The sequence below is a fragment of the Triticum urartu genome, chromosome 6 (genome assembly GCF_003073215.2).
Source record: "Triticum urartu cultivar G1812 chromosome 6, Tu2.1, whole genome shotgun sequence".
Taxonomy (NCBI): Eukaryota; Viridiplantae; Streptophyta; class Magnoliopsida; order Poales; family Poaceae; genus Triticum; species Triticum urartu.
Window position 1 is genome coordinate 159,452,880 of NC_053027.1, and position 72,089 is coordinate 159,524,968.

A 72,089-nucleotide genomic window follows, 5' to 3' on the forward strand; every position below is an offset into this window, starting at 1 on the left:
CGACGAGGACGCCCGCCAACAGGGGCCGTCTGGGCGACGCGGGAAGCGAGCGCGGCCCGGCGCTCAGCGCGGGCCCGACGAACGTCAGACATGGTCGTGATGGTCGGAGGAGAACGGGGTGGTGGGAGACGAATCCCGGTGCACCCCTACCTGGCGCGCCAAATGTCGGATTTCGGGTTCCGGCAGACCCTTGAGGTTCGAACACTGGGGTGCGCGCGGAGATTTCGCCTCCTGCCTACCTGCACTCCTCTGCCTTACTAGGATCTAAACTAAGGAAAGAACAACACAAGAGACACAGGGTTTATACTGGTTCGGGCCACCGTTGTGGTGTAATACCCTACTCCAGTGTGTGGGGTGGTGGATTACCTCTTGGGCTGATGATGATGAACAATACAAGGAGGAACAGCCTCGCGAGGGTCTGCTCTTGGCTGGGGCGATGAACTGCTTGGAGGAGCTCAGTCACCCCTCTCTCTCTCTACCTGATCTTCTCTCCCTTTCCAACTCTCTGGCCAGCTCTTTCTTCCCAGCCGCCCTTTGCTCTGTGGGTGGCTGGTCCTATTTATAGAGGCCCTAGTCCTCTTCCCAAATATCGAGCGGGAAGGGAGCCAACAATGGCGGGCTAATTTGAAGGGGGACAGCTAGTATCAACTATCCTGACAAAAGCAGTCTTCGCCTGCGCAAAGTTCTGGTGATGATGCCGTCTTGGGCTCCACGGTGACCTCCGTCTCGTAGTCCTCCTGGTCTTGGTCTCATTGCACCGAAATGGCAACCTATGCCTAATGCCTCAGTACTTTGCGGCTGCGCTTGCCCCCTTTGCACCAAAGAGGAAGGGAGGACGCTGCGCGGGCTGGCACCCGCCTGGCGCCCCCGGTCGTCATGGCTTGCGTCACGGGCACCTAGTGAGATACCCCACCTTGATCTCTCCGCCTCCTCGTGAGCCAGCCTGACGAGGCCGCGCCTGAGGGAGCCCCAGGGCCTGAGGCTGGCGCTCCTGAGACTCCGGGGGGTGTACAGCCCCAACTCATTATTACGTGAGAGTGTCACGGGCGGCGAGCTTCACAGGCGTTGGCCTTCTTCACAGGCTCCGGGCCTTTTCCAAAACGCGATAGCTTCACAGGCATTCGCCTTCTTCACAGGCTCTAGGCCTTTTCCAAAACGCGATAGCTTCACAGGCATTCGCCTTCTTCACAGGCTCCGGGCCTTTTCCAAAACGCGATAGCTTCACAGGCATTCGCCTTCTTCACAGGCTCCCTGGGCCTTTTTTAGGGGTTAGAACCCTCCGGAGGTGCTGGATGTTCCATGCATTCTGGACTGGCAGCCCCTCCTGAGTCTCAAGCGCGCGGAGCCGGGCCTGGAAACATGAACAACTTTGAACAGGCCTCCCACATGGGAGAGAGCTTGTGCCAGCCCCTCCCTGGAGGAGAAACCCGCCTGAGCACGAGGTCTCCTACCTCGAGGTTCTGGGGGATGTTGCGGCAGTGATTATCGCCCGCAGTGCTTGTTGGTACCTCACTGCTCGTAGTGTGGCTTCTTCGGCGACGTTCTCCCCCAAGCACGAGGTCCCATCCCCCGCATGGCGGTCCTGCTGCGCCTCGTCAACGCCAAGACCCGCACGGGCGACGTCTGACCTCGTGAGGGGGACCATCGGGTCCTAGACCAGGAAGACGGGTCTCTTCAGTCGGGCTTGGTCGCGGTTGTGCGGATGGACACAACCACGGACTGAAGCTCGTCGTACAACCTCTGCCGGCAGGCCTCCAGCTTCTTCTTGACGTTCCTGGTCTGAGGCCCCTCAGGACCTTCCGCGTTGGCTCGCTCGGCCTGGCCGTTGCTTCAGGGGTGCGGCCACCGAGCGTAGCATATCTGCGTTCCAAGGTTAGCAAGTATGTTTTTGAAAGAGGTTACTGGTAAACTGCGAACGTTGTCCCGTGATTGATGCGATTCGGCACCCCGGAACCGGCTCATTGATGCCCTTGATGAACTTGACCGCGGGAACCCGCCGGGAAATGGTGCGGACAGCCTCTTACTTCATCCCACTTGTGAACTTGTCCACGGCGACGTAGAGGTAGCGGTAGCCCCCAGGCGCCCGAGGAAACGGGCCCAAGATATCCAGCCCCCAGACTGCGAATGGCCACGAAAGGGGTATAGTCTGCAAGCCTCCTGCTGGCTGATGGATCTGCTTGGCGTGGAACTGACAGGCCTCACAAGCTTTCACTAGTTCGACGGCGTCATTGAGCGCGGTGGGCCAATAAAACCCACTGCGGAACGCCTTGCCGACGAGGGTCCGTGATGATGAATGATGTCCACATCTCCGCCGTGTTATATCTTCCAGCAGTTCCTTCCCTTGCTCCCTGGAGGATGCAGCGCAAGGATACATCGTTTGGCCGCCTCCGGTGGAGCTCTCCATCCTTGATGCAGTATGCCGTGGCCTGCGTGCCACTCGCTCTGCTTCTCCTCCTTCTCCGGCAGGGTCCCTTGCGTTAGGTAACTCCGGAGCTCCGCGACCCAACATCCTCCTGAGGTTCCATCGTCAGGAAGCAGACGTGCTTCCTGGGGCCGGGCCACAGGCCGGAGCCCCTGAGGCAGGTGGCTGGGGGAGCTCCTCTCGGGGCTGAGCCATGTTCGATAACGACGGCAGGGCTGATGGCTTGAAGAGTCGCTCCTCGAGAACACCAGGCTCCTGAGGTAACCGCCTGGACGCCCGTTTGGCGATGTCGTCGGCCTCCTAATTGGTGCCACGGGGCACATGCTGCAACTCCAACCCCCAGAACCGCTTCTCCATCTTGCGGACCTCTGCTCGGTAGGCTTCCATGTGCTCATCCTTCGGCTCGTACACCTTGTTGGAGAAATTGACAAGGAGCTGCGAATCGCCCTTGATGGTGAGGCGTTTCACCCCCAGGGCAGCCGCGGCCTTCAAGCCCTCTATTAAACCTTCATACTCTGCTATGTTGTTGGAGACCTTTTCACCTTGCTGGAAACAGAGCTGCACGGCGTAATAGAGCTTGTCCTGAGCGGGCGATATAAGCACTGCCCCAGCCCCAGCGCCATGCCTGGAGAACGCCCCATCGAAATACATGACCCAGCCTTCTGGCACCTCGCTTCCCGGGGACAGGGACCGATCCTCGTCGGCCTTGAGGCCTGGCGCCTCCGTCCATTCTGCCACAAAATCCGCCAACGCTGCTCCCTTGATGACTCTGGTCGTGCTGAATTCGAGCTGAAACGCTTGCAGTTCTATGTTCCACTCAGCTACCCTTCCAGCTGAATTAGGGCTCCTGAGTACTCTCTCCAGGGGGTATGACGAGACGACCTTGATGGGGTGACCCTGAAAATAGTGCCGCAGCTTGCGCGAGGCCATCAGTAGCGCGAGGAGGAGTTTCTGAGGCATGGGGTATCGTGCCCTTGCATCCCGCAGCACCGTGCTGATGAAGTACACTGGGTGCTCAACGAGGTGAAGTACACTGGGAGACCCTTGAGGTTCGAACAGTGGGGTGCGCGCAGAGATTTCGCCTCCTGCCTACCTACACTCCTCCGCCTTACTAGGATCTAAACTAAGGAAAGAACAACACAAGAGACACAGGGTTTATACTGGTTCGGGCCACCGTTGTGGTGTAATACCCTACTCCAGTGTGTGGGGTGGTGGATTGCCTCTTGGGCTGATGATGATGAACAATACAAGGAGGAACAGCCTCGCGAGGGTCTGCTCTTGGCTGGGGCGATGAACTGCTAGGAGGAGCTCAGTCACCCCCCCTCTCTCTCTCTACCTGATCTTCTCTCCCTTTCCAACTCTCTGGCCAGCTCTTTCTTCCCAGCCGCCCTTTGCTCTGCGGGTGGCTGGTCCTATTTATAGAGGCCCTGGTCCTCTTCCCAAAGATCGAGCGGGAAGGGAGCCAACAATGGCGGGCTAATTTGAAGGGGGACAGCTAGTATCAACTATCCTGACAAAAGCAGTCTTTGCCTGCGCAAAGTTCTGGTGATGACGCCGTCTTGGGCTCCATGGTGACCTCCGTCTCGTAGCCCTCCTGGTCTTGGTCTCGTTGCACCGAAATGGCAACCTTTGCCTGATGCCTCGGTACTCCGCGGCTGCGCTTGCCCCCTTTGCACCAAAGAGGAAGGGAGGACGCTGCGCGGGCTGGCACCCGCCTGGCGCCCCCGGTCGTCATGGCTTGCGTCACGGGCACCTCATGAGATACCCCGCCTTGATCTCTCCGCCTCCTCGTGAGCCAGCCTGACGAGGCCGCGCCTGAGGAAGCTCCGCGTCGTCTGCCCCACGAGGCTTGGCCCCTCGCGAGGGTCTTGGGTTTGTGTTGGTGAAGATGGGCCGCGCTGGGCCCCCCTTTGAGCCACGCCGCAGGCCGCAGGCAGGCAAGTCTGGGGACCCCCGTTCCCAGAACGCCGACATACTGGTCGATGTAGAGGCGTGCACGTGTCGTAGTAGAGGCGCGCACGTAGCATGTACATGTACGTACAACGGCCAGGGTGCAAGAAAGAAAATACGGCCACGTATGTGTACATACGGGCGGGGTCTCGAACGCCTACGCGCGCATACGTACGGCCAGGGCTCGTGTACATGGCTGGGTCAGAACGGAGAAACAACGTCGTCATCGTGTTCATGGGGAGGCAACGGAATGCGTCGTGTTCATGGCGAGGCAACGGAATGCGTCGTGTTCATGGGGAGGCAACGGAACGCGTGGGAGCCAACAGGCTGGGTCGAAACGGAATGCATGGTCGTGTTCATCGGGAGGGCTTGGACGGAATAGGCGATGGAAACGAGGCCTGGCGTACCCCAGAACGGAGGAAACGGCCTTGTGTTCGACCGGCCACGTTCGAAACGGGATCCTGTTGATCGGGAGGGGTCTGGCGTACCGCAAAACGGAGGAAACGGACCTCCTACGGTCGAAACAGGGGTCCTGTTGATCGGGAGGGGTGTGGCGTACCGTAGAACGAATGAAACGGACTTGTGTTGGAGCGCTACGGTCGAAACGGGGGTCCTGTTCATCGGGAGAGGTGTGGCGTACCGCAAAACGGGACTCCATGGGATACTGTTCATCTCCACCGTCGACCCCCTCCAGCCTCCACGAGCTACTGTTCATCCACCGTCGACCTCCTCCAGCCTCCACCTGCGACTGTTCATCCATGGGCTCCTGTTCATCCAGCCTCCACCGTGCGCTACTCCACCGGCTACTATTCAACCAGCCCTCTCCACGGGCTCCTGATCAACCACCCCTCCACGGGCTACTGTTCATCCTGCCCTCCACGGGGTGGTCCTGTTCATCCAGCCCTCCACGGGGTCCTGTTCATCCAGCCCCAACCGGCTCGATCGATCGGGGTCCTGTTCATCCAGAGGCAACACCACGATGTCCTGTTCATCCACCCCCACCGGGAACTGTTCATCCAACCCCCCCCCACCGCCAACGCTCACTGTTCATCCAGAGGCAGCATCGATTGGCTTCAGTTAGCAGCAGTAGCGAAGGAATCGCTCGATCGGGTTCAGTTAACAGCCATTGATTGATCGCGCGGGTTCAGTAACGTGTAGCCTGCAGTGCAATCACTCGGGTTCAGTTAGAGCCCAACGCCTCGCTCGGGTTCAGTTAGAGCCAACGCCTCGCACACACGCGCGTACGTGTACGAGAGAAGCGCGCATCGCTCAGCCCCCGACCTCCCACCGTAACCGGGAACTCCCCGAAATTTTCCTCGCCCTCGCTTCTACCACGATTTTTTCCGTCATGGACGGCCCAAAGAATGTCATGCAGCTGCGTCTCCGGCCCGCCTAGGACGAAAAGCCCATTTTCTGTCATGGTTTTTTGTCATGGAAGTAGGAGCCCACCACATCTATGATGATACCGGGTTTTGTCACAATTATCGTCATAGAAGTGTCATATGTATGGCAGAATTTTTTTTCGTTCGGCCCAAAATGTCACGGATGTGTCTTTTTTTGTAGTGATTTGAGGTGTTGCACGACAGAGTTGTATCAGGAGTGGTGAAGGAGGAATTGCCCTCGATGGCCATGACCGAATAGCTACACTACAGAGTTATCATCAGGAGTTTGTTACGAGGTATCACCCTCGGCACTCGATAGTAGCTCTGTAGAGTCGAGCAAGGAGGGTGTGATGTGATGTGTCGGGTTCTGGACATCGATCACATTGATTGAGTCATTGGTAATCAAGTCGGGGCAACTGGGACAAGGTGAGGGGTCACTCGTGGATCACAAACCAGCCTATACTAAGCAGTTTAGGATAAGCATTTAAGGTACAATAGCGGGTTACAAAAGCAGGCTTTGCATTGGAAAAGGAGCAATCAATAACAGTAGTAAAATCTAATGCAAGCATGAGAGAGAATGGAATGGGTGATATTGGAATGATCAAGGGGGGTTTGCTTGCCTGGAAGCTCTATTGAAAGGGGATAAGGGTCGTTAGTGACATCGTCGATTACAGTGGCATCAACAGCGGTCTCGGGGTCTGATGTCTACTATGCAACTTTATTCTTGTAGACTCGTGTTGGGCCTCCAAGTGCAGAGTTTTGTAGGACAGTAGCAATTTCCCTCAAGTGGATGACCTAAGGTTTATCAATCTGTGGGAGGTGTAGGTTGAAGATGGTCTCTCTCAAACAACCCTGCAACCAAATAATGAAAAGTCTCTTGTGTCCCCAACACACCAAATACAATGGTAATTTGTATAGGTGCACAAGTGTAGTAATGATAGTAGATATTGGTTTTTGTGATAGTGACAATAAAAAACAACAAGGTAGCATGTAACAAAAGTGAGCACAAGCGGTATTGCAATGCTTGAAAACAAGGCCTAGGGTCTGTACTTTCGCTAGTGCAATATATCAACAATGCTAATCTAATTGGATCATATAACCATCCCTCAAAGTGCGATGAAAATCACTAAGTTCTTATCTAGCGGAGAACATAAGAAGAAATTGTTTGTAGCTATTATTTCCGATCGATCTATCGAAGAGTTCATACTAAAATAACACCAAGTTATTCTTTTCGGTCGATCTATCAAGAGTTCGTACCAAGATAACACTAATTAAGTTATTCTTTCCGATCGATCTATCAATAGTTCATACTAAAATAACACCAAATCAAATTCAGATTTATAATACTCAATCCAACACAAAGAATCTCAAAGAGTACCCCAAGATTTCTATCGGAGAAACAAAAGACGAGAACGTGCATCAACCCCTATGCATAGATTACCCCAATGTCACCTCGAGAATCTGCGAGTTGAGTGCCAAAACATATCTCAAGTAAATCAATACAATACCCCATTGTCACCTTGGGTATTCATATGCAAGGAATATATCAAGTGCTCTCAAATCCATAGAAGTATTTAATCCGATAAAACAAAATCTCAAAGGGAAAACTCAATTCATCACAACAAGATGGAGAGGGAGAAAGACCATATGATCCAACTATATAAACAAAGCCCGCAATACATCAAGATCATGCCATCTCAAGAACGTAAGAGAGAGATATTAAACGCATAGCTACTGGTACAAACCCTCAGCCTCGAGGGTGGACTACTCCCTCCTCATCATGATGGACGCCGGGATGATGAAGATGGCCATCGGTGATGACTTCCCCCTCTGGCAGGGTGCCGAAACGGGGTCTAGATTGGTTTTTCGTTGCTATAGAGGCTTGCGGCGGCAGAACTTCTCATCTAGGGTTATTTTTTATGGTTTCTCTATTTATAGGATTTTTTGGCATATGTTTCACGTGAAGATGGGCCTCGGGGTGAGCACAACCCACCGAGGCAAGTCGGGCCCCTCACGCGCGCCCTGGTGGGTTGTGCCCTCCTCGTGGCTCTTCTGGCCCTCCCATGAAGCTTCGGGGGTCTCTTTTGTTCCAAAAAAATGTCAAAAAGTTTCAGCTTGTTCGTAGAACTTTCATTTCTGCACAAAAAACAACACCACGGTAGTTCTGCTGAAAACACCGTCAGTCCGGGTTAGTTCCATGGAAATCATACCAAAACCATACAAAATTGTTGTAAACATGGCATGAATACTTCATAAATTATAGATACGTTGGAGACGTATCAGGGTCTACCGGAGAGAAGAGGGGGAAGAAACAGTAAATATAAAGCACACAGATGCAACACAGATGCATGATATGACATTAAGCGATGCTAGGTGTGCCCTAACACGGTACTAGGCGATACTGGCGAAGGGGGGAAACATCCGGGAAAGTATCCCCGGTGTTCGGCATTTTCGGACAGACGAACCGGAGGGGGAAGGTTGCATGTTCGCTCTGCTAGGGATGTGTGGTAGACAAACGGACTACGTATTCGGAATCGTCTCATCTTTCTGAGCAACTTTCATGTACAAAGTATTTTCATCCAAGTTACGGATACTTTATATTAATTTTCTAAGTTTTAAACATTTTCAGAATTTAACATATTAATATAATTAGGAAAACAATTATTGCGTCATGATGACATCAGCATGACATGAGCGATCAACTCTGACCGTTGACTAGTCAACTTACGTGTGGGGCCGTTCTGTCATAGAGTGATAACTAATTAACAGTTTAATTAGTTAAATAGTTAATTAAGCAAAGTTATTTAAGTTAATTAATCATATTACCAATTAATTAATTATTTCCATTGGATTTTTTATATCTTTTTAAAAAACTTTTTGGGGGTGGGCCCATTGTCAGTGGCGCAGGAGGGCATAGCGGGCGCGGGCGACGGGCACCGGTGGCACTTTGGGAATCCAAAAGAGGTTGGTTCCAACATGACAATTACTCAGTGATTATTTGCAACATTATGAACATATTAGTTTTCATGTTTGAGAAATTTGAATCTTGGACTTTAATTTGAATTTAAATTTTGAATGGTGATTTGGATCAAGTGAGGATTAGCAAGAGTAAGGTGATGACATGGCACCATTAACATGGGTTTACTGTAGCTTAATTATCCGGGTGTCACATTTCCTTCCTGAGCAGGTACTACAAAACCATTTGGCTGATCCATATAAATTTCTTCGTTCAGCTCTCCATTGAGGAAAGCTGTCTTAACATCCATTTGATGAACGAGAAGACCGTGTGAGGCAGCCAGTGATAGTAGCACCAGAGTAGTGGTCAGTCTAGCCATAGGTGAGTAAGTATCAAAGAAGTCTTCACCTTCTTTCTGGGTATAACCCTTAGGCACAAGCCGTGCCTTGTACTTTTCAATCGTACCATCAGGTCTAAACTTCTTCTTGAACACCCACTTACATCCTACAGGTTTGCACCCATAAGGACGGTTAGTGATCTCCTAGGTTCCATTAGCTAAGATGGAATCCATCTCGCTACGAACAGCTTCCTTCCAGTAATCAGCATAGATGCATAGGCTTCTGAAATAGTCCTGGGTGTGCCATCCACGAGGTACACAATGAAATCATCACCAAAGGACTTTGCAGTCCTCTGTCTCTTACTCCTTATAGGAGTTTCATTGTCACCCCCCACAGGATTCTCAATGTGTTCCCACGCAATGGTGGGTTCAAGAATTACAGCTAATTCATGACTAGATGGAGTAGGTATCTCCTGATTTGATGAACTCGACATATCCTTGGTAGGAAATATGTCCTCAAAGAAAGTTGCATAATTTGACCCCATAATTGTACCAACATGCATGTCGGATACCTCAGATTTTATTATCAAAAATCTTTAGCTAATGCTATGAAAATCATAGCCCAGAAGAACACAATCCATGGTTTTTGGTCCAAGCTTGCACTTCTTGGGAATTGGTATATTGACTTTTTCCAAACAACCCCAAGTACGTAAGTAAGAGAGCTCCTCCTCAAATGGAGTCATGGTCTTATGATTTGTGGGAACTCGGTTTAGGACATCACACGCGGTAATTAGCGCCTCCCCCACCATTCCTTAGAGAAACCCGATGTGTCTAACATGGCGTTAACCAAATCAGTTAGAGTTCGGTTCTTTCTTTCGGCCACCCCATTTGACTAAGGTGAGTAGGGAGGCGTCCTCTCATGGATTATATACCATGTTCCGCACAAAACAAATCAGTTTCATTAGAAGAATACTCTCCACCATGATCAGACCTTAGCCGTTTAATTTTTCGATCAAGTTGGTTCTCTACTTCGGCTTTATAGGTTTTGAAGAAAGTTAAAGCCTCATCTTTTGATTTTAGAAGATACACATAACAATATCTAGTGGAGTCATCAATCAACATTATGAAGTATCTCTTTCCACCTTTTGTCAACACGCCATTCATCTCACAAAGATCAGAATGTATAAGCACTAGTGGCGCCAAGTTTCTTGCCTCTGCAGTCTTATGGGACTTGCGAGGTTGCTTAGCTTGCACACATACTTGGCACTTGGAGCCTTTGAAAATAGTGAATTTCGGATTTAAACTCATATTGGCTAGCCACATCATGCAACCAAAGTTAATATGACGAAGTCATGAATGCCAAATATTAGACTCATTATCGTGGCAAACATTATCAATAAATTTAGTGCAAATATCCGACAAAGATAGGGAACATGCCTCCGCACTCATAGCCTTTTCCAACAAATTGTCCATACTTAGAAATTACAACTTTATTGGACTCGAAAACCAACTTAAAACCATCTTGACATAAACGGGAACCGCTGACAAGATTTTTATTGATGGTGGGCACATGATGAATGTTGTTTAGGCGCACGATCTTCCCCGAAGTAAACTTCAGACCGACCGTACCAACACCTCGAACAATGGCATGTGACCTGTTCCCCATCAGCATGGGAGAAGTCCGTGTGACCCGATAAGAAGAAAACACGAAGGCATTAGCACAAACATGTACATTGGCATCGGTGTCAATCAACCAATAAGGAGAATGAAATACTGAAAGAATGGTAGGAAAAATACCATACCTAGATTCCTTCATATCGGTATCACCGATGACAACATTAGCGATCTTGCTGCTCTTCTCAAGTTCGCGCTCCTCAAAGTGATTTGGACATCTCGGAGCCCAGCGATTAGGATCACCGTAGACATGGCATAGTCCCTTCCCCTTCTTATGAGAATTCCTCTTGAAGTTAATAGAATGTGACAGCTTGTTCTTTGCATCAAACTTGCCTTTGCCCTGAGATTTGTTCTTGTTGTTTTTGAACTTGTTGGGCTGGAAGTTCTTCTTCTGTGCCACGTGGGCACTAGAAGCTCCCTCAGCAACTTGAGCACGTGTGTATTTTGCTCTCGCCTTCTCTTCAACATCTAGAGTACCAATGAGATCCGAAAAGGAAAACTCCTATCTCTTGTGTTTCAGAGAAGTAGAAAAATTGTTCCACGAAGGTGGAAGCTTGGAAATGATGCCTGTGGCAACAAATTTGTCCAACAACACACACTTGAAATGCTCAAGTTCTTTTGCGAGTGATTGTATCTCATGAACCTGTTGTACAACAGAGCGCTCATCAGTCATCATGTAGACATAGAATTGCTCCATGACGTACAACTCGCTGCCAGTGTCCGAGGCCCCAAACTTGGCCTCGAGCGCAGCCCACATGTCTTTGATGTTGTCAAAATACATATACAAATCCATGATGGAATCATCAAGAGCGCTCAGAAGGGCGCCCTTAAAGAGGGTATCGATCTTCTCAAAAGCTTTCTGTTGTGCAGGATTAAGATCGTCCTTAGGCTTGCCCTTGGTGGCATCATAGCACTACATGGTCTGGAACCAGTAAACTACTCTCATGTGCCACCTCTTATATTGCACCCCCTTAAAGGTAGGCGGCTTCAGATGTGCAACAAAACCACTCAGAGTAAATTGCCTATAATCAGGTTTTTTGGATTGTTGAATATATGAGAAAATTACTACGAGATTTAATCCGAATAAACACAAAATAAATCATGACGGCAATAACAGATATTAAACTAATCATGTGAACTAGCATAGTAGATGAACAGATCGAATCAAGGGCACAGACTAGAAAACATGAATTCTACCATGATCTCGAACAGGAAGGACAGAATCACATATGGTGCAACGGGAGCAACACCGTTCGTGTTGAGGTTGTTGTTGGGGAACGTAGTAATTTCAAAATTTTCCTATGCACATGCAAGATCATGGTGATGCATAGCAACGATAGGGGAGAGTGTTGTCCACATACCCTCGTAGACCGAAAGCGGAAGCGTTAGCACAACGCGGTTGATGTAGTCGAACGTCTCCACGATCCAACCGATCCAAGTACCGAACGCACGGCACCTCCGAGTTCAGCACACATTCAGCTCGATGACGTCCCGTAAACTCCGATCCAGCAGAGCTTCACGGGAGAGTTCTGTCAGCACGACAGCGTGGTGACGGTGATGATGTTGCTACCGACGCAGGGCTTCGCCTAAGCACCGCTACAATATGACCGAGGTGGAATATGGTGGAGGGGGGCACCGCACACGGCTAGGAGAGATAAACTGATCAACTTGTGTCTATGGGGTGCCCCCTGCCCCTGTATATAAAGGAGCAAGGGGGGAGGCGGCCGGCCTAGGAGGAGGGCGCGCCAAGGGGGGAGTCCTACTCCCACCGGGAGTAGGACTCCTCCTTCCCTTGTTGGAGTAGGAGAGAAGGAAAGAGGGGGAGAGGAACAAGGAAAATGGGGCTGCACCCCTTGTCCAATTCGGACCAGAGGGGGGCGTGCGCCTCCTTCCTTTTGGCCTCTCTCCTCTATTCCCGTATGGCCCAATAAGGCCCATATACTCCCTGGCGAATTCCCGTAACTCTCCGGTACTCTGAAAAATACCCGAATCACTCGGAACCTTTCCGATGTCCGAATATAGTCATCCAATATATCGATCATTATGTCTCGACCATTTCGAGACTCCTCGTCATGTCCCTGATCTCATCCGGGACTCCGAACTCCTTCGGTACATCAAAACTCATAAACTCATAATATAACTGTCATCGAAACCTTAACCGTGCGGACCCTACGGGTTCGAGAACAATGTAGAAATGACCGAGACACATCTCCGGTCAATAACCAATAGGGGAACCTGGATGCTCATATTGGCTCCCACATATTCTACGAAGATCTTTATCGGTCAAACCGCATAACAACATACGTTGTTCCCTTTGTCATCAGTATGTTACTTGCCCGAGATTCGATCGTCGGTATCTCAATACCTAGTTCAATCTCGTTACCGGCAAGTCTCTTTACTCGTTCCGTAATACATCATCTCGCAACTAACTCATTAGTTGCAATGCTTGCAAGGCTTTAGGTGATGTGCATTACCGAGAGGGCCCAGAGATACCTCTCCGACAATCGGAGTGACAAATCCTAATCTCGAAATACGCCAACCCAACAAGTACCTTCGGAGACACCTGTAGAGCACCTTTATAATCACCCAGTTACGTTGTGATGTTTGGTAGCACACAAAGTGTTCCTCCGGTAAATGGGAGTTGCATAATCTCATAGTCATAGGAACATGTATAAGTCATGAAGAAAGTAGTAGCAACAAACTAAACGATCAAGTGCTATGCTAACGGAATGGGTCAAGTCAATCACATCATTCTCCTAATGATGTGATCCCGTTAATCAAATGACAACTCATGTCTATGGTTAGGAAACATAACCATCTTTGATCAACGAGCTAGTCAAGTAGAGGCATACTAGTGACACTCTGTTTGTCTATGTATTCACACATGTATTATGTTTCCAGTTAATACAATTCTGGCATGAATAATAAACATTTATCATGATATAAGGAAATAAATAATAACTTTATTATTGCCTCTAGGGCACATTTCCTTCAGTCTCCCACTTGCACTAGAGTCAATAATCTAGTTCACATCGCCATGTGATTTAATACCAATAGTTCACATCACCATGTGATTAACACCCATAGTTCACATCGACATGTGACCAACACCCAAAGGGTTTACTAGAGTCAATAATCTAGTTCACATCGCTATGTGATTAACACCCAAAGAGTACTGAGGTGTGATCATGTTTTGCTTGTGAGTGAAGTTTAGTCAACGGGTCTGCTACATTCAGATCCATAAGTATTTTGCAAATTTCTATGTCAACAATGCTCTACACAGAGCTACTCTAGCTAATTGCTCCCACTTTCAATATGTATCCAGATTGAGATTTAGAGTCATCTGGATCAGTGTCAAAATTTGCATCAACGTAACCCTTTACGACGAACCTTTTGTCACTTCCATAATTGAGAAACATATCCTTATTCCACTAAGGATAATTTTGACCAATGTCCAGTGATCTACTCCTAGATCACTATTGTACTCCTTTGCCAAACTCAGGGCAGGGTATACAATAGGTCTGGTACACAGCATGGCATACTTTATAGAACCTATGGCTGAGGCATAGGGAATGACTTTCATTCTCTCTCTATCTTCTGCCGTGGTCGGGTTTTGAGTCTTACTCAACTTCACACCTTGTAACACAGGCAAGAACTCCTTCTTTGACTGTTCCATTTTGAACTACTTCAAAATCTTGTCAAGGTATGTACTCATTGAAAAACATATCAAGCGTCTTGATCTATCTCTATAGATCTTGATGCTCAATATGTAAGCAGCTTCACCGAGGTCTTTCTTTGAAAAACTCCTTTCAAACATTCCTTTATGCTTTGCAGAATAATTCTACATTATCTCCGATCAACAATATGTCATTCACATATACTTATCAGAAATGATGTAGTGCTCCCACTCACTTTCTTGTAAGCTTCACCACAAGTCTGTATAAAACTATATGCTTTGATCAACTTATCAAAGCGTATATTCCAACTCCGAGATGCTTGCACCAGTCCATAGATGGATCGTTGGAGCTTGCATATTTTGTTAGTACCTTTAGGATTGACAAAACCTTTTGGTTGCATCATATACAACTCCTCTTTAATAAATCCATTAAGGAATGCAGTTTTGTTTATCCATTTGCCAGATTTCATAAAATGCGGCAATTGCTAACATGATTCGGACAGACTTAAGCATAGATACGAGTGAGAAACTCTCATCGTAGTCAACACCTTGAACTTGTCGAAAACCTTTTTGCGACAATTCTAGCTTTGTAGATAGTAACACGACTATCAGCGTCCGTCTTCCTCTTGAAGATCCATTTAATCTCAATGGCTGGCCAATCATTGGGCAAGTCAATCAAAATCCATACTTTGTTCTCATACATGGATCTCATCTCAGATTTCATGGCCTCAAGCCATTTTGCGGAATCTGGGCTCATCATCGCTTCCTCATAGTTCATAGGCTCATCATGGTCAAGTAACATGACCTCCAGAATAGGATTACCGTACCACTCTGGTGCGGATCTCACTCTGGTTTACCTACGAGGTTCGGTAGTAACTTGATCTGAAGTTACATGATCATCATCATTAGCTTCCTCACTAATCGGTGTAGTAGTCACAGGAACAGATTTCTGTGATGAACTACTTTCCAATAAGGGAGCAGGTACAGTTACCTCATCAAGTTCTACTTTTCTCCCACTCACTTATTTTGAGAGAAACTCCTTCTCTAGAAAGGATCCATTCTCAGCAATGAATATCTTGCCTTCGGATCTGTGATAGAAGGTGTACCCAACATTTTCTTTTGGGTATCCTATGAAGACGCACTTCTCCGATTTGGGTTTGAGCTTATCAGGTTGAAACTTTTTCACATAAGCATTGCAACCTCAAACTTTAAGAAACGACAGCTTAGGTTTCTTGCCAAACCATAGTTCATACGGTATCGTCTCAACGGATTTAGATGGTGCCCTATTTAACGTGAATGTAGCTGTCTCTAATGCATAACCTCAAAACTATAGTGGTTAATCGGTAGGAAACATCATAGATTGCACTATATCCAATAATAGTATGGTTATGATGTTCGGACACACCATTATGTTGTGGTGTTCCAGGTGGCACGATTTTGTGAAACTATTCCACATTGTTTTAATTGAAGACCAAACTCGTAACTCAAATGTTTGTCTCTGCGATCAGATCGTAGAAACTTTATTTTCTTGTCATGATGATTTTCCACTTTACTCTGAAGTTTTTGAACTTTTCAAATGTTTCAGACTTATGTTTCATCAAGTAGATATACCCATATCTGCTCAAATCATCTGTGAAGGTCAGAAAATAATGATACCCGCCGCGAGCCTCAACATTCATCGGACTGCATACATCAGTATGTATTATTTCCAATAAGTCAGTTGCTTGCTCCATTGTTCCGGAGAACGGAGTCTTAGTCATCTTGCCCATGAGGCACGGTTCGCAAGCATCAATTGATTCATAATCAAGTGATTCCAAAAGCCCATCAGCATGGATTTTCTTCATGTGCTTTACACCAATATGACCTAAACGGCACTGCCACAAATAAGTTGCACTATCATTATTAAATTTGCATCTTTTGGCTTCAATATTATGAGAATGTGTATCACCACAATCGAGATCCAACAAACCATTTTCATTGGGTGTATGACCATAGAAGATTTTATTCATGTAAACAGAACAACAATTTATTCTCTTACTTAAATGAATAACCGTATTGCAATAAACATGATCAAATCATATTCATGATCAACGCAAACACCAAATAACACTTATTTGGGTTCAACACTAATCCCGAAAGTGTAGGGAGTGTGCGATGATGATCATATCAATCTTGGAACCACTTCCAACACACATCGTCACTTCACCCTTAACTAGTCTCTGTTCATTCTGCAACTCCCGTTTCGAGTTACTACTCTTAGCAACTGAACCAGTATCAAATACCGAGGGGTTGCTACGAACACTAGTAAAATACACATCAATAATCTATATATCAAATATACCTTTGTTCACTTTGCCATCCTTCTTATCCGCCAAATACTTGGGGTAGTTCCGCTTCCAGTGACCAGTCCCTTTGCAGTAGAAGCACTTAATCTTAGGCTTAGGACCAGACTTGGGCTTCTTCACTTGAGCAACAACTTGCTTGCCGTTCTTCTTGAAGTTCCCTTTCTTTCCCATTGCCCTTTTCTTGAAACTAGTGGTTTTGTTAATCATCAACACTTGATGCTCTTTCTTGATTTCTACCTTCATCGATTTCATCATCATGAAAAACTCGGGAATCGTTTTCATCATCCCTTGCATACTATAGTTCATCACGAAGTTCTACTAACTTGGTGATGGTGACTAGAGAATCTGTCAATCACTATTTTATCTGGAAGATTAACTCCCACTTGATTCAAGCGATTGTAGTACCCACAAATCTGAACACATGCTCACTGCTTGAGCTATTCTCCTCCATGTTTTAGCTATAGAACTTGTTGGAGACTTCATATCTCTCAACTCGGGTATTTGCTTGAAATATTAACTTCAACTTCTGGAACAACCATATGATCCATGACGTTCAAAACGTCTTTGAAGTCCCGATTCTAAGCTGTTAAGCATGGTGCACTAAACTATCAAGTAGTCATCATATTGAGCTAGCCAAACATTCATGACGTCTGCATCTGCTCCTGCAATAGGTCTGTCACCTAGCGGTGCATTAAGGACATAATTCTTCTGTGCAGCAATGAGGATAAACCTCAGATCACGGATCCAATCCGCATCATTGCTACTAACATCTTTCAACTTAGTTTTCTCTAGGAACATATGAAAAATAAAACAGGGGAGCTAAACGCGAGCTATTGATCTACAACATAGATATGCTAATACTACCAGGACTAAGTTCATGATAAATTTAAGTTCAATTAATCATATTAATTAAGAACTCCCACTTAGAAAGACATCCCTCTAATCTTCTAAGTGATCACGTGATCCAAATCAACTAAACCATAACCGATCATCACGTGAAATGGAGTAGTTTTCAATGGTGAACATCACTATGTTGATCGTATCTACTATATGATTCACGCTCGACCTTTCAGTCTCAGTGTTCCGAGGCCATATCTGCATATGCTAGGCTCGTCAAGTTTAACCTGAGTATTCTGCGTGTGCAAAACTGGCTTGCACCCGTTGTAGATGGACGTAGAGCTTATCACACCCGATCATCACGTGGTGTCTGGGCACACGAACTTTGGCAACGGTGCATACTCAGGAGAACACTTTTATCTTGAAATTTAGTGAGAGATCATCTTATAATGCTACTGTCAATCAAAGCAAGATAAGATGTACAAAAGATAAACATCACATGCAATCAATATAAGTGATATGATATGGCCATCATCATCTTGTGCTTGTGATCTCCATCTCCGAAGCACCGTCATGATCACCATCGTCACCGGCGCGACACCTTGATCACCATCGTAGCATCGTTGTCGTCTCGCCAATCTTATTCTTCCACGACTATCACTACCGTTTAGTGATAAAGTAAAGCATTACAGCGCAATTGCATTGCATACAATAAAGCGACAACCATATGGCTCCTGCCAGTTGCCGATAACTCGGTTACAAAACATGATCATCTCATACAATAAAATTTAGCATCATGTCTTGACCATATCACATCACAACATGCCCTGCAAAAACAAGTTAGACGTCCTCTACTTTGTTGTTGCAAGTTTTATGTGGCTGCTACAGGCTTAGCAAGAACCGTTATTACCTACGCATCAAAACCACAATGATAGTTTGTCAAGTTGGTGTTGTTTTAACCTTCGCAAGGACCGGGCGTAGCCACACTTGGTTCAACTAAAGTTGGAGAAACTGACACCCGCCAGCCACCTGTGTGCAAAGCACGTCGGTAGAACCAGTCTCGCGTAAGCGTACACGTAATGTCGGTACGGGCCGCTTCATCCAACAATACCATCGAACCAAAGTATGACATGCTGGTAAGCAGTATGACTTATATCACCCACAACTCACTTGTGTTCTACTCGTGCACAACATCAACGCATAAAACCTAGGCTCTGATACCACTGTTGGGGAACGTAGTAATTTCAAAATTTTCCTACGCACACGCAAGATCATGGTGATGCATAGCAACGAGAGGGGAGAGTGTTGTCCATGTACCCTCGTAGGCCAAAAGCGGAAGCGTTAGCACAACGCGGTTGATGTTGTCGAACGTCTCCATGATCCGACCGATCCAAGTACCGGACGCACGGTACCTCCGAGTTCAGCACACATTCAGCTCAATGACGTCCCGCGAACTTCGATCCAGCAGAGCTTCACGGGAGAGTTCCGTCAGCACGATGGCGTGGTGACGGTGATGATGTTGCAACCGACGCAGGGCTTCGCCTAAGCACCGCTACGATATGACCCGAGGTGGAATATGGTGGAGGGGGGCACCGCACACGGCTGGGAGAGATCAACTGATCAACTTGTGTCTATGGGGTGCTCCCTGCCCCCGTATATAAAGGAGCAAGGGGGGAGGCGGCCGGCCTAGGAGGAGGGCGCACCAAGGGGGGAGTCCTACTCCCACCGGGAGTAGGACTCCTCCTTCCCTTGTTGGAGTAGGAGAGAAGGAAAGAGGGGGGGAGGAACAAGGAAAAGGGGGCTGCACCCCTTGTACAATTCGGACCAGAGGGGGGCGCGCGCCTCCTTCCTTTTGGCATCTCTCCTCTATTCCCGTATGGCCCAATAAGGCCCATATACTCCCCGGCGAATTCCCGTAACTCTCCGGTACTCCGAAAAATACCCGAATCACTCGGAACCTTTCCGATGTCCGAATATAGTCGTCCAATATATCGATTTTTATGTCTCGACCATTTTGACACTCCTCGTCATGTCCCCGATCTCATCCGGGACTCCGAACTCCTTCAGTACATCAAAACTCATAAACTCATAATATAATTGTCATCGAAACCTTAAGCATGCGGACCCTACGGGTTCGAGAACAATGTAGACATGACCGAGACACGTCTCCGGTCAATAACCAATAGCGGAACCTGGATGCTCATATTGGCTCCCACATATTCTAGGAAGATCTTTATCGGTCAAACCGCATAACAACATACGTTGTTCCCTTTGTCATCGGTATGTTACTTGCCCGAGATTCGATCATCGGTATCTCAATACCTAGTTCAATCTCGTTACCGGCAAGTCTCTTTACTCGTTCCGTAATACATCATCTCGCAACTAACTCATTAGTTGCAATGCTTGCAAGGCTTTAGGTGATGTGCATTATCGAGAGGGCCCAGAGATACCTCTCCGACAATCGGAGTGACAAATCCTAATCTCGAAATACGCCAACCCAACAAGTACCTTCAGAGAGACCTGTAGAGAACCTTTATAATCACCCAGTTACGTTGTGACGTTTGGTAGCACACAAAGTGTTCCTCCGGTAAACGGGAGTTGCATAATCTCATAGTCATAGGAACATGTATAAGTCATGAAGAAAGCAATAGCAACAAACTAAACGATCAAGTGCTATGCTAACGGAATGGGTCAAGTCAGTCACATCATTCTCCTAATGATGTGATCCCGTTAATCAAATGACAACTCATGTCTATGGTTAGGAAACATAACCATCTTTGATCAACGAGCTAGTTAAGTAGAGGCATACTAGTGACACTCTGTTTGTCTATGTATTCACACATGTATTAGTTTTCCGGTTAATACAATTCTAGCATGAATAATAAACATTTATCATGATATAAGGAAATAAATAATAACTTTATTATTGCCTCTAGGGCATATTTCCTTCAGTTGTCACCCATGTCGTTGAGGAAGAGGTTGCTGAGGTCAAGGAAGAAGTCGTTGTCGGCGAAGCAGTCGTCACTGCCAAGGGTCGCACGAGTGCGCTCCCCAAAACCCGATCGCCCCTCTCCTGTACAGGATCACAAGAGGCGGGGTTCTGGAGGCCTGCTGTCCCTTCTCGTGGTGCACGCCAAAAGGAGGGATGGACAAGACCTGCGTGGCAGCATAATGATCTGGAACGGTGGTGCGAAACCATACGATTTGGCAGCGGCTAAGGTAGACGTCTGCCTGATTATATAATGTGGTAATTAACACATCTTTTAATTATTAATTAATGACTCATTAATTTTTCCCGAGCAGCAAAAATATAGACAACATGCATAGCTCTGTCCTCGGCTTGGCTCATTCCCGCAAACCGCGTCGTGACGAAGTGAGGCGTGGCATGGCGAGGCGAGCGAGGAGGAGGAGCGCGCGTGTAGGTCTCCTCTTCTCATGCTCATGCAAGTGGTAGAAGAGCTCACTAAAGAGGTGCAGGTCTCACTCAACTTCCAGGATGAGACTAAAATTTAGTCCCACTTGCACCACTCACAAGCTATGCATGAATAGGCCAAGAGAATTTCAGAATTTTAGTTGGGCTTTGGGCCAAAGGCCTACTAACAAATTCCAACATCCAGTATGTGACTCTAAGCATCTTTAGCAGAACCGTTAAAACGCAGACCTGTAAATTGAGTTGACAGTTCACAGAATGCCTCGCATATGGAACGAAAGCAGCGGTGACAGAACAGAAACATAAAATGAACCTATACATTTTCATACATAGCATATTTGTACAGAGTAGATCGGAAGAGCGGCGGCCACCATAAACCCTACTGCCTAAATTTGGCTCACCGGAGCCATCCGGGTGTGGCGGCGATGATGCAGCGGCGGAGGAGTTCAACCGTCGTCGTCGGAGAAGGAGACAAAGTCGACATAGATGCCACCCCGCGCCTTAGCTTCACGGTGTCATGCCTCAAGGTTGGTGTCGAAGTCATGCGCCTTGGCGAGCTCCTGCTCGAGGAGGACGTCATCGAGCTCGATTAGAGATCTACGATGCTACTCCGCCTCCTCCTCCTACCATGCAATGCGCGTAATGATGGCCCGCTCGAAGATGCCTGCCTTCGGCGAGAGAGGAAATCCTCCGGCCCGATGACCGGGTCTGCCTCAAACTCCCTCTTCACCGCGCGGAGCGGTAGAAGCTCATTCGGCTCCCTTTTCACCGGTATGAGGAGCGGCGTACGGCAGCTCGAATCCCCGGCGGAGTTGCCTGCGCCGGTGGACAGACATACCTGCCTGCGGTCGTACCCCTCCTACCCCTCCATCTCGCGGCGAAAGAGCGACGACTAAGGGAGTCCTGGATTAGGGGGTCTCCGGACAGCCGGACTATATCCTTTGGCCGGATTGTTGGACTATTAAGATACAAGATTGAAGACTTCGTCCCGTGTCTGGATGGGACTCTACTTGGCGTGGAAGGCAAGCTAGGCAATACGGATATGTATATCTCCTCCTTTGTAACCGACATTGTGTAACCCTAGCCCCCTCTGGTGTCTATATAAACCGGAGGGTTTTAGTCCGTAGGACAACATACAATCATACCATAGGCTAGCTTCTAGAGTTTAGCCTCTCTGATCTCGTGGTAGAACAACTCTTGTAATATTCATATCATCGAGAATAATCAAGCAGGACGTAGGGTTTTACCTCCATCAAGAGGGCCCGAACCTGGGTAAACATCGTGTCCCCTGCCTCCTGTTACCATCCGCCTTAGACGCACAGTTCGGGACCCCCTACCTGAGATCCGCCGGTTTAGACACCGACATTGGTGCTTTCATTGAGAGTTCCACTGTGTCGTCACCATAAGGCTTGATGGCTCCTTCGATCATCGCTAGCGATGCGGTCCTGGGTGAGGCTTTCCTCCCCAGACAGATCTTCATATTTGGCGGCTTTGCACTGCGGGCCAATTCGCTTCGCCATCTGGAGCAGATTGAGAGCTACGCCCCTGGCCAGCAGGTCAGATTTGGAAACTTGAACTACACGGCCGACATCCGCGGAGACTTGATCTTCGACGGATTCGGGCCCATGTCGGACGCGCCGTATAGTCTTGACGAGGATGACATAACTCTATCGTTGGACAGTGTTCGGGAGATCACATCCGCAGCTACTCCGTCCATCAATCTAGAGCAAGTCGCGCCATCCAAGAGCGGAGGGATGGACCTCGCCATGGAGGCCGCACTCTCAGTGGCGATAGAGCCGGATACTGACTTCACCCCTTACGAGAGCCGTGTCGCCAAACCACTGGATTCATCTCCGGCCTCGGACTCTGAGCCGCTCATATCCGTGCCCGTCGAGTCCGACTAGGCGCCGATCATGGAGTTCACGTCCGCGGACATCTTTCAGCACTCACCCTTCGGGGATGTGCTAAATTCATTAAGGTCTCTCTCCCTGTCAGGAGAACCTTGGCCGAACTATGTCCGGCTAGAATGGGATGCAGACGACGAAGAAATTCACTGCCCACCCACCACCCACTTGGTAGCCACTGTCAACGACTTAACCGACATGCTCGAGTTCGGCTCCGAAGACTTCGACGGTATGGACGATGAGGCCGGAGACGATCAGGATCCACCGCCCTCGGGGCACTGGACCGCCACCTCATCATATGATATATACATGGTGGACACCCCCAAAGAAGCCAATGGCGATGAGAAAGCAGAGGATGACCCCTCCAAGAAGCAACCCAAAGCGCTGACGTCAGCGGCGCCGCTCTAAGTCCCGCCACAGCAAGAGCAGTGATACCAGCACATGAGATAATAACACTCCGGATAGCACCGAAGACAACAACAATCCCCTCCAGCAAGGTGCAGAGCTAGAGGACGAACAAGCTAGCCCCCCAGAGCAGACAGCAGATGGAGAACCGGAGGAGGACAATTACATGCCTCTCTCCGAAGACGAGGCGAGCCTCGGCGACGATGAGTTTACCGTGCCTGAGGACCCCGTAGAGCAAGAGCGCTTCAAACGCTGGCTTATGGCCATGGCAAGTAGCCTAAAGAAGAAACAGAAACAGCTTCAAGCTGATCAAGACTTGCTAGCAGACAGATGGACCGGAGTCCTTGCGGCCAAGGAGCATGAACTCGAGCGTCCGTCCAAGAGTTACCCAAAATGCAGGTTGCTACCTCACCTCGAGGAGGAAGCATTGAAACCTCATTCACCGGTGTACGATGCGGCTGACCGGCCACTACGCGGCCGAGCCAGAGAGGCGTTTCAGCCTGAAGTTCAGACCGCACCCCGTCGTCACTCAGTCAAAAATACTAAGGCCTGGGGCAACACAGAGGACCTGCAAGACATCTTGGACAGTAAGGCAAAAATGGCAAGGTCAATATACGGGACACGAGCACATGCGCCCACACGGGACGATGATCGTCGCGTCGGATACACCAAGAGTAAATCCGGCCGGGCCGAATACAGCAGACAAGACTCATACGAACTACGTCGGGATATAGCCCGGCACAGAGGTGCCGCACACCCACTATGATTCACTGATGAAGTTATGAATCATGAATTCCCGGAGGGTTTCAAACCCGTAAATATCGAATCATACGACAGCACAACATATCCCACTGTATGGATTGAGGATTTCCTCCATCACATCCACATGGCTTGCGGTGACGATCTACATGCCATCAAGTACCTCCTACTAAAACTCAAAGGACCAGCTCGACATTGGCTGAATAGCTTGCCAGCAGATTCCGTTGTCAGTTGGGAGGATTTGGAAGATGCATTTCTTGACAACTTCCAGGGCACTTATGTGCGGCCACCGGATGCTGATGACTTGAGCCACATAACCCAGCAGCCAGGGGAATCAGCCAGACAATTCTGGACACGGTTCCTGACTAAGAAAAATCAAATTGTAGATTGTCCGGATGCAGAAGCCCTAGCCGCATTCAAGCATAACATCCGCGATGAGTGGCTCGCCCGCCACCTCGGCCAGGAGAAGCCGAAATCTATGGCAACCCTCACAACACTCATGACCCGCTTTTGCGTGGGCCAGGACAACTGGCTGGCTTGCAGCAACAACACATCAAGGAATCCGGATACCTCAGATACCAAAGACGTTAACGGTAGGCAGCGTCGTAATAGACCAAAGCGCCGCAATAATGGACATAGCACAGAAGATACGGTAGTCAATGCCGGATTTAGAGGCTCTAAATCCGGTCAGCGGAAAAAGCCATTTAAAAGAAATACTCCGGCTCCGTCCAGTCTGGATCGCATACTGGACCGCTCGTGTCAAATCCATGGCACCCTTGACAAGCCAGCCAATCACACCAACAGAGAATGTTGGGTGCTCAAGCAGGCCAGTAAGTTAAATGCCGAAAACAAGGACAAGGGGCTGCATAGAGATGATGAGGAGGAGCCCCGGCCGCCGAACCCAGGAGGACAGAAGGGGTTTCCCCCACAAGTGAAGACAGTGAACATTATATACGCAACCCACATTTCCAAGAGGGAGCGGAAGCGTGCACTAACGGACGTCTATGCGATGGAGCCCGTCGCCCCGAAGTTCAACCCATGGTCTGCTTGTTCGATCACCTTCGATCGCAGGGACCACCCCACTAGCATCCGTCATGCCGGATCCGCCGCACTGGTCCTAGACTCCATCATTGTCGGTTTTCACCTCACTCGAGTCCTTATGGACGGCGGCAGCAGCCTGAACCTGCTCTATCAGGATATAGTGCGAAAAATGGGTATCGATCCCTCAACGATCAAACCCAGCAAAACCACCTTTAAAGGCGTCATCCCAGGTGTAGAGGCTCATTGCACAGGCTCAATCACACTAGAAGTGGTCTTCGGATCACGGATAACTTCCGAAGCGAAGAGTTAATCTTTGACATTGTCCTGTTTCGCAGTGGCTATCGTGCACTGCTCGGACGGACAACATTTGCAAAATTCAACGCAGTGCCGCATTATGCATACCTCAAGCTCAAGATGCTAGGACCCCGCAGGGTCATAACAGTAAATGGAAACACAGAACTCTCGCTCCATACAGAAGAGCACACTGCGGCCCTTGCAACAGAGGCACAAAGCAGCCTATTCAGGCAGACCACTCATTCGGTGTTACAGCCCCCGGACACCTTCAAGCGAGTCCGGAACAATCTGCAACAGGATCGCCTGGCGTGATCAACGCTCGCCTAGCAATCCGGCCCCCATCCCAGTCCCAGTGCAGCCACGAAATTTGTGTCGCGCGTACATAACTACGCATTGAAAATACCATGGACATAGGCGGGGGCACAATCAGGACACGCCCCGCATTGTGGCTTAACCACACCAGGGGTTGTATACCTTTCACATTCTTTTCTCTTTCAAGGCCTAACTCTCCGGAAGCCCTTTCCGACAGTCCGATTGCTGGACACATCCCGGAAGCAACAACCAAGGCGGCAAGAAGCTAGGATGAACACAAGAACCGCCAGGTGGTCTCTAGTAATACTTGATACACTCGCTTTTCACTATTTATGCGTAGCTTGCCTTGGGATAGGACATTTCGAATTTTCCTACTTTATGCTTATTGCACTACTTGTACCAGTACGCTTCGATGTATTATTCAAATAACAATGCATATTATTAATCTGTCATTGCATTATTTAAGTTTTTCTCTTTCTCTTATATGTCCATTTACGACATTCCGCACCTGCACGCTCGGGTGCGGTCAGTACGCCAGGGACTCTCGTTTACCCCGTAATACGGCGCAAGAAGTCCGAACACTTTCGACAGTGCAGCACCCCGAACTTATAGCACTATATGCATCAGCTCTGAATCATGTCTTGGGTCAAATGTTGGGTTGCCCAGCTCCCATGCTTTGGTACCTTACGTTCCGCTATATCGGCTAAGGTAGCAGTGGGAGAACTACTGTGATTGTGTCCCGGTTCTTCCGGACGAGCACCTCAGTAGAGAAAGCCAAAAACTGATTGTCATGATAAGGCGAGAGACTGGTCGCTGTTCGAGAGGTCTCAAGTCCTTGAAGACTTTTTCCGCTTTGGGCGAGGAGTCGGCCTTGTCCGGCTTAGGCGTGTATAGCGCCCCAAATTGGGCCCTCTAAATACCAGGGGCTTCGCCAAAAATTTAAAATCATAGACTTCTATGGCTAAGTGAGAGTGATAAAGCATTATAGTCCGATTGCCTGGTTCGTTGCGCTGAGCACCTTCCTTGAAGGATCCAAACTTTGGGGTAAAGAGTGTTCAGATTTACCCCGAACACCCCAGTACTAGTTACATGGGGGCAAAAGCCGACGACTGGCCAACTCTCAGATTTTATAAACGGCCGCACAGAAGGTAATATTTTAATTTAAGAAAGCGTCGCATGGCGCAAAAGAACTCTTTTCATATTACAGGATCACATGGGCATGTTCATTCAATGATTACACCCTTGGCACACTCATCTGCCACTAAGTGGGAACCCTTCAGGACGCTCTCATAGTAATTCTCGGGGCAGCAATGCTCCTTGCCCTCCGGTGGCCCCTCCTTCACAAGCTTCATGGCGTCCAGCTTCGCCCAGTGCACCTTCGCCCGGGCAAAAGCCCTGCGTGCACCTTCGATGCAGACGGACCGCTTGATGACCTCAAGTCGTGGGCAGGCTTCCACCAGCCGCCTCACCAGACCGAAGTAGCTGCCGGACAGGGGCTCGCCAGGCCACATCCGGACTATAAGGCCCCTCATGGCCTGTTTGGCCGCCTTGTGAAGTTCGACCAACTGCTTCAGCTGGTCGCTCAAGGACATGGGGTGTTCGGTCCCAGTATACTGAGACTAGAACAACTTCTCCGTTGAGCTCACCTCCTCAGCCCGGTAAAACTCCGCGGCATCCAGCACACTACGGGGAAGATCTGCGAACGCTCCTGGAGAGCTCCAAACTCGGGTAAGAAAAAGGAAAGTCTCCTTCACATGCTTGCTTTGCATATTGAATGCCTTACCCGCTGCTATCTTCTTCGCCGCATCAATCTCCTGGAGGGCCTTGTGGGCTTCAGCCTTGGCGCTCAGGATACTTTCAAGCGCCTGCACGAGCTTGGACTCTCGCGTCTTGGAGTCAAGCTCCAAGGACTCGTGCTTTTTTGCGAGAGGCTTGAGCTCTTGATGTACCTCGCCCACTCGGGCTTCTTGTTTCTCCCGTTCAATGTGTTCTTTGGCTGCTTTGTCTTCGGCCACGGACAACGCCTTCCTCAGGGTCTCCACCTCACTCGTGGCCACTGAAAAGTTCATGATGATCCTATTACTTTACACCGAACTTCTTTTTAACTATATAAACTGGGGTATATCTTACCTTTGCTCTCTTCGAGCTGCACCTTGGTAAGGCCGAGCTCGTCCTCGGACCGCTTCAGGGCCTGCTTCAGCGCAGCGACCTCCGCAGTACGTGCGGCAGTGGCCAGCAGGGAATCCTGCACATACACATAGACATACTCTAATTAGACTCCTAAGTTATCATTTGATACTCTATTCGGCTTTTCTTCGCGAACGCCGAACAGAGCATCAGGGGCTACTATCTATGCGGTAATATTTTTATATTTTGAATGCTTACCTCAAAGCCTGTTAAGAGACTGGCGCAAGCTTCGGTCAGTCTATTTTTGGCGGACTGAACCTTCTTGACCACAGCACTCATGATAGTGTGGTGTTCTTCATCGATGGAAGCGCTGTGAAGCACTTCCAGCAAGTTGTCTGGTGCCTCTGGTTGGACAGAGGACATCAACATGGATGGTTGGACCCCCTTAATGGGGGACCGCCTGCCGGAGTCCGGAACCATCGAAGGTTCCAGCGCAGTGTCCGGCTGGGGCCCGAACTCAAAGCCCGTAGGAGCCTCTCTCCCTTGGTACTCAGGGTCCGGGAGGTCGCCGTGAGGCGCCCCCAGGATCACCTCCCCTTGGGTCGGTGCCTTTTGAGACACCACCTCGGCGTTGTCTGTAGGGCGAGGGGTGGAAGCCATCGGAGGAGAACCGCTGTTCATATCCGACGAGCCCAAAGAGCCGCTCGACGAGGGTACGTCAAGATGAGCTCAGGCCGGACTGCATAATCATGTTCGACATGAGCAAAGGCAGTACAATAAAACATACCATGAAGTACTATGGTGTCCGGACACTTACGACTTCGCCAGGGGCTTGTCCCTGGGTAGCCACTCATCGCCGCTGTCGGCGGCCGTCGTGGCACAGTCCGGAGGGAGGGTCTTTCCCTTTTTGACCCTTCGGCCTCCCCGGATGGGTCGGCCTTCCTTTTCTTGTCTCCCCCGGCTTGGGGGGAGAACTTTTCTCCTCCTCCTCGTTTCCATGGGAGGAGTGCGTGTCGGACTCATCGGACGATGAGTCCAATAGAACCACCATGCACCGGAGACCCTTTCGGGTCCCCGTGGCCCTCTACTTGGCCGTCTTTTCTGGCACCTCGTAAGGTGCCGGAGTCAGCATCTTCGTTAGAAGAGCGTTTGCAGGATCTTCGGGCAGGGGGGCTGGGCAATCAAGCTCCTCCACTATCTTTATACAGTCCTGTTAATGACATGAAAGCTTAGATCCAGCACATAACCAAACCAGGGCACATAAATACCCTGAGAGATATAAAAGCCTACCGGATGGGCGCGGCTCTTTGCGCTAAGTCCGCGGTCCTCGGTGAGGGAGGGAGGCATCTCGACGCCCTTGAACAACACCCTCCAGATGTCCTCGTGCATCGTGTCGTAGAGCTCTCGCAGCATCTGGTGCTGGGCCGAGTCGAACTCCCACAAAACAAATGCCCGTCGTTGGCACGGAAGGATCCAGCGGAAGAGCATAACCTGGACCACGCTGAAGAGCTTGATTTTCTTGTTCGCCATGTTCTGGATGCAGGTCTGGAGTCCGGCCAGCTCTACCGAAGAACCCCAAGATAGGCCCTTCTTTTTCCAGGAGGTGAGCCACGTGGGGATTCCGGATTGAAATTTGGGGGCCACCACCCAGTTGGAGTAGCGCGGCTCTGATGTAGAACCACCCTGATTGCCACCCCTTTATGGTATCCATGTAGGTACCCTCGAGCCAGGTGACATTAGGCATCTTGCCCACCATGGCGCTTCCGCATTCTGCTTGCTGGCCACCCACCACCTTCGGTTTGCCATTGAAGATTTTCAGCCATAGGCCGAAGTGGGGCCTGATGTGGAGGAAGGCCTCGCACACGACGATAAACGCCGAGATGTTGAGGATGAAGTTGGGGGCCAGATCATGAAAATCCAGCCCGTAGTAGAACATGAGCCCGCGGACAAATGGGTGGAGAGGAAATCCCAGTCCGCGGACGAAATGGGTAAGAAAAACTACCCTCTCATGGGGTTCGGGCGTTGGGACGATCTGCCCCGCATTTGGCAGCCGGTGCGCGATATTCGCAGCTAGGTATCCGGCCTCCCGTAACTTTTTGATGTTCTCCTCCGTGACGGAGGAAACCATCCACTTGCCTCCTGCTCCAGACATGCTTGGAGTGGTTTGAGAAGAATAACGCGAGCTTGGGCGCTAGAGCTCGAGTGTGCGGGAATGGGTAAGCGAGAAGGAAGAAGGCGTGGGTGTATAAAGTAAATCTTTGTCCCTTTATAAGGGCGGAGGAGGCGATGAGTCTCCCCACTTGCCTGGCAAAACCGCTTATTCCCCAGGCGCCGCAATTGATGGCGTGGTTGGGTTACCCACGTCCGTATTGATGAGAATCCCGTGATAAGGGGAACACGATCTCTGATTTGACAAGACGTATCAAGAAAACCGCCTCGCGATATGTGCGGAGCTGGTTGTGAAAAAGCAGTTCGAATAATAACCGGGCCATGAAGTGATGTCATACTATCAAAACGTGTCAGCAGATTAGATTTGTGAAAGTATTATTCTCTCTATGGTGGTATGTGGAACTTATTTTGCAGGGTCGGACACTATCCTTGTATTCAAACTCTTCCATGGTGTATTCGGAGGAGGAACCCGCCATGTAATGCCGAAGACAACACTGCGCGCCGGACTCATCGTCATTGAAGCCTGGTTCAGGGGCTACTAAGGGAGTCCTGGATTAGGGGGTCTCCGGACAGCCGGACTATATCCTTTGGCCGGACTGTTGGACTATTAAGATACAAGATTGAAGACTTTGTCCCATGTCCGGATGGGACTCTACTTGGCGTGGAAGGCAAGCTAGGCAATACGGATATGTATATCTCCTCCTTTGTAACCGATCTTGTGTAACCCTAGCCCCCTTCGGTGTCTATATAAACCGGAGGGTTTTAGTCTGTAGGACAACATACAGTCATACCATAGGCTAGCTTCTAGGGTTTAGCCTCTCTGCTCTCGTGGTAGATCAACTCTTGTAATATTCATATCATCAAGAATAATCAAGCAGGACGTAGGGTTTTACCTCCATCAAGAGGGCCTGAACCTGGGTAAACATCGTGTCCCCTGCCTCCTGTTACCATCCGCCTTAGACGCACAGTTCAGGACCCCCTACCCGAGATCCGCCGGTTTTGACACTAACAACTACGGTGGCTCTAGGCCGCGGTTCGTGTACTTCCGGGCGGCTCGCTTCCTCCCGCCGTCGGCTTTGATACACCGCTGCCGCTCGCGGTTGTCGCTACCGCCGGAGCGGTGGCCCGAGCTTCACATCCCGCACCACATGGTGGAGTGTGGTGGCCGATTCGAGTCATCGATGGCGAGAAATCGAGAGGGGAGAGGGGGGATTGTGGCGGCGCGGGTATAGGGTTTCGCCCTGTATACTCACCGCAAACTCGTAGATATACCGGGGGGCGGTTTGCGAGCCACCGTAAAATCATTTACGGGCCAGGCAACTATACAGACTATGGTATAGCCCAAAAACGGATCAAACTCATATAGTCACCGGATTTTTATAGTTTGTGTCTTTTTAAGGAGTCTGTTAGAGATGCCCTTATACCCCTTAATGACAAGTAGGAATTTGGAAACATTCAAAAAGATTGTAGCTTTGTATCCCCTAGTGGTACAGTAAGAGGATCCTATGTTGTATACCAGCCTGCCACCAAAGTCTCTAGCGGTAGGCAATTTATCCACGTCGGTGCCGTGCAGCCCTACCATCAAATACTGGTGGTAGCCTGTGTAACCCTACCGTCGAGGTGCCTGACGGTAGGTGCGTGATACTTATATTTTTTACGACAGGACGTGCGATCCTACCGCCATCAACCCCGGTCATAGGAAAAGGGTCAGATATCGAAAAAATTCAAACCAGAGTCAAATCTGAATTAACTTTCGCAAAAAGGATCAAAACACTAAACTTATTCGTGGACAAATGCCAGTGCAAATTTTCGCGGATGTAGATGCAGCGGAAGCATGGGGCCGCCTACATCCGCGAAAATTTGCACGTGCCGCCTGTCATTCAACCGAAAGAGTCAGCCATGATGGGCTTCGTAGCAGCCATGTGCAATGGTCTGAGCATCCAGCAACTGATTTGTAATTATGCAGATTACCTCTTAATAGTACTGCCACACCTAAAATAAAAATTTGCCTCCATGTAGGGCTGGAATTCGAGCCGAGTTGAGCCAACTCGGCTCGACTCGCTAAAGCTCGTTTCATTAACGAGCTAACTCGACTCGACTCGTTACTATAACGAGCTCGAATCCAAGATTGGCTCGACTCGTATAACTCGCGAGCTGGCTCGTTTAGCTTGTTAAGCTTGTTAATGGTATGAACACAAAAACTTATGAATATGATAAAATTGATTACTTGGGAATGTAAAATGTACATATTAAACATCTACAATGTTCGCGAACAATGGTAGGCGAGTTCAACTTACAATTGTCAGTACGTACCATCAAGTCAGTACCATGTACATGACCATTGACCATAAACAATTGTACATGACCACAATGATCAGCAAGTTAGTAACATATACATGACCAAACAATTGTAATTTCCTTGAATGTCTAGGCATTGTGTTGTGCACTTGGAATGTACGGTGCTAGGCTAATCTTTTGTCCCGAGCCTAACGAGTTACACGAGTACTCGTGAGATCAGCTCGTTTAACTTGTTCTATATACGATTTTAAACTAAAGCTTGGCTCGACTCGTTATTCTTCGAGTTCGAGTCGATTCGAGCCGAGTCACGAGCTACTCATTTAGCTCGCGAGCTTCGAGCTTTTTTTCCAGCCCTACCTCCATGCCATAATTTTTGTCGTAGGTTTCTTTTAGCTGATTTTTGCTGCACTACTAGTCCTTTGTTCCATTTACTCACTTACCCCAATGTTACTCACTTATTGTTCGCCAGTATTGTTTTCCTTGAGGGATCATCAGATAATATGTTGGAGTTGAAGAAAATTCTTAGGCGGTATGAGGAGGCCTCGGGTCAGCGTATTAACCTGCAGAAATCTTCTGTTTTCTTTGGCAGGGGCACTCAGGATGGTGTGAAAGGACAATTGCAAAATATTCTTGGTGTTCATAATGAGGCACTAGGTGAGCGATACTTGGGTCTCCCCACATTGGTTGGGAGATCAAAGGATGGTACGTTCAGATATGTAACGGAGTGCTCAAAGGGTAAGGTCAATGGATTGAAAGGCCAGGGGTTATCAAAGGCCGCGAGGGAGGTACTCGTAAAATCCGTACTCCAAGCCACACCAACTTATACTATGAGTTGTTTCCACCTCACAAAGAAAATGTGTCAGAACCTGATTTCTATCTCGTCAAAATTCTGGTGGGGGCAACAAATGGTGATAAGAAGGTGCATTGGATCTCTTGGGAGAAGATGTGTGATGCCAAGCGGGATGGAGGCCTAGGTTTCCGGGATCTGGAAGCTTTCAACCAAGCTCTTTTGGCTAAACAGGCATGGAGGATTCTACAGTGCCCAATGTCATTGTGTGCTCGGGTTCTTACGGCGAGATATTTCCCGGATACGACGATTATGTCGGCCACTTACCCCTCGGGAGGATCGTTCACTTTTCGGAGTATACTTCATGGGTGTGATCTATTGAGAGAGGGCCTTGTTTGGCGGGTTGGTGATGGAACAAGGATAAATATACACTACGACAACTGGATTCCGAGAAGCGGAAGCATGCGGCCACTCGGAGCTGTTTTTGTACAGGGGGTAACTAAGGTGGCCGATCTCTTGGTGACTGCTGGCGACGCATGGGACAACACTATAATTGATGACATGTTTTCGCCGGATGATGCCTTAGACATTAAGCAGATTGCTATAGGTGGGTCAGCGATGGAGGACTGTCTTGCATGGAACTACATGAAGAATGGGGTCTTCACGATGCGCTCGGCTTGTCATCTGAGAATGACCATGAACAAGCTGAAAACCGGACAGCCGAAATCAACAAGTTCAGTTAACAAACATCAAGGGTACCTGGGCCTTTGGGATACCAGCGCACCAAATAAAGCCAAGATTCATATGTGGAGAGTCATAAGGAATGGGTTAGCTGTAGGAGCGGAGCTGCTACGTTGGTGAATTAAACCAGGAGTGTTCTGCGTCGTTTGTGGACGGGAGGAGACTATCATGCACAGATTCTGGTCTTGCCAACATTCAGTCCAGTTTTGGAACCAGTTGCGTTCGGAAAAGGGAGTCATGGTGGCAGCCCCGCCGAGCTTCACAGGCTCCCGGAGCGAACTGGCTAATTGGTTGCTTGGATGGACCGCTAAGGCTCAGGTGGATGAGCGGGAGGCGATAATCCATGCAGTCTATGCCATATGGCTGGCACGGAATGAGACAAAGAATGGCAAGAGAATTGATGGACCACATGAAATAATAGAGAGGGTTTGCTCTTTTATGAGAGAATGGCGGGAGGTTCATGAGAAACCGGTCCAGGCAGCCAAACCCTCCGTAGTGCAGCGATGGATGGCGCCGGAGGAGGGGTGGGTCAAGGCCAACACTGACGGTGCTACATCAAAGTTCGGAGGCAAGAGTGAAGGAGGAGTGGTGCTTCGAGACTATAACGGTGTTTTTCTTGCAGGAGCATGCCACTTCTTCCCTCATGTCGTGGAGGTCGAGGCTACCGAGCTAAAAGCATGTAAGAGAGCTCTTTTAGTGGTTATGGAGATCAATGTTCAGAGAATTCACCTAGAGCTGGACAGCCAGGCTCTAGTGCAAATGATCAATAGCCTAGAGAGGAACTTGGCAGCGACTGGATCTTGGGTGGAGGAGATCAAGACCATGCTACGAACTTTTGAGGATTTCCGTGTTTTGTGGGTAAGGTGTTCTACGAATATTGCTGCGCATAAGTTAGCAAAAGTTGGTGTAGGAGAATTTTGTAAGGTGTGGCTTAGGTCACCTCCAGATTGCATTCTGGGCGTGATCACAGACGAGATTCCAAACTTTGTTTGAGTTAATAATAGCGGCGACATTTACCTAAAAAAAAGTTCCATTACTTATAAGTCGTTACACGGATGGGGAAAAGCTACTGTACATTTGGTTCTTAACTCTCGCTACACCAACAGATTACGCATCAAGTGATTTTGCTCTGCAGTATTATCTCCCCACGATCGAAGAGCGAGAGTTGCCGCAATCCGAGGGATCCCAATCCAGCGTGGAGTTGTACACCGCCGACAGCGTCACGAACACCTCCTCCATGGAGGGCCGCCCTCTGGGCTCCCTCGCCATGCACCGCACCGCCAGCGACGCCACGGTGACCGCGAGGTCCAGCGGGTAGTCGCCGTTCAGCCGCGGGTCTATGAACGCCCGCACCTTGCCGCGCGCGTCCTCGCCGTCGACGACCAGCCCCTCCGCGGACTCCCACAGCAGCGTCTCCCCCCTTTTGTCGCCGCCGTCGAATGTCGCCTCTTTCCCGGACAGCAGCTCGAGGAGGATGACGCCGAAGGCGAAAACGTCGAGCTTGGGTGTGATGAGGCCGTGCTCCAGGTACTCTGGGGCCAGGTACCCCTGGGTGCCCACGACGTGGCGGGTGAGCTGCGCGTCGCCACCGTCGGCGCCCATGGGGACCGACCGCGCTAGCGCGAAGCTTGACACCTTGGCGCGGAGGTCGTCGTCGAGGAGGACGTTGCTGCTCTTGAGGTTCTTGTGCACGCACGGCGGGTTGGTGTAGTGATGGAGGTAGTTGAGGCCGTCGGCGACGTCGAAGGCCGCCTGCACGCGCTGCTTCCACACGAGGGTGGCGCCGCTGCCGTGGAGCCAGTCGCTGAGCGCGCCGTTCTCGGCGAACTCGAAGACGAGGTAGGTGTCGCCGTGGTGGACGCAGAAACCGGAGAGGCGGACAAGGCTGGAGTGGTTCACGCGCTTCAGGATGCCCACCTCGCCGCTCACATCGCCGGCCACCCGCTTCACGGCCGCCGCGTCGCCGTTGATCTCCGCGCGGTACACGGACGCGTTCTTGACCCTCCGATCCTCCGAGAATCCTGCCGTCGCCTTCTCGAGTTCCGAGTACTTGTACACGGTCAGGGACTCCACCGCCGCGCGCGCGTCGCTGGACACCAACGCTGATGAAGATGAGGAGGTCATCGTAGCTGCCGATGTATGCTTGCCGGAGGCAAGAGCGTCGTAATCCGCAGACGAGGGCACGTCAAGAACCACCTTGCTCCCGCGGCCCCTTTCCCCAACGCTTGGCCGGGGCCGCCGCCGGCGAACACATAACAGCATCAGGCCAAGAAGGCCCGCCAGCGCAAGAACGCCGACACCAACACCGACCCCGACGGCAATCCACTTCTCGCTGCCAGACGCCCGCGGCTGCTGTGCCTGCGGTGGCGCCGGTGCGGGCGGCGGCGCCCGTGACACGAGCATGTCCGGCGTGGGCGCGCTCTTGAGCGGGATGAGCAGAGTGGTGAAGGGAAATATGATCTCGCTAGCGGTGAGGTTGTTGGCCTGGAGCACAGCCTGGGTGTCGATACGGAAGCGGTCCGCGATGGCCGAGACGCTGTCGCCCCACGTGACGAGGTAGGTGAGCAGGTGCCTGACCCCGGCGGCGGCCTGTGCCGGCGAGGGGCACGCGCAGCGGATCGGCACGGTGAGGTTGTTCCCGGCGACGAGGTCGCGGCTGCCGTGCCTGGGGTTCTGCGCGAGGAGCGCCTGGCAGGTGGTGAGGCCCTGGTAGGTGTTGTTGGCGATGATGAAGTAGGTCTCGCCGCGGAACTGGATGGTGTGGCTGGAGTTGTGCTGGTAGTAGCCTCGCGGAGAGCAGCCGCAGGGGACCGGCGCGAGCACGAGGCGGAAGTCGGCGAGCGGGGAGACGGTGGGAACGCCGTTGGCGTCCGCGACGGCGGCCGGATCGGAGCCGAGGAGGTAGGAGATGGAGACGGCCGTGCCGTAGTACGGCGGGGAGGAGCGGAAGACGACGTAGGTGGCGCAGGGGGCGGCCGCGGCGGTGGTGTTGCAGGTGTAGCCGAGCACGGAGCTGCCGTTTCTGCCGTAGCAGTTGGTCTGCGCGTTGGCCTCGTACTGCTGCTGCCCTCGCGCGACGGCGAGGACGGCGAGGAGCGCGAGCGCCGCCGTGCGGAAGGTGAGCCCCCGCTTGCGCGGCGGAGCGGCCATTGCTTTGGGGGACGGATCCGGGTGGGAGTGTGGGACTGTGGCTGGCGTTCTCGCCCGGGTATGCGGCGGTACGATGGACGGACGGAATTATAGGTGGCTCTGCTATCTTCTTTCCACTGGGTGGTTGCTGCAGAGCGTAGACTGCAGCTGGAGCTAGAAGATGGGTCAACGGCGTAAGGAGTCAATCTTTTCGCTCGTCTTCGAGTCTTCCATTTCGGAAAAAGGACCCCACGGGACCAGGTTTTCTGGCGATGTACCCACGGCCGCACCCAGGATCCGCTTCGCGATTTTCTCGCGATGTACAGAGCGTTGGTCGACGCGGCCGGGCAACTGCTGCAAGACACGCCGGATACCATCATGTGGATCAGAGAAAGCTCCCGACAATACTCCGCCAAATCCGCATGGTTAATAAGACAGTCTTATCTTAAGTCTTGTATGTAATTTAGAGATGACAAAAAAGTATGTCTATAATGGGTTATATCTTAGTCTTATCTTTAATAATCAGCAATTCCTTAAAACATGGTGAACAAATTGTGCTAAAAGATCATCTCTTGTCTTATCTTAAATAAAAGAAGACAAACCTTTTCTTACGAGTTTTTTCTCCTTCACCTCATCATTAATGCTACGTGGCACTCCTAAGATAGCACCATTGTACATGCCCTAAGGCAGTTTCAAGGGAGGATGTGAACAAACTTTTTTTTTCCACGAATACGCAACATGCGTATCATTCTATTGATAGATAGAAAGCAAGCGTATTCGGGTTACAAGGGTAGCACCTTTGTTGACACCAGATTTTGACACGGCCAAAAACTTAATTAAGATAGCCTCAAATGGAGAAGTGCTCAAAGTGAAAAAGTTCCGTATCGTCAAAAGGAGAAACTTTTATATTTGGGCCATAGCCATCCGGTCTCATCTCTAAGGCCGAAGTTGTGTTTGAAGTACTCAGATTTTGTATTCAGAACACTATTCGGCTGATTACGCCCCCAAGATTGCCTCATATGAGAAATGTTTCTACACGGATTGTCTTCATCTCATCAAGAGGATCGATTTCGATATAAAAAAACGTCTAAATCGGAGTTCGTATGCAAAAGTTAGAGTCAAAACAGTGTGTTGCATAAGTTTGCCCCGGAAGTTTCGGGCAAAACTTCCGGGGAGGTTCCGGACAAAGCCGAAAGTTTGCACGCGGTGCGTCCCGAAAACTAGAATTTTAATATTATTTGCAGATTTGCGGGGCCGATTTCGACATCAAGATGACCTCGGATGAAAAAGTGATCAACTGAAGAGTTTTTCTCCATTGCAAGATCTACAATTTTTCTTTTGGGACCATCGTCATCCGAAGTAGTATGCGACCCGCAGATTCAGTGCAAGAGGGATACTTGATATAAATTCAGCCCAGAAGTTCCGGCCCTCGTAGTCCGAGTTAGGGTAACTTTTGATGATTTGGACGTGATTTGAGTCTTTTTCTTGTACGGGAAGTCCAGTCGCCTCACATATATGTAAGGGGTGACGGCCGATTGAACAACACACAATCGATCTATCAATATATCACTTTTTACCTTTACCCTTATCCCTCTCCCTTGTTCTTCTTCTTCCTCGTTCTTCGTTCGTTCTTCGTTTGCAGGGCGGCGAACCTCGAGGCCCTAGGGGCGATCAGGTCGACCTAGGGTAGCCCATAGCCACCGCGCGCCCCGATGGGGTCCCTCCCGGGAGTGTGGGGTTTCGAGTCCTCAAAAGTTCTCTCCGATCGTCTTGCGAATCGCGCTTCCGGCGAGACTCCTTCGACGTGAGCTACGGTGCATCACCCCCGGTGTCGAGGGTACACGTGATGTGTTCATGTGCGAACACACTTTTTGGTGACTCCGCTGGGGACGAAGCTTTGAACGGTCTCCGGCCCGTTCTTGCTACAAAGAGATCGTCATCTAGGGTTTGCAATCTACAAAGGTAATATGAATACCCAATTCCCTACCGTAGATGCAAATAAATCATATGATGTTACTAGATCGTTCAATGATTATACTCTATCGGTCAGCCCTAGTTTTTTCAATAATGCATCTAATTATGTGCATAGGCCGATTCAAAGTAATTTACATGTTTCAACTTCTTATGATACTAGTAACATAGCACCTATGTATCCTAACCTCATGCGTCGGCAACCCCACAAATCCATATGCCAATGAACAACATGATGGGTTCGGTTAATCGATTTGAAACACCTCATGTTAAAATTTCTAATAGCATAGAAGAAAGTGTTTCACCTTTTTATTCATCGGCAACTAATTTGCAGTACGTGAATCCAACCTTGCCGATGGATGGGAGAATTGGACATGCTACTACTAGCTATTCGGCCGGTTACTCTCAACCATCATATGCTACATCTCATGTTAGTAATTTTTCAGCACCGTATGCAACTGTAGATGTTTATAACTCGGCCCCGCATCTTCATGGTCATAGCCGAATAAGTGAAAATTTTACAGGAACACATGTGCCGTCATCAAACACTGTAGCATATAATGCATACTCTACGCAATTCGAGAATTTGGCAGCACTCACGAATCATTGTCGAAAGAATCTGAAAGTATTGCGGAGCAATCCCTTCCAGAAGCGGTTGTGGCTGCGTTAAAAAAGAGCTTGGCACAAAACAAGAGAATTAGTGCTCTTTGCCTTCAACAATATGAAAATGGGTTGTTTCCTGATTATGCTGCAATAAAGGCTAGAGTTTTGCAAGAAGATGAAACTACATGCATTGATAGAATTGGTGAAAGAGCACATGGTTATACAGCAGTGCATACACCTCCACCTAGTACCGCAACATATTATACACCCCCTACACAATTGCAAAATTTCGGCAACACTAACACTTCATTGCCGAAAGATTCTAAAAGCATTGGGAGGCAAACTAATCTAGAGCGGGCTGAGATTGAGAGGGGAGTTAAAGCTTTGCACGATAGGGTGCAAGTACTTCGCCAAGGGAGAATTGATAGGGAATTAGCTCAAAGAAAAAAAGTGTTGCCAATTGATATAACCGGTGAAAAGAATGATGATTCGGAAACTAAAAGTGCTTCGGTTGAAAAAGCCGAATCAAGTAGTAAAGATTCCGAATCCATCAAATCCAAAGAGGCAAACATTGTTGAGAAAGGGCATGGGAAGCATAGCAAAACGACTGTGCTTGATTTTTCTGAAGTTAAGGGAACCTACTTCCTTCCCTATGAGTTCCGTGCCGTAGAAATTGACAAGCCTCAAGCACAAGAGCAAGTAGCCGAACAAAGTTCGGCTGATAAGGATCTTCAAGGTAATGATACACGGAATAAAGAAAAAGATGATGAAAATGCGTTGGAGAGTCATCCAAAGACGAATCTAGATATTGTTCAAGTCACACCACCATCATGCTCTCCCAACGTATTTGAAAACGTATGTATAGCGAGTAATTTACCTATTTTCAGATTTGGTCGCAACTTCATTATTGATGCATCTATAAGAAATATTCTCATAAGTAATTTTCAAAGACCAATGAAGATAGGCAATTTACTTGTTAGCAATAAAATTGTTACTAAGCATATCGGTCAATATATTGTACCATTCAATGAGACCGATAGTGACTTATTACTGCAGCCAAAGCTTTTCTCATTGCTTTATTTAAAGTTCATATCTAATTGGGTAGCTTTGCTTGCTTCATACTTGGCTTACGCATGGTCTCAATTAAGACATGTATGTTCTAACTACTTTGATTTCAGAAATTTAAAGCCAAGGTTAAAATATTTTGAGAAAACCGATGCTAGTATAGTTTCTTATTTAAAGACATTGGAAAAAGAATGTGAAAGAGAATTCATAGCCGAATGGGAAGGTGCCAAATCTGAACCATTCATTTGCTTAACTTCCAAAGCCGTTCTCACAACAAGATCAACTAGAAAACAAAAGGTATACCTTCGATTCAAACATGTGTGACCAAATCTTTGATTTGTTATTGAAAAATAATTACATTGGAATTTTTGATCACCATGTCAAGCCATCTATCCAAGGACGAATGTATTGTAAGTTGCATGATTCGTTCAAGCATAGTTTTGAGGATTGCAACATGTTTCGTCAAATAGTTAAATCGGCCATTGATAAAGGGCAATTAAAATTTGTTGAGACACCAACAGATGACGAGTCTATTCCAATTGGTCCTGATGGCAAAAGGTTTTTGCATTGGCTGCTTCAAGACGATCCATTTAAAGAGAAGGTAAAAACTACAGGTGATGGGATCGAGCTTTCAAGTAATCAAGTTGTCGAAGAGCACAATGAACATAATCTCGAGGGCGAGAATTCCATTGAAGCTACAATGAAGACGCCAAGGACTGGGGGGCAGCAGGAAAATCCAATGATCGATGGAAGCAAACTGAAAGAAAACATAGGCCGAAATAAGCGCAAGTGTAAGAGATCAAAAATCACCTTCGCTGAACTCTTGGATAAATATCAAAAGAAGAGTGAAGAGAAGAATGCTTATCGGCCAAATCATGCAAAGAAACCAAGATCACCCCAAGGCGCAATCGGTATTGGCAAAGTGATAATTTTAATGCAACATATTCATATCCTTATTTTGGGCCGCCAATGCCAATGCCGTGGATGCCTCCCTATGCTCATGTAGATTCATATCCTTCATGGTACATGTATGATACAAGAGCACATTGTTCATCTTATTTTAAACCATCTCACCAATATTATGTAGCTCCGAGAAGATCAACATTTGAACAATCACATGTTAAAGACTGTTTCAATCATAAGGAATCGGTCCAGAGCTCAAGGAAGAAGAAAGAGGTGGTAAAGAAAGTTTACCACGTGAAAAGAGATGGTCATAAGTGTGCTACTTCAGATTTGATCTCAAATAATAAAGAGCCAATTAAAGTGTTGACATTGGCTACTAAAGGCAATGAGACAAAGCAACCAATTATTGAGAGTCAAAGTGCCAAATCTGAAGAAAAGAAGTTGAAAGTGCACAAGGCCAAAAAGGAATTTCCATTGGTCAAAACAGAATCACAGCCGAGATGCCCACTCGGTTTATCGTATTGGCAAAAGAGAGAATTACAAAATCTTAGTGCACAAGAGCTGACATAGAAGAACATGGCATGGGTTCCCAAGAGGATCAATCATAACAAAAAGGATGTGCATGCTTCTATTGCAATAAGTACAATAAAAGTGAAGAAAGAGAAGAATGGAAGCAACAAACAATTAAGCCGAAGGTGTGCATCACAACATCAAAATCTTCGGTTAGCACATCATCCATTTTCTTCAACAATGCCATTGATGACTTTGCCATGGAATTCATCCATAGGTATGATCAACTACCCTCCATTGATTTATTTTGATCCATGGATGCGACATAATTTTCTATACCATAACAGGATATTACCAAATCACTATACATTTAGTTAGTTACAATTTGTTTCTAATACAAAGGGGCCGAAATATTTTATTACTATTTCATTTGTTTATTTCGTCTATACATACTTTGGTGGGTGAATTTGTTGGAAATATGCCCTAGAGGCAATAATAAATTGATTATTATTACATTTCCTTATTCATGATAATCGTTTATTATCCATGCTAGAATTCTATTGATAGGAAACTCAGATACATGTGTGGATACATAGACAACACCATGTCCCTAGTGAGCCTCTAGTTGACTAGCTCGTTGATCAATAGATGGTTACGGTTTCCTGACCATGGACATTGGATGTCGTTGATGACGGGATCACATCATTAGGAGAATGATGTGATGGACAAGACCCAATCCTAAGCCTAGCACGTAGATCGTGTAGTTCGTTTGCTAAAGCTTTTCTAATGTCAAGTATCATTTCCTTAGACCATGAGATTGTGCAACTCCCGGATACCGTAGGAATACTTTGGGTGTGCCAAACGTCACAACGTAACTGGGTGGCTATGAAGGTGCACTACGGGTATCTACGAAAGTGTCTGTTAGGTTGGCACGAATCGAGACTGGGATTTGTCACTCCGTGTAAACGGAGAGGTATCTCTAGGCCCACTCGGTAGGACATCATCATAATGTGCACAATCTGACCAAGGAGTTGATCACGGGATGATGTGTTACGGAACGAGTAAAAGAGACTTGCCGGTAACGAGATTGAACAACGTATCGGGATACCGACGATCAAATCTCGGGCAAGTACAATACCGCTAGACAAAGGGAATTGTATACGGGATTGATCGAATCCTCGACATCGTGGTTCATCCGATGAGATCGTCGTGGAACATGTGGGAACCAATATGGGTATCCAGATCCTGCTGTTGGTTATTGACTGGAGAACGTCTCGGTCATGTCTGCATGGTTCCCGAACCCGTAGGGTCTACACACTTAAGGTTCAATGACGCTAGGGTCATAAAGGAAGTTTGTATGTGGTTACCGAATGTTGTTCGGAGTCCCGGATGAGATCCCAGACGTCACGAGGAGTTCTGGAATGGTCCGGAGGTAAAGATTTATATATGGGAAGTCCTGTTTTGGTCACCGGAAAAGTTTCGGGTTTTATCGGTAACGTACCGGGACCACCGGGAGGGTCCCGGGGGTCCACCAAGTGGGGCCACAAGCCTCGGAGGGCTGCATGGGCCACGTGTGGGAGGGACCAGCCCCAGGTGGGCTAGTGCGCCCCCCACCAAGGCCCAAGGCGCAAGGGAGAGTGGAAGGGGGCAAACCCTAGGCTTAGATGGGCCTAAGGCCCACCTAGTGGTGCGCCCCCCTCTCTCCCCCTTGGCCGCCCCCCTAGATGGGATCTAGGGCTGGCCGCCACCCCTAGGGGTGGAAACCTAGGTGGGGGCGCAGCCCCTCCCCTCCCCTATATATACTTGAGGTTTTGGGCTGCCATACACACGAGTTCCTCTCCTTCTTAGCGCAGCCCTACCCCTCTCCCTCCTCGTCTCTTGCAGTGCTTGGCGAAGCCCTGCTGGAGTACCACGCTCCTCCACCACCACCACGCCGTTGTGCTGCTGCTGGATGGAGTCTTCCTCAACCCCCCCTCTCTCCTTGCTGGATCAAGGCATGGGAGACGTTGTTGGGCTATACGTGTGTTGAACGCGGAGGTGCCGTCCGTTCTGCACTAGGATCTCCGGTGATTTGGATCACGACGAGTACGACTCCTTCAACCCATTCTCTTGAACGCTTCCGCATAGCGATCTACAAGGGTATGTAGATGCACTCTCCTTCCCCTCGTTGCTAGTTTCTCCATAGATAGATCTTGGTGACACGTAGGAAAATTTTGAATTTCTGCTACGTTCCCCTACAGTGGGATCAGAGCTAGGTCTATGCGTAGTTTCTATGCACGAGTAGAACACAAAGTAGTTGTGGGCGTTGATTTTGTTCAATATGCTTACCGTTACTAGTCCAATCTTGCTTCGGCGGCATTGTGGGATGAAGCGGCCCGGACCGACCTTACACGTACTCTTACGTGAGACTGGTTCCACCGACTGACATGCACTAGTTGCATAAGGTGGCTAGCGGGTGTCTGTCTCTCCCACTTTAGTCGGATCGGATTCGATGAAAAGGGTCCTTATGAAGGGTAAATAGGAATTGGCATATCACGTTGTGGTTTTTGCGTAGGTAAGAAACGTTCTTGCTAGAAACCCATAGCAGCCACGTAAAACATGCAAACAACAATTAGAGGACGTCTAACTTGTTTTTGCAGGGTATGCTATGTGATGTGATATGGCCAAGAAGAATGTGATGAATGATATGTGATGTATGATATTGATCATGTTCTTGTAATAGGAATCACGACTTGCATGTCGATGAGTATGACAACCGGCAGGAGCCATAGGAGTTGTCTTTATTAATTGTATGACCTGCATGTCATTGAACAACGCCATGTAATTACTTTACTTTATTGCTAACCGGTAGCCATAGTAGTAGAAGTAATAGTTGGCGAGCAACTTCATGGAGACATGATGATGGAGATCATGGTGTCATGCCGGTGACAAGATGATCATGGAGCCCCAAGATGGAGATCAAAGGAGCTATATGATATTGGCCATATCATGTCACTATTATTTGATTGCATGTGATGTTTATCATGTTACTGCATCTTGTTTACTTAGAACGACGGTAGTAAATAAGATGATCCCTCATAATAATTTCAAGAAAGTGTTCCCCCTAACTATGCACCGTTGCGATAGTTCGTTGTTTCGAAGCACCACGTGATGATCGGGTGTGATAGATTCTAACGTTCACATACAACGGGTGTAAGATAGATTTACACATGCAAACACTTAGGTTGACTTGACGAGCCTAGCATGTACAGACATGGCCTCGGAACACAGAAGACCGAAAGGTCGAACATGAGTCATATAGAAGATATGATCAACATGAAGATGTTCACCGATGTTGACTAGTCCGTCTCACGTGATGATCGGACACGGCCTAGTTGACTCGGATCATGTAATCACTTAGATGACTAGAGGGATGTCTATCTGAGTGGGAGTTCATAAGATGAACTTAATTATCCTGAACATAGTCAAAAGGTCTTCGCAAATTATGTCGTAGCTCGCGCTTCAGTTCTACTGTTTAGATATGTTCCTAGAGAAAATTTAGTTGAAAGTTGATAGTAGCAATTATGCGGACTAGGTCCGTAAACTGAGGATTGTCCTCATTGCTTCATAGAAAGGTTTATGTCCTTAATGCACCGCTCAGTGTGCTGAACCTCGAACGTCGTCTGTGGATGTTGCGAACATATGACATAAACATTTTGATAACTACGTGATAGTTCAGTTAAACGGTTTAGAATTGAGGCACCGAAGACGTTTTGAAATGTCGCGAAACATATGAGATGTTTCGAGGGCTGAAATTGGGATTTCAGGCTTGTGCCCACGTCAAGAGGTATAAGACCTCCGGCGATTTTCTTAGCCTGCAAACTAAGGGAGAAAAGCTCAATTGTTGAGCTAGTGCTCAGATTGTCTGAGTACAACAATCATTTGAATCGAGTGGGAGTTGATCTTCCAGATGAGATAGTGATATTTCTCCGAAGTCATTACCACCAAGCTGCTAGAGCTTCGTGATGAACTATAATATATCAGGGACATATATGATGATCCTTGAGATATTCGCGATGTTTGACACCACAAAAGTAGAAATCAAGAAGGAGCATCAATTGTTGATGGTTAGTGAAACCACTAGTTTCAAGAAGGGCAAGGGCAAGAAGGGATACTTCATGAAACAGCAATTCAGCTACTGCTCTAGTGGAGAAACCCAAGGTTGAACCCAAACCCGAGACTGAGTGCTTCTGTAATAAGGGAAACAGCCACTGGAGCAGAATTACCCTAGATACTTGGTAGATGAGAAGGCTGGCAAGGTCGGTAGAAGTATATTGGATATACATTGTGTTAATGTGTACTTTACTAGTACTCCTAGTAGCACCAGGGTATTAGATACCGGTACGGTTACTAAGTGTTAGTAACTCGAAATAAAAGCTACGGAATAAACGTAGACTAGCTAAAAGGTGAGATGACGATATGTATTGGAAGTATTTCCAAGGTTGATCAAATATCGTACGCTCCCTCTACCATCAAGATTGGTGTTTGCGTTGAGCATAGACATGATTGGATTATGTCTATCGCAATACGGTTATTCATTTAAGGAGAATAATGGTTACTCTGTTTATTTGAATAATACCTTCAATGGTCTTGCACCTAAAATGAATGGTTTATTGAATCTCGATTGTAGTGATACACATGTTCATGCCAAAAGATATAAGATAGTAATGATAGTACCACCTACTTGTGGCACTGCCACGTAAGTCATATCGGTATAAAACGCATGAAGAAGCTCCATGTTGATGGATCCTTGGGCTCACTCGTTTTTGAAAAGTTTGAGACATGCAAACCATGTCTATTGGTGTATATGCATGAAGAAACTCCATGCAAATGGACCGTTTGGACTCACTTGATTTTTGAATCACTTGAGACATGCAAATCATACCACATGGGCAAGATGACTGAAAGCCTCGTTTTCAGTAAAATGGAACTAGAAAGCAACTTGTTGGAAGTAATACATTTTGATGTGTGTAGTCCAATGAGTGCTGAGGCATGTAGTGGATATCGTTATGTTCTTACTTCACAGATGATTTGAGTAGATGTTGAGTATATTTACTTGATGAATCATGAGTCTGAATTATTGAAAGGTTCAAGTAATTTCAGGGTGAAGTTGAAAGATCGTCGTGACAAGAGGATAAAAGATCTATGATATGATCATAGAGATGAATATCTGAATTACGAGTTTGGCACAGAATTAAGACATTGTGGAAATTGTTTCACAACTAATACAACCTGGAACACCATAGTGTGATGGTGTGTCCGAACATCATAACTGCACCCTATTGGATATGATGCATACCATGATGTCTCTTATCGAATTACCACGATAGTTTATGGGTTAGGCATTAGAGACAACCACATTTACTTTAAATAGGGCACCATGTAATTTCGATGAGATGACACCGTATAAACTATGGTTTAGAGAAACCTAAACTGTCATTTCTTAAAAGTTTGGGGCTGCGACGCTTATGTGAAAAAGTTTCAGGCTGATAAGCTCGAACCCAAAGCGGATAAATGCATCTTCATAGGACACCCAAAACAGTTGGGTATACCTCCTGTCTCAGATCCGAAAGCAATAAGGGATTGTTTCTAGAATCGGGTCCTTTCTCGAGGAAAAGTTTCTCTCGAAGGAATTGAGTGGGAGAATGGTGGAGACTTGATGAGGTTATTGAACCGTCACTTCAACTAGTGTATAGCAGGGCACAAAGAGTTGTTCCTGTGGCACCTACACCAATTGAAGTGGAAGCTTATGATATTTTTCATGAGACTTCGGATCAAGTCACTCCCAAACCTCGTAGGATGACAAGGATGCATACTACTTCAGAGTGGTACGTAATCTTGTCTTGGAAGTCATGTTGCTAGATAAAAATGAACCTACGAGCTATGGAGAAGCGATGGTGGGCACGGATTCCGATAAATGGCTCGAGGACATAAAATCCGAGAGAGGATCCATGTATGAAAACAAAGTGTAGACTTTGGCAGAACGGCTCGATGGTCGTAAGGCTATCGAGTACAGATGGATTTTAAAAGGAAGACGGACAATGATGGTAAGTATCACCATTAAGAAAGCTCGACTTGTCGTTAAGATTTTTTTCCGACAAGTTCAAGGAGTTGACTATGATGAGACTTTCTCACTCGTAGCGATGCTAAGAGTCTGTTGGAATTATATTAGCGATTACTGCATTATTTATGAAATCTTGCAGATAGGATGTCAAAACATTGTTTCCTCGACGATTTTCTTGAGGAAAGGTTGTATGTGATACAACCGGAAGGTTTTGTCAATCCTGAAAGATGCTAATAAGTATGCAAAGCTCCAGCAATCCTTCTAAGGACTGGAGTAAGCATCTCGGAGTTGGAATGTATGCTTTGATGAGATGATCAAAGATTTTGGGTGTATACAAAGTTTATGAGAAACTTGTATTTCCAAAGAAGTGAGTGGGAGCACTATAGAATTTCCGATGAGTATGTGTTGTTAACATGTTGTTGATCGGAAATGATGTAGAATTTCTAGAAATCATGCAGAGTTATTTGAAAAGTGCTTTTCAATGGAAAGCCTGGATTAAGCTACTTGAACGTTGAGCATCAAGATCTATAAGGATAGATCAAAACACTTAATGGTACTTTCAAATGAGCACATACCTTGACATGATCTTGAAGGTGTTCAAGATGGATCAGTCAAAGAAGGAGTTCTTGCCTGAGTTGTAAGGTATGAAGTTAAGACTTAAAGCTCGACCACGGCAGAAGAAAGAGAAAGGACGAATGTCGTCCCCTATGTTTTTGTCATAGGATCTATACGGTATGCCATGCTGAGTACCGCACCTGATGTGTGCCTTGCCACATGTCTGGCAAGAGGGTACAAAGGTGATCCAGGAGTGGATCACTAGATAGCGGTCAAAAATTGTCCTTGGAGTAATAAGGACATGTTTCTCGATTATGGAGGTGACAAAGAGTTCGGCGTAAAGGGTTACATCGATGCAAGCTTTAACACCTATCCGAATGACTCTGAGTAGCAAACCGGATACGTATAGTGGAGCAACCATTTGGAATAGCTCCAAGTGGAGCGTGGAAGCAGCATTTATAATATGACCTAGAGATTTGCGAAGTACATACGGATCTGAATGTTGCAGACCCGTTGACTAAAACCTCTCTCACAAGCAAAACATGATCAAACCCAGAACTCATTGAGTCTTAATCACATGATGATGTGAACTAGTTTAGTGATGCTAGTAAACTCTTTGGATGTTGGTCACATGGCGATGTGACCTGTGAGTGTTAATCACATGGCGATGTGAACTAGATTATTGACTCTAGTGCAAGTGGGAGATTGTTGGAAATATGCCCTATAGGCAATAATAAATTGATTATTATTATATTTCCTTATTCATGATAATCGTTTATTATCCATGCTAGAATTGTATTGATAGGAAACTCAGATACATGTGTGGATACATAGACAACACCATGTCCCTAGTGAGCCTCTAGTTGACTAGCTCGTTGATCAATAGATGGTTATGGTTTCCTGACCATGGACATTGGATGTCGTTGATGACGGGATCACATCATTAGGATAATGATGTGATGGACAAGACCCAATCCTAAGCCTAGCACGTAGATCGTGTAGTTCGTTTGCTAAAGCTTTTCTAATGTCAAGTATCATTTCCTTAGACCATGAGATTGTGCAACTCCCGGATACCGTAGGAATACTTTGGGTGTGCCAAACGTCACAACGTAACTGGGTGGCTATGAAGGTGCACTACGGGTATCTCTGAAAGTGTCTGTTGGGTTGGCACAAATCGAGACTGGGATTTGTCACTCCGTGTAAACGGAGAGGTATCTCTGGGCCCACTCGGTAGGACATCATCATAATGTGCACAATGTGACCAAGGAGTTGATCACAGGATGATGTGTTACGGAACGAGTAAAAGAGACTTGCCGGTAACGAGATTGAACAAGGTATCGGGATACCGACGATCGAATCTCGGGCAAGTACAATACCGCTAGACAAAGGGAATTGTATACGGGATTGATCGAATCCTCGACATCGTGGTTCATCCGATGAGATCGTCGTGGAACATGTGGGAACCAATATGGGTATCCAGATCCCGCTGTTGGTTATTGATCGGAGAACGTCTCGGTCATGTCTGCATGGTTCCCGAACCCGTAGGGTCTACACACTTAAGGTTCGATGACGCTAGGGTCATAAAGGAAGTTTGTATGTGGTTACCGAATGTTGTTCGGAGTCCCGTATGAGATCCCGGACGTCACGAGGAGTTTTGGAATGGTCCGGAGGTAAAGATTTATATATATGGGAAGTCCTGTTTTGGTCACCGGAAAAGTTTCGGGTTTTATCGGTAACGTACCGGGACCACCGGGAGGGTCCCGGGGGTCCACCAAGTGGGTCCACAAGCCCCGGAGGGCTGCATGGGCCAAGTGTGGGAGGGGACCAGCCCCAGGTGGGCTGGTGCGCCCCCCCACCAAGGCCCAAGGCGCAAGGGAGAGTGGAAGGGGGCAAACCCTAGGCTCAGATGGGCCTAAGGCCCACCTAGTGGTGCGCCCCCTCTCTCCCCCCTTGGCCGCCCCCCCTAGATGGGATCTAGGGCTGGCCGCCACCCCTAGGGGTGGAAACCTAGGTGGGGGCGCAGCCCCTCCCCTCCCCTATATATACTTGAGGTTTTGGGCTGCCATACACACGAGTTCCTCTCCTTCTTAGCGTAGCCCTACCCCTCTCCCTCCTCGTCTCTTGCGGTGCTTGGCGAAGCCCTGCTGGAGTACCACGCTCCTCCACCACCACCACGCCGTTGTGCTGCTGCTGGATGGAGTGTTCCTCAACCTCTCCCTCTCTCCTTGCTGGATCAAGGCATGGGAGACGTCGTCAGGCTGTACGTGTGTTGAACGCGGAGGTGCCGTCCGTTCTGCACTAGGATCTCCGGTGATTTGGATCACGACTAGTACGACTCCTTTAACCCCCGTTCTCTTGAACGCTTCCGCATAGCGATCTACAAGGGTATGTAGATGCACTCTCCTTCCCCTCGTTGCTAGTTTCTCCATAGATAGATCTTGGTGACACGTAGAAAAATTTTGAATTTCTGCTACGTTCCCGTACATAATTCTACATGGACCTCATGGTAATGGTCGATACTTATCTATCGCCCTAAGAATATATCTAAGAATGGCCGGTGTGGTATTCTAACATCGTCCTTAGTTTGAGTAGAGATTGAGATAACTGCTTGCATAGAAATTTGTCAAATTGGTGCCATTGAAGATATTATGCATTCACCAAAACTGCAAAGTGAACTTATATTTTGATTGGGTGTGCTTTGGCTTATTAGTTTTCAGAATTTACGTAAGGCCAAATCATGGTTGATTTTATTATTGAGCATCATATTGACATCATGCATAATATTGATTTTAACTTGATATCTCTAGTACCGTGGAGATTATATATTGATGGTTAAATTTGTAGCAATGGACAAGGTGTTGGTGTTGTTTATATATCTCCTTATGGTGCTATTTTGTGAAGCCTCATGCCGCTTGAAATATTTATGCACAAATGATCAAAGACGAATATGCATTGTTATTCAGATTACAGATCTTCCTTGCTATAGGTGCTATACATATTGAGGCTTTCGGTGATTCGTTATTGGTAGTGCAACAAATATTCAATGGTTATCAATGTTTTGACTAATCACTTTTAGTTTATGTTGAGGTATGTCTAGACATAAAATTTACCTTGGGTTGTTTTGATATTCTTCATATATCTAGACATGACAATTGGAGAGAGTTGGCATAGCAAGCATTCGGCTACCATGTTGGTCATGGTGTATTGCACATCTATCAATAGCCGATGCTTATTCTGGCCAACATAGGTAAGGCCGAATTGGAGCTCACCATCTCGGCCACTAATGAAAATTTTATGCAGAAGAAGTAAGGATTGAAGGAAGTTCATTCTTGATTATCTGCAAAATCCTAGCGAAAGGGGGATGAATATGGTTCGGAGGATGGTTTTGGTCTATGGAACCTTACCACTGGATTGTTATAGAAGCTAAGAAGTTTTCACCCAAGTTTGCATCAAGAGGTTCAAACAAGCAATGGCTGATATATACTTATCGTCCTAAGAACATGCAAAATGGCCGATTGAGTGTTGACATCATCCTTAGAAAAAGCATCATGGGAGTTATTTTTCAGCACACAAGTTTGCCGAAAAACAGGGGGGCATGTGTTGACACCAGATTTTCACACGGCCAAAAACTTAATTAAGATGGCCTCAAATGGAGAAGTGCTCAAAGTGAGAAAGTTCCGTATCGTCAAAAGGAGAAACTTTCATATTTGGGCCATAGCCATCTGGTCTCATCCCTAAGGCCGAAGTTGTGTTTGAAGTACTCAGATTTTGTATTCAGAACACTATTCGGCTGATTACGCCCCCAAGATGACCCCATATGAGACATTTTCTACCCTGATTGTCTTCGTCTTGTCGAGATGATCGATTTCGATATATAAAACGTCTAAATCGGAGTTCGTATGCAAAAGTTAAAGCCAAAACAGTGTGCTGCATAAGTTTGCCCCGGAAGTTCCGGGCAAAACTTCCGGGGAGGTTCCGGGCTAAACCAAAAGTTTGCACGCGGTGCGCCCCGAAAACTGGAATTTTAACATTGTTTGCAGATTTGCGGGGCTGATTTCGACATCAAGATGACCTCGGATGAAAAAGTGACCAACTGATGAGTTTATCTCCATTGCAAGATCTACAACTTTGCTTTTGGGACCATTGTCATCCGATGTGGTATGCGACCTGCAAATTCAGTGCAAGAGGGCTACTTGATATAATTTCAGCCCGGAAGTTCCGGACCTCGTAGTCCAAGTTAGGGTAACTTTTGATGATTTGGACGTGATTTGAGTCCTTTTCTTGTACGGGAAGTCTAGCCGCCTCATATATATGTAAGGGGTGATGGCCGATTGAACAACACACAATCGATCTATCAATATATCACTTTTTACCTTTACCTTTATCTCTTTCCCTTGTTCTTCTTCTTCCTCATTCTCTGTTTGCAGGGCGGCGAACCTCAAGGCCCTAGGGGCAATCAGGTTGACCTAGGGCAGCCCATAGCCGCCGCGTGCCCCGATGGGGTCCCTCCCGAGAGTGTGGGGTTTCGGGTCCTCAAAAGTTCTCTCCGGTCGTCTTGCGAATCGTGCTTCCGGTGAGACTCCTTCGACGTGAGCTGCGGTGCATCACCCCTGGCGTCAAGGGTACACGTGACGTGTTCGTGTGCGAACAACCTTACGACGTACAAAAAGCTGGCGAGGTAAGGTGGTACATGAATAAGACAGAGCGGGAATGCTCAGCCCCAATCTATCTAGGGATCAAGGAGGCATAAAGTTCACGATGTCCATGGCCCCGGCGGTGGCCCATGCCCGAGTGTCGTCCTTGATGACTTGAAGAAGATTCGTGGTAGAGGGGTGCACGTTGTCGAAGATGCATGCATTGCGATGGCACCAGAAAATGGGCAATGGAGAAGAACGTGGTCCATGGTTTCCAGCAGTTGGTTGCAGAAGATGCGGCGTTCATCATGCGGAAGGCCATGCCGCGCAAGGCGGGCCGCAGACCAACAACAATCCTGACCCGTGAGCCACGCAAAGAAACGGATTCGCCGGGAAGCCCACGTGCGCGAGATGAGCTTCCAGTGGGGCGCGATTGTGGAGCCAGCAAACATGGCTCGGTAGCAAGAACTCGCAGTGTAGACGCCCGAGTCAGTCCACTTCCACCGGAGCACGTTGGGGTTAGGAGATAGGGTGATGATACGTCTCCAACGTATCTATAACTTTTTATTGTTCCATGCTATTATATTATCAACCTTGGATGTTTTATATGCACTTGTATGCTATTTTATATGATTTTTGGGACTAACCTATTAACCTAGAGCTCAGTGCCAGTTTCTGTTTTTTCCTTGTGTATATGTATGAATTGCACGATGTATGTATTCGGTGCAATGTGCACGGTATATATAAGTACAAGGTGGGTGAGGGAGTCCTGGACTAAGGGGTCCTCGGGCGTCTGGCCTATTATCTATGGGCCAGACTGATGGGCTGTGAAGACATGAAGGCCGAAGAATGCACCATGTCCGGATTGGACTCTACTTGGCGTGGAAGGCAAGCTTGGCGACCGAAGATTCCTTCTTATGTAACCGACTCCATGTAAACCCTAGATCCCCTCGGTGTCTATATAAACCGAAGGGGATAGTCCAGAAAGGACACCACATATACTCATTACCATATGCATAGGCTAGACTTCTAGGGTTTAGTCATTACGATCTTGTGGTAGATCAACTCTTGTAATACTCATATTCATCAAGATCAATCAAGCAGGAAGTCGGGTATTACCTCCATAGAGAGGGACCGAACCTAGGTAAACATCGTGTCCCCTGTCTCCTGTTACCATCGATCCTAGACGCATAGTTCGGGACCCCCTACCCGAGATCCGCCGGTTTTGACACCGACATTGGTGCTTTCATTGAGAGTTCCACTGTGTCGTCGATGAAAGGCTCGATGGCTCGCCTTGTCATTAAAGACAATATTACCGCAGGGGTAGTTATCGCCTCGGGCCAAACCCTCCGGTAGGGCGACTTTACTATGATCGCCCGTTCGGCCGCAGCGCCGACGATGACCTCTCGGGCCATCGAAAATCCCTTTTGCGTCAACTCCGAGCACTCCAAGAAGATGGATCCGGTTGAGTTTTCGTCCTTAAACGAGCTCCTGGATCACATGCCGCTTTGGGAATCGCCACAGATTATGATCAGATCGGGCCTAAAACCGATCAGGGAGAAACTGAAACTCCTCCGGTCACCGACCAGATCGCGGGAGTCCTGGAGCAGGACGGCGAGTCTTCTTCTATATGGAAGACGGACTACGTTCGGGTCGCCGTTCATAAAGAGCCAGATACTCACCCAAGAAAGGACGCAACCCAGCCCTCCGAACATAGTATCGGACAACGGTTTCAAGCAATTAGAAGATATTTTGGAACCCGGACTGTCTAGTCCGGAAGGTCGTAGGACTCCGGACAACCGGTTAGGTCGGGGTTCGGATTTAATTCCACCCACCCGCCCGGACATAGAGGCTCTCATGAGCATAAAACAACAATCTCAGGAGAAGGTCCATCACTTTTTGGGCCAGATTCCTCCTTGTCAAGGACAAGGTAAAAGATTGCCGTGACGAGGATGCAATATCAGCATTCTGCAAAAACTGTGCGGACGAAGGAATCCTCAATGCCATCAATCGACGTCGCATACTAAAATTTGCTGACTTAGCAACCATCGTACAAAAGTACTACGTGATGGAACCGCCTGGGAAACTCGGGCAGCTCACTAGGAACCACCAGTCCCAAACCCACTCCCCCTACAGGCGAAAAGGGTGTACCCTCGGGGCACGCCCAGTCCAACAGTCAAAAAACACAAAGCCGCTATACGACACAACATCGTTCTAGAAGGGTGGCTCGATGGCCCATGCAAAATACATACAATAACAAATGTTGTGGCAACCCACAGCCTTAGAGCATGTTGGATACTACGACAGGTAGCCAAGAGCGGCGAGGACATCCTTATCAAGGACGCCCCGGAACAACACCCCCAGAAGACGACGACCCAAGAGTACTGACAGTCTTCGAGACATTCGCTTCAAATAACAAGCGCAAAAGGGCACTTCGCGAGCTCAACGAAGTCTGCCAAATTGCTGTAATAAACCCATGGAATGACACAGCTATCACATTCAACGCTGGTGACGAACCAAAGTAAAGAACAACACGAGCACTAGCCACGTTAGTCCTTAGCCCCATCGTGGATGGGTTTCGACTCACTAAGGTCCTCATGGACGGCGGCAGCGGACTAAATCTCATTTATGAGGACACACTCCATAAAATGGAAATAGATAGGAGCCGCATCAAACAAAGTAACACAACCTTCTGGGGAATTATTCCTAGTCGGGAGGCGCGGTGCACGGGCAAAATCACACTTGACGTGGTATTCGGATCACCGGAGAACTATCGGTCCGAAGAAATAACCTTCCAAGTGGCCCCTTTCAGCAGCGGATATCACACCCTGTTAGGGCAGGATGCTTTTACACGCTTCCAAGCTATACCTCACTACAGATATATGAAGCTCAAAATGCCCGGACCAAACGGTATAATCACTCTCGTCAGTGATCCAGACACAACACTCCGTGCTGAAAACAAAACCGCATCCCTGGCCCTGGAGGCGCTATCCGAAGCCCTCGCGGCCGAAGAATTAACCGCACTATGCTCCACAGTGGACAGGGACGATGTGATCCTCGACAAACGCTCCAAATCCACCTTGTTTAAACCGGCAGAAGAAATAATCAAATTCCAGGTCCACCCAACGGACCCCAAGAAGACGGCATCCATCGGAGCTCAACTAAACCCAACAGTTGACGCCGCACTACGAGAATTCCTACGCGAAAACTGGGACATACTTGCCTGGCACCCTTCGGATATGCCAGGGATCCCACACAAGCTGGGCGAACATAGCCTCAATATATTAAAGGGGTTTAAACCGGTTAAGCAAGCACTGCGGTGCTTTTCCGAACCCAAGCGACAAGCCATGGGAGAGGAGCTGGCCAAACTCATCGAGGCCAGATTCATTAGAGAAATCAAACATCCGGACTGGCTGGCAAACCTGGTGATGGTACCAAAGAAGGACAAATCCTGGCGCCTGTGCGTCGATTTCAAAGACCTCAACAAAGCCTTCCCTAAGGATCCCTTCCCCCTCCCCCGCATTGATCAAATCATTGATGCCATCGCAGGACATGACTCACTGTGTTTCCTCGATGCATACTCCGGATACCATCAAATCAAAATGAAGGAATCCGATCAAGCTGCAATAGCATTTTATTACCCCATACGGGCCATTCTGCTTCAATACCATGCCCTTTGGGCTCAAGAACGCCGGCGCCACATACCAACGCATGATTAAAACATGCCTTGAGAAGCAGATTGGCAAAACAGTAGAAGCTTATGTTGATGACGTCGTCATCAAAACCAGGCACATGGAAACACTAATAGACGACTTACGTCTTACATTCGACAACCTCAGGGCGTATGACATTAAGCTCAACCCGGAAAAGTGTGTCTTCGGCGTCCCTGCTGGGAAACTGCTGGGCTTTATCATTTCCAATGGAGGAATCGAAGCAAACCCAGCCAAAATCTGAGCTTTGTCACAATTGGCCAAGCCAGCAAACCTTAAGCAAGTTCAAAAACATGCAGGTTGCGTGGCAGCTCTAAGACGCTTTATCTCTAGATTAGGAGAAAAGGCACTGCCCCTCTATCGCCTTCTACGACGAACCGACCACTTCGAGTGGACGGACGCGGCAACAGCCGGACTGGAAGAAATTAAAACCCTTCTGGCGAGGAACCCAATCCTGGCCGCACCAAACTCTGGCGAACCGATGTTATTATACATATCGGCAACACATCAGGTGGTGAGCGCCGTACTCGTTGTTGAACGAGAACAGGACGGACATAAATTCCCGCTTCAGAAGCCAGTATACTACGTATGCACTGTCCTTACACCATGCAAATCTCGGTACCCTCATTATCAAAAAATAGCATACACGGTCTTCATGGCATCCCGAAAGCTCCGTCACTACTTCTAGGAGTGTTCGATCATGGTGGCCTCCGAAGTACCACTCAACGACATTATAAACAACCGCGATGCTACGGGCCGGATTGCCAAATGGGCCATTGAGCTCCTGCCATTCGACATTACATATAAACCACGTCGAGCTATCAAATCCCAAGTACTGCCTGACTTCATCGCCGAATGGACAGAGGCCGAACTCCCTAAAGAGTACGGCGCATACTCCAATTGGGTCATGCACTTCGACGGCTCCAAAATGTTGGCAGGGTTAGGAGCGGGTGTCGTTTTAACGTCCCCTACCGGAGACATCGTCTAGTACGTTCTCCAAATACTATACACAGACTCCAATAATGCAGCCGAATACGAGGCCTTATTGCATGGTCTCCAGATGGCTGTCTCCATGGGCATACAACGCCTAGAAGTGCGCGGGGACTCAAACCTTGCAATATCTCAAATAAATGGAGATTTCGACGCTAAAGATCCGAAGATGGCAGCGTATCGTAACGTAGTCATAAAAATGTCGGCCCGGTTCAAGGGGCTCGAGTTCCATCATGTGGCTCGTGAAAGTAATCAAGCGGCGGATGTTCTTGCTCGTATTGGCGCTAAGCACGACGTCGTCCCACCTAATATCTTCCTGGAAAGACTCTTTAAGCCATCCGTGGTGTGGCAGGGGGAAAACGGCAATACTAGTCCAGACCCAAACATAACCACAGACCCCGAAAACTTCGACATAACACCGTAAGCGCATCTCATCATGGCAGTCATTGCCCCATGGACCGAACCCTTCCTGGCCTACCTTAATAGGAAGGAGCTTCTTGAGGACCAGAATGAGGCCCGCTGCATTGACCGGCGCTCAAAGGCCTACAAGGTTCATGATGGAGAGCTCTACAAGAAAAGCGCCACCAGAGTCCTTCAACGATGTATATCCGAGGAAGAGGGGCGGCAACTCTTGGCTGAAATTCATGCCAGACTCAGCAGTCACCACGCCGTAGCTCGGGCCCTTGTTAGCAAGGCTTTCCGTACAGGGTTTTATTGGACGACGGCCCGAGCGGATGCACATGACCTTGTCCAATGTTGCGTCGGATGCCAACTCTTTGCCAATCAAGCCATATGCCCCCCACTGCCCTACAAACAATCCCCATCACTTGGCCTTTCACGGTCTGGGGACTCGACATGGTTGGACCCCTTAAATGGGGAAGCCATAAGAAAAAATATCTGCTGGTTATGGTGGACAAATTCACTAAGTGGATAGAGGCTGAACCGATCAAAACGGTTGAGTCCGGCCCGGTGATAGACTTCATATCCGATGTTGTGCACTGTTATGGTGTCCCACATAGCATCATCACTGACAACGGCTCCAATTTCACAGCCAACGAGGTAAAAACCTAGTGTACTAATCTGGGTATTAAACTAGATTACGCCTCCGTCTAGCACCCACAAACCAACCGTCAAGTCGAACGCGCCAATGGTCTTATTATGAGAGGCATCAAGCCCAGACTAGTGCGGTCTTCAAAAGAATCAGAAAAGCACTGGGTTGAGGAGCTCGACTCCGTACTCTGGGGGCTGTGGACCACGCCCAACCGTACTACCGGGTAGACACCTTTCTTCATGGTGTATGGTGCAGAGGCCGTATTGCCCGGCGATATTATTCACGACTCATCTAGAGTGTGTATGTACGAAGAGAGAGAAGCCGAGCTCGATCGGCAGGACAGCCTAGATGCCCTGGAGGAGGAACGCGATGTCGCAAAAGCCCGTTCAGCAGTTTATCAACATCAGGCTCGAAGATATCAAAGCAGAGAAGTACGGGCCAAGACTTACAACGTCGGCGAACTCGTTCTACGGCTCCCGGAGAAGAAAAAGGACAAACTCAGGCCCAAATGGGAGGGTCCCTTCATAATTGACACAGTTCTCACCGGAGGAGCGTACCGTCTTCACGATGCATCAGACAATCGCCTCGAGCCGAACCCCTGGAACGCGGCCAGACTCCGGAGATTCTACGCCTAGCGCTAAACCCCTTGTTCTTCTCCTCCTCCCCTATAGTTTCCATTGTTTTTTCTCTCTTCTTCGATTACTTTCTTCTTTCTCGCTTTAAAGATTTAGTGCGGCTAGACCGCACACCATTGGCACATACATCTTCAAACATGTACGCCACTTGTACCTGGGGGCTTCTCGGATAGAAGTTCTGGTCATTCCTTGAGCATCAAGCTCCTCACATAGGAGTTTTTCCATATGTACCTTTTCTTTGCCATTATATGCATTGATATGACTTAAGTTTTGGCCAAGCTGGGTTGCCTGGCTCCTGTGCTTATGCCCTAAGTTCCCGTTAGTTCGGCTAGGGCATAAAGGGAGCACCTCTGCAGTTGTTACCACCAGGTCATCCGGATGTGTACCTTAGACTGGGTGAAGCCGAAAGCTAGCGTTCTTAAGGGAATATTCGGTCGGCGAATTAAAGATGTTTTTAAGCTCACTCCATCATGCACCCCCAGAAATTATACAAACCGTGGTGCTCACATCACAAATCGGACATGCGCATTAAATGCATGCACACCCAGGAAAAGGAACCCTTAACGGAACTATTCTCTCTGGAAGATGTTACTTACGATATCAATGTAATATAACATAGCTAGCCAGATACAACTTGTCTGTTCAAGCAATTATGACCCCTATGCCTAGTTTTCTAGGCATACCCCAGCCTATTCGGCCGCGATGGTATTCAGAAACACTCTGCACCTTCGGAATCGGAGGCTGAAGCGAAAAGGTCTACCATGACAAATGATATACAATTCAGCTAGATGAGGAAAGTACACAGTCACTTGGACTCGAAAACCTCCTCCTCTACACCCTCCAACAGGTAGTCTAACTTACAATCCTGTTGGGAATATTTGGTGGCCACCTCTACTTGGTCATATACTAAACTAACGGGAATTTCTTCCCCATTCGACCCTACCGGTCCAACTCGAGCCATGTGATTAGGATCCAGCTTGGTATATCGCATCTTCACCATGGCCCGGGCCTCTCGCACACCCTCTCGGTATGCCGATATCTTCCACAGCCAGATACGCCGCCGCGCTCCCTTGAACAGCTCTACTAGCTGTTCCATGCTTCTTGGAGGGGGGTCGGATGGCCATAACGCCTAGGCTACACTCCGCATCGCCTGCCGAGCTTGCTCATGCAACTGCGACAGCCCTTGCAGAAGATCACTCGATGATCCGGACACCTCCTCTTCGGGGCGGTTTGTCAAAACACCTGCAATCACAGCTATATCAGCTACCGTTACCTCCAAAACTGTTATAAAACAAAAGTCGCTACATACTGAATATGCCGCCTCGCAACTTCTTGTTCTCCTACACAGAGTCAGCTAGCTGAGCTCGCACATCTTTCAATTCTTCGCCCAGTTTGGAGTTCGAGTCCTAGAGTTTCTTTTTTCTCCTGAACGACTTTTGTCAATACACGCTCGCCCACTACTAGTAGCTTTTTGGCTCCGCGTTCTTCACTTCGAGCGGCGTCCAGCTGCTCTTGTACTTGGTCTAACGGCCGAACACAAATATTAGCACACAGATTCGCACTATCGATGTATCATTATGAATTTTCGATAGAAGGAAACATTACCGGGAGACGCCTTATATTTCTCCAGTTCGGCATTGGCAGCAAGCAGCCGGCGCTGACACTTTTCCTACTCCTGAGCTAGCTGGGTGTTCTTCTCCGTAAGCACTTGGTCATACAATAATCCTTAAATCAGTTGTTTCAACTCCTTTAAGTCTCGGGGGCTACTCGCATATGGTTATCATAGTCAGACAAAATAAATTTACCCGCACATCTTTCAAATGTTGCTTTGTGGCCCTGCTAATCCCATCTCGAGCAGCTTGGATGTACGCATCGACCGAGTTGAAGGCGTTAAAAGACTCTTCTGAAAAGCCAGGGTCTTGTAAAATGGCCCGGCGGCGCCGATGATTCATCGCACTTTCCACTTCCGAGTTGGTGACGAATAAATCATCCGAGTCCTCGGTCGGAGGATAGTCCGGCTTCGCCTCCGTATCGGCCCCCGTCGTCATGGCAGGATTTGAATCTTGGCTGTGGGAAGTACGGCCGCTTGAGCCTCCGAATAAGGTCCGATGCGTTTTTCTCCCGACAAATGAATAACAGGAGGGTCACGGTTGGACATGACTTCTTAGGTGCAGGTTGGCGAATTCATACCTCTGATGAGGGCACGGCAGTATCTTCGTTCGCTTTCCTCTTGGAAGGCTCGCCCGGAGTGGGGGACACTCTCTTCAAAGGTACCTCTGGAGTAGTACGGCGCGCCGAACCCTTCCCCTTTTGAGCACAAGACAGTGCGGTGGGTAAGAAGGAAGGAGATATCTCTTTTGAATAAGGTCTGTTGGGATCACTTACGTGTGAAGCCGGGAGAAGACCGGGGTAGTCAGCGATGATGGCCACTTCTGTGCCATCGTAGCTCATCTGGTAAAATGCCCCCTCCGCAAGCACCACAAATATATCCGGATCCTCTTCGAACCTGGGATTGAGCTCCCGGTTGTGGTCCTCTGGCTATGGGGCGGGACTATAAAATCCCTCGGTGACCTTTCGTCAGTGCTGTCATAAGCAAACAAGCTTGAAGTTTATCAAAGGTAATTCGGAGATGGAAGAAGCAAAAACGGAGGGGTCGGACCTTACCCAGCTGGGAGGGTTATACATAGAGTACCCGTCTCTAGATTTGACGCGGAGAATTCCTTTTCCTCCCCTTTGAACAGTTCGGCTAATATCTTAGCCAAAGCGGCAGGGGTATCCGGACCTTTACGGCCGCAGCGAGAGGCGTCGTCCTCCCCATTGTATTGCCACATGGGAAGCCCTCTGTATTGGAGTGGCTGAACCCCTCGCGCTATGAAAATCGACATAACCTCGATTATTGTGAGTCTGGACTGGGTGAGCTCTCTTATCCTGCTCATCAGCTGACGAACCACCGTGCTGCCTTCCTCTTCAAGACTCTAGGGACGCCAACTGTGGCATTTCTTAAGCGGGACACATGCAAATTCAGGAAGACCCTTTCGAATCGGGTCAGGAAGCGCAACATCCTCTATATAAAACCATTAGGAGGGCCATTCATCAGGTTCCTTCCTTGGTGTGCCGGATGGATATCCGGTATCGGCGACTCGCCATATTTAGGCTCCGCCCACTTCAAATATTGACCCTTCGTGGTTGCGCGGGACGAGACAGAACAACTTCCTCCACAACTTGAAATGAGCATCGATGCCCAGGAAAAGTTCGCATAAAGCGACGTAACCCGCAATGTGCAGAATAGAGGCCCGAGTGAAGTTGTGCAGCTGGAGGCCGTAGTATTACAGAAGCCCTCGGAGGAACGGGTGGATTGGAAATCCAACACCTCTTAGTAGGTAGGGAACAAAACACACTCGCTCCCCCCGGACGGATTGGGGAAGTCCTCTGCCTGAGTCCCCTCATTGAAGGACGCTAGCCCCGTTCGAACAGGGACTATATCTGCATGGGGAAGGAATCCATGCGTTTGCAACTTCGTCAATCGGCTATGAGACACGGACACCTCTCCCACTCGCCTTTCTCTGGGCCGGGACGAGCGGAGGAGCTGGGAGCACTGGCCATGCTGGAATGGTTTCTCCTAAGCAGTCTCTAGGGATTTCTTCTGTGTAGCGCTGCATGGATCTGGGATCCAATCTCTTTAAGTAGGCGCTCTTCCTCGCTTGGATGGGGTGTTATTCGCAAAAATAGCCTGACTTTCCACATTCACTCGACATGTGGAGGACAAAGATTATTCAACGCGTAGAAGCCAAGGAGGTGACATTGGATCAATGGCCGAATACATTACTTGGAGATCCTCGAAGGGAGAACCCGCCTTGCAATGCCGAAGACAATATGTGTGCCGAGAACCTCGCTATTGAAGACTGGTTCGGGGGCTACTGAGGGAGTCCTGGACTAAGGGGTCCTCGGGCGTCTGGCCTGTTATCTATGGGCCGGAATGATGGGCTTTGAAGACATAAAGGCCGAAGAATGCACCGTGTCCGGATTGGACTCTACTTGGCGTGGAAGGCAAGCTTGGCGACCGAATATTCCTTCTTATGTAACCGACTCCATGTAAACCCTAGATCCCCTCGGTGTCTATATAAACCGAAGGGGATAGTCCGGAAAGGACACCACATATACTCATTACCATATGCATAGGCTAGATTTCTAGGGTTTAGTCATTACGATCTCGTGGTAGATCAACTCTTGTAATACTCATATTCATCAAGATCAATCAAGCAAGAAGTAGGGTATTACCTCCATAGAGAGGGCCTGAACCTGGGTAAACATCGTGTCCCCTGTCTCCTGTTACCATCGGTCCTAGACGCACAGTTCGGGACCCCCTACCCGAGATCTGCCGGTTTTGACACTTACAGTGGGACCTCTACCTCAATCTATACAACAAACTAGAGAGGTGGGCCTAGTCAATATACATGCACAAATAACATACTCAACATCCCCCCGCAGTCGAAGCGGCACTGTGGCTGACGCAAAGACTGGACCGGAACTCCTCAAAAGACGTCGTAGGCAAGCCCTTGGTCATGATATCTGCAAATTGTTGGGAAGTAGGGACGTGTAAAACACGAATATGGCCAAGAGCCACCTGTTCCCGAACAAAGTGAATATCCAACTCAATATGCTTGGTCCGGCGATGATGGACCAGGTTAGCGGAGAGGTAGACCGCCAAGACGTTGTCGCAGTAGACCACTGTGGCATGATCAACATGGCATGAAAGCTCCTGAAGCAGCTGGCGAAGCCACGAACACTCGGCGACGGCGTTGGCCACCGCACGATACTCAGCCTCAACACTGGAACGAGAGACCGTAGGCTGCCGCTTGGACGACCATGAGATAAGTGAGGGTCCAAGGTAGACACAATAGCCCAAAGTGGAGTGACGAGTGTCAGGACAAACCACCTAGTCTGCATCAGAGTAGGCGGTGAGGGCGATGTCGGCGGAGGCGTGAAGCGTGACGCCAAGATCCATAGTGCCACAGACATAGCGGAGAATCTGCTGATGGCAGCCCAGTGGACGTCTCGAGGAGCATGCATATGAAGACACACCTGCTGCATGGCATACTTGATCTCCGGCCAAGTCAGGGTGAGGTATTGAAGAGCACCAATGATAGACCGATAGAAAGCAGCATCCGAAGCAGGAGAACCATCCGTGGCAGAAAGCTTGGCCTTCGTATCAACATGCGTAGCGGCGGGCTTGTAGTTAAGCATGCCGGTGTGCTCCAGGAGCTCATGAGCGTACTTCCGCTGATGAAGGAAGAAGCCATCCGGACGGCGCACCACCTTGACACCAAGGAAGTAGTGCAAATGAACCAAGTCCTTGATGGCGAACTAAGAGCGAAGACTAGCCATGAGCTGACCGAGGAGACCAGCCGTACATGCCGTCAGGATGTTGTCGTCGACATAGAGCAACAAGTAGGCCATGTCGGAGCCCTGATGATAGACGGATAGGGAGGCGTCCGAGTGGGTAGAGCGAAACCCAACCTGGTGGAGAAACGCCGCGACGCACTGGTACCTGATGACCCACAAGTATAGGGGATCTATCGTAGTCCTTTCAATAAGTAAGAGTGTCGAACCCAATGAGGAGCAGAAGGAAATGATAAGCGGTTTTCAGCAAGGTATTCTCTGCAAGCACTGAAATTATTGGTAACAAATAGTTTTGTGATAAGATAATTTGTAACGAGCAACAAGTAACAAAAGTAAATAAAGTGCACCAAGGTGGCCCAATCCCTTTTGTAGGAAGGGACAAGCCTGGAAAAATTCTTATATAGGAAAGTGCTCCCGAGGACACATGGGAATTATCGTCAAGCTAGGTTTCATCACGATCATATGATTCGCGTTCGGTACTTTGATAATTTGGTATGTGGGTGGACCGGTGCTTGGGTACTGTCCTTACTTGGACAAGCATCCCACTTATGATTAACCTCTATTGCAAGCATCCGCAACTACAACAAAAGTATTAAGGCAAACCTAACCATAGCATGAAACATATGGATCCAAATCAGCCCCTTACGAAGCAATACATAAACTAGGGTTTAAGATTCTGTCACTCTAGCAACCCATCATCTACTTATTACTTCCCAATGCCTTCCTCTAGGACCAAATAATGGTGAAGTGTCATGTAGTCGACGTTCACATAACACCACTAGAGGAGAGAAAACATACATCTCATCAAAATATCGAACAAATACCAAATTCACATGACTACTAATAGCAAGACTTCTCCGATGTCCTCAGGAACAAACGTAACTACTCACAAAGCATATTCATGTTCATAATCAGAGGGGTATTAATATGCATATAGGATCTGAACATATGATCTTCCATCAAATAAACCAACTAGCATCAACTACAAGGAGTAACCAACACTACTAGCAACCCACAGGTACCAATCCCAGACTTGGAGACAAGAATTGGATACAAGAGATGAACTAGGGTTTGAGAGGAGATGGTGCTGGTGAAGATGTTGATGGAGATTGACCCCCTCCCGATGAGAGGATCGTTGGCAATAACGATGGCGATGATTTCCCCCTCCCGGAGAGATGTTTCCCCGATAGAACAGCTCCGCGAGAGCCCTAGATTGGTTCCTTCAAGGTTCCGCCTCGTGGCGGCGGAGTCTCGTCCCGAAGGCTGGCTTATGATTTTTTCCTCATCGAAAGACTCCATATAGCAGAAGATGGGCATCGGAGGGCCACCAGGGGGGCCACGAGGCAGGGGGCGCACCCCCCACCCTCGTGGGCAGGGTGTGGCCCCCCTCCGGAACTCCTTGCTCTTAGTATTTTTTATATATTCTAAAAATGACTTCCGTGAAGTTTCAGGACTTTTAGAGCTGTGCAGAATAGGTCTCTAATATTTGCTCCTTTTCCAGCCCAGAATCCCAGCTGCCGGCATTCTCCCTCTTTATGTAAACCTTGTAAAATAACAGAGAATAGGCATAAGTATTGTGACATAATGTGTAATAATAGCCCATAATGCAATAAATATTGATATAAAAGCATGATGCAAAATGCACGTATCAACTCCCCCAAGCTTAGACCTCGCTTGTCCTCAAGCGAAAGCCGAAATCGAAAAATATGTCCACATGTTTAGAGATAGAGGTGTCGATAAAAATAAAATACGGACATGAGGGCATCAAGATCATTCTTGGAACAACAACTTATATAATTCTTGTCATATGATCTCTTATGCTAGAGTAATAATTAAATCACAATTTCAAGTATGAATCATTTGAAAACTAACAAACTATAATGTCAGTCATTGGAGCAATTGCAATATATCCTAACATAGGAAAGAGTCAATATAAGAGCTTTTCAGCAAGTCCACATACTCAACTATCATATAGTCTTTCACAATTGCTAACACTCATGCAATAGTTATGGGTATGGAGTTTTAATCGGACACAGAGAAAGATAGGGGCTTATAGTTTTGCCTCCCAACGTTTTACCTCAAGGGTAATGTCAACAATAATAGTTCATGAAAACTCACATCCAATTAGATAGATATACCAGGATCTTTCCAACATGTTGTGCTTGCCAAAAGATAAAATTTAAAGCGGAAGGGTGAAGATCACCATGACTCTTATGCAAGGTAGGAGATAAAAGTAAAAGATAGGCCCTTTGCAGAGGGAAGCAGAGGTTTTCATGCGCTTTTATGGTTGGATGCACAAAATCTTAATGCGAAAGAACGTCACTTTATATTGCCACTTGTGATATGGACCTTTATTATGCAGCCTGTCGCTTTTATTTCTTCCATATCACACGATCGTATAAAGCTTATTTTCTCCCACACTAATAAGTCATACATATTTAGAGGGCAATTTTTATTGCTTGCACCGATGACAACTTACTTGAGGGATCTTACTCAATCCATAGGTTGGTATGGTGGACTCTCATGGCAAAACTGGTTTAAGGGTGTTTGGAAGCACAAGTAGTACCTCTACTTGGTGCAAAGAATTTGGCTAGCATGAGGGGGAAAGGCAAGCTCAATCATGTTGGATGATCCACGACAATATAATTTATCTCAGATGTAAGAAAACATAACCCATTACATTGTCTTCCTTGTCCAATGTCAACCCTTTAGCATGTCATATTTTAATGAGTGCTCACAATCATAAAGGATGTCCAAGATAGTGTATTTATATGTGGAGACCTATCTTTATTTATTACTTCCTATTAATTGCAACGATGACCAAAACTATGTTTGTGAACCCTCAACAACTTTTATTCATCATACTTTTTCTATGTGAGCTCATTACTCTCCATAAGATCCATATGATCTCTTTTATTCTCTCTTTTATTTTATTCACTCAGGATCATGGCAAAATAATCAAGCCCTTGACTCAACACTAATCTTTATTATATATAGCTCACAGACTCGATTACATAGAAGGTTCATAAAGCAAAACTCACAACTAGATCATACTAAAAACTTTTATTCTACTAGCTCAAAATATTATCAAAAGGGTCGAACTAAGAAAAACGGTAAAGATAAAAGTGATGGTGATACGATACCGGGGCACTCCCCCAAGCTTGGCAGTTGCCAAGGGGAGTGCCCATACCCATGTGATTATATCTCTTTTGCCGGTGAAGGAGTTGATGGTGATGATGGATAGTCGCACATCGAGCGTAGGAGGTCTTCTAACTTGCGGATAATGCCTTTGAGTGCGATTACATGCTCCTTCAACAAAATATTTTCATGTGTGAGATACTTATTTTGTATACGAGCTAATTCAATCATCTTGAAAGCTTCGATCTCAGTTGGGGTAAGAAGATTGTGATCAAGTTGAAGGATGTCTTCTATTGACGGAACTTGGTCCTCCATGGCCTTCTTGATCCCTTCATCCTTGTTGATCTCCGTGGGTTCTTCTCTCTTCAGCTCTATCTTCATTAGCCAAGCATCGTTGCCCTCATTGTTGGAGGAGGAGGGAGACTACATGATGCTTGGCTTTGACAACCTGTGCAGAAAACAGCTCGAAACAAGAACATGAGACTTTTGCGTGATACGGGAGTCAAAACCTCCGAGAGATTATATAATGAATTTTTACCGACCAAAATACATATCGTGCATGAAAATGGAGTCCGGAGAGCACACGAGGTGCCCACGAGGTAGGGGGGCACACCCAGGGGGGTAGGGCGCGCCCTCCACCCTCGTGGAGCCCTCGTGTCCTTCCCGGACTGCTTCTTATTCTTCTATTTTTCTAAATATTGCAGAACGGAGAAAAATTGCCATTAGAACTATATTGGAGTCGGTTTACTTACCGTACCACATACCTATTTGGAGTCTGAAATGTTCCGAAAAGTGTCCCTTATGTATTCCTCCAGTGTTACGGTTTCAATAACATTGCTTTCAACATTTATAGGATTACCCGAGATATAATGTTTAATTCTTTGACCGTTCACCACCTCCGGATTTGTGCCTTCAAAGTTGTTGATTTTTATGGCACCGGAACGATAGACCTCCTCGATAACGAAGGACCTTCCCATTTAGAGGGAAGTTTTCCTGCAAAAAATCTTAAACGAGAGTTGTATAGCAATACATAATCACCTACATTAAACTCACGCTTTTGTATTCTTTTGTCATGCCATCTTTTAACTTTTTCTTTAAACAATTTGGCATTCTCATAGGCTTGGGTTCTCCATTCATCAAGTGAGCTAATGTCAAATAACCTCTTGATATGTCTCCATCGTATCTACTTTTCCAAACACTTTTGCCCTTGTTTTGGACTCTAACTTGCAGGATTTTAATGGAACTAACCCAGACTGACGTTGTTTTCAGCAGAATTACCATGGTGTTATTTATGTGCAGAAACAAACGTTCCCGGAATGACCCGAAACTTCACGGAGCAACTTTTTGGAAAGTATAAAAAATACCTGCAAAAGATGAAGGCCAGGGGCCCACCACCTGTCCATGAGGGTGGGGGACGCGCCTGCCCCCCTAGGGCGCGCCCCCTACCTCGTGGGCCCCCTGGTGCCTCTCCGACTCCAACTCCAACTCTATATATTGTGTTTCAGGGAGAAAAAATCGGAGAGAAGAATTCATTGCGTTTTACGATATGGAGCTGCCGCCAAGCCCTAAAACCTCTCGGGAGGGCTGATCTGGAGTCCGTTCGGGGCTTCAGAGAGGGGAATCCATCGCCATCGTCATCATCAACCATCGTCCATCACCAATTTCATGATGCTTACCGCCATGCGTGAGTAATTCCATCATAGGCTTGCTGGACGGTGATGGGTTGGATGGGATCTATCATGTAATCGAGTTAGTTTTGTTAGGGTTTCATCCCTAGTATCCACTATGTTCTGAGATTGATGTTGCTATTGTTGGGGGACGTAGTAATTTCAAAATTTTCCTACGCACACGCAAGATCATGGTGATGCATAGCAACGAGAGAGGAGAGTGTTGTCTACATACCCTCGTAGACCGAAAGCGGAAGCGTTAGCACAACGCGGTTGATGTAGTCGTACGTCTTCACGACCTGACTGATCAAGCACCGAAACTACGGCACCTCCGAGTTCTAGCACACGTTCAGCTCGATGATGATCCCCGGACTCCGATCCAGCAGAATGTCGGGGAAGAGTTCCGTCAGCACGACGGTGTGGTGACGATCTTGATGTTCTACTGTCGCAGGGCTTCGCCTAAGCACTGCTACAATATTACCGAGGATTATGGTGGAAGGGGCACCGCACACGGCTAAGAGATCAATGATCAATTGTTGTGTCTATGGGGTGCCCCCTGCCCCCGTATATAAAGGAGTGGAGGAGGGGGCCGGCCAAGGAGGGTGGCGCGCCCAAGGGGGGGAGTCCAACTCCCACCGGGAGTAGGACTCCCCTTTTCCTATTAGGAGTAGGAGAGGGAAGGAAGAGGAAGGAGGGAGGAAGGAAAGGGGGGCCGGCCCCCCTCCCAATTCGGATTGGGCTTGGGGGGGGCGCCCCCTCCCTTGCTCCTTTCCCCTCCTTTCCACTAAGGCCCAATAAGGCCCATATACCTCCCGGGGGGTTCCGATAACCTCCCGGTGATCCGGTATTGTCCCAATCTCATCTGGAACCTTTCCGGTGTCCAAATATAGTCGTCCAATATATCGATCTTTATGTCTCGACCATTTCGAGACTCCTCGTCAAGTCCGTGATCACATCCGGGACTCCGAACAACCTTCGGTACATCAAAATATATAAACTCATAATGAAACTGTCATTGTAACGTTAAGCGTGCGGACCCTACGGGTTCGAGAACAATGTAGACATGACCGAGACACGTCTCCGGTCAATAACCAATAGCGTAACCTGGATGATCATATTGTCTCCCACATATTCTACGAAGATCTTTATCGGTCAGACCGCATAACAACATACGTTGTTCCCTTTGTCATCGGTATGTTACTTGCCCGAGATTTGATCGTCGGTATCTCAATACCTAGTTCAATCTCGTTACCGGAAAGTCTCTTTACTCGTTCCGTAATACATCATCCTGCAACTAACTCATTAGTTGCAATGCTTGCAAGGCTTAAGTGATGTGCATTACCGAGAGGGCCCAGAGATACCTCTCCGACAATCGGAGTGACAAATCCTAATCTCGAAATACGCCAACCCAACAAGTACCTTCGGAGACACCTGTAGAGCACCTTTATAATCACCCAGTTACGTTATGACGTTTGGTGGCACACAAAGTGTTCCTCCGGTAAACGGGAGTTGCATAATCTCATAGTCATAGGAACATGTATAAGTCATGAAGAAAGCAATAGCAACAAACTAAACGATCAAGTGCTATGCTAACGGAATGGGTCAAGTCAATCACATCATTCTCCTAATGATGTGATCCCGTTAATCAAATGACAACTCATGTCTATGGTTAGGAAACATAACCATCTTTGATCAACGAGCTAGTCAAGTAGAGGCATACTAGTGACACTCTGTTTGTCTATGTATTCACACATGTATTATGTTTCCGGATATTACAATTCTAGAATGAATAATAAACATTTATCATGATATAAGGAAATAAATAATAGCTTTATTATTGCCTCTAGGGCATATTTCCTTCAGTCTCCCACTTGCACTAGAGTCAATAATCTAGTTCACATCGCCATGTGATTTAACATCAATAGTTCACATCACCATGTGATTAACACCCATAGTTCACATCGAGATGTGACCAACACCCAAAGGGTTTACTAGAGTTAATAATCTAGTTCACGTTGCTATGTGATTAACACCCAAAGAGTACTGAGGTGTGATCATGTTTTGCTTGTGAGAGAAGTTTAGTCAACGGGTCTGCCACATTCAGATCCATAAGTATTTTGCAAATTTCTATGTCAACAATGCTCTGCATGGAGCTATTCTAGCTAATTGCTCCCACTTT

The 72,089-nt window shown here is 47.9% G+C and overlaps 1 protein-coding gene across 1 annotated transcript; it reads right to left on the reverse strand.

The window, feature by feature from the left end:
* Nucleotides 1-34,858: 34,858 nt before the first annotated feature.
* LOC125517556 (protein LYK5-like) lies at nucleotides 34,859-37,245 on the reverse strand. The gene has a single exon (XM_048682757.1). The coding sequence runs from the start codon at nucleotides 36,994-36,996 to the stop codon at nucleotides 34,984-34,986; it is 2,013 nt and encodes a 670-aa protein (XP_048538714.1). The 5' UTR covers nucleotides 36,997-37,245; the 3' UTR covers nucleotides 34,859-34,983.
* Between the last annotated feature and the right edge of the window lie 34,844 nt (nucleotides 37,246-72,089).

Bases quoted from the DNA above. Each gene is read 5' to 3' on its own strand.
- LOC125517556 (XM_048682757.1), bottom strand. From the start codon at position 36,996: ATGGCCGCTCCGCCGCGCAAGCGGGGGCTCACCTTCCGCACGGCGGCG.